This window comes from Pleurodeles waltl, chromosome 2_1 (assembly GCF_031143425.1).
Source record: "Pleurodeles waltl isolate 20211129_DDA chromosome 2_1, aPleWal1.hap1.20221129, whole genome shotgun sequence".
Lineage (NCBI taxonomy): Eukaryota > Metazoa > Chordata > Amphibia > Caudata > Salamandridae > Pleurodeles > Pleurodeles waltl.
In genome coordinates, this window is record NC_090438.1 from 27,952,643 (window position 1) to 28,024,731 (window position 72,089).

General features: G+C 45.7%; 1 protein-coding gene across 3 annotated transcripts; it reads right to left on the minus strand.

The window, feature by feature from the left end:
* Positions 1-26,886: 26,886 nt before the first annotated feature.
* LOC138258220 (olfactory receptor 2G6-like) lies at positions 26,887-36,642 on the minus strand. Of its 3 annotated transcripts, none has more exons than XM_069205927.1 (2): positions 35,746-36,642; positions 26,887-26,928 (listed from the first exon to the last, which is right to left on the minus strand). In XM_069205927.1, exons 1-2 carry the CDS (start codon positions 36,640-36,642, stop codon positions 26,887-26,889), a joined length of 939 nt encoding a protein of 312 aa, XP_069062028.1. The 3 variants fall into 3 exon arrangements, with proteins under 3 accessions (XP_069062028.1, XP_069062029.1, XP_069062027.1); XM_069205928.1 differs by lacking the exon at positions 26,887-26,928 and adding an exon at positions 28,489-28,559 and having other exon boundaries at positions 35,744-36,642; XM_069205926.1 differs by lacking the exon at positions 26,887-26,928 and adding an exon at positions 32,456-32,631 and having other exon boundaries at positions 35,744-36,642.
* Positions 36,643-72,089: the final 35,447 nt, after the last annotated feature.

Here is a 72,089-nt window from a genome sequence, read left to right on the forward strand (position 1 = left end):
ATGTTCCCATGGGGAGCCTGGTCAAGACTGATTTGCATATGGCTGGATCCAAACTGGGGTGGCATGGTGAGAAAACAAAACTGATGGACTAAACCCAGATCTGTGACCGGGGGGTGAATGTTCCTTCCATTATCTGTTTTATTTACTTTTAGAAAGTTGGCATTTTCTTACTTAGCCATTTGGTGCCTGTGGCCTGTCTCTGATCACTTGTCTGGGGTGGTTGACAGTTGGGATTTGTATATTCCCCCCCCATACACAGTTGGATCTTAGATGTGACTTGATGGGTCATCTTGGGAAGATAGGAGGGAGGAGCTGGACACAGCCTCACACCTGAATAGGCTGTTTCTTGACCACGCACAAAGGGCTGCATAACCCACGGTAGTGAGCCTGAAGCCATGTTAAGAAAGGTATGACCTAGGTGGACTTAAAAAAACCTGCCTTTAAAGTTTTCCCCACTTCAAAGCCCCAAAATGGAACACGTACTGGACCTCTGACACCACCATTTCAGTACATTTTGGACTTGTGAATACTCTGCCGGGAAGACAGACTCTTGTACTGCTGAAAGGACTGCCACTCTGCTGGACTGAAACCCTGAAGGAGCTGCTGTCTTTCTGTGCTCACCTGCTGCCTGACTCAAAGGGCTAGTCTGCCAGCATCCTGATCTGAGCCTCAGGGACATAAGAGGCTTTTCTTAGCTCCTGGACCCGTCTTCAATGAGCTCCTGGCCCTCAAAAGATGCATCTCAGGTCCTGGGCTCTTGGAAGTGGTATTTTTGTTCTGTAAGTCAGGTTTAGGACTTTGGGGTGTGTGGCCAACTCCCAAGACGGTGGACGTGTAGTTTGCAAGCTCCAGGACCAGGGACCCTACAACTCCTGAAATAAACCTGTCCGGCTGAGACATTGGGTTCCAATTCTACTACAGAACTGATCCCAAATAATTGGCAACCCTCTAGTCGGTCAGATTGCTAACTGGGTGACTGGAGACATTGAACTCGGCTCCCCTTAGCAGTGCAGACAAAATGAGGATGGGAGGTGAGCATCCAGCGGGTCAGTAAATACCCTGGAGGATAGGGACCTACTGCAGATGGGGGACCCCTAGCAAACCGGCACTCTGACCAGCTGGGAGGCACTCGTGCAGAGAGATTGAGCTGGGCTGGATTTGACAAGCATGGACTGCTCCTTTAGTTGTGCAGGACCACGTGAAGGCCTTGCCTGCCCGACTGCCTGTCACAGCCAGAATGCAAATAGAACATTCTGAAGAGCGTGCAATGAACACTCAAATGAATTAAAATACTACTTTCATGTTGGTTTATTATAGAAGCCACATTTAATCTCAGGGCTACCAACAGCAGCTGCTGAACTTTACACACGTCTTTTCAGGCTTTTCTTTCAGGAGGAGACGCAAGAAAAACAAATCCTTACATTCACCTGTCTGGTTATACCATATACCAAAATACAACGACCAGCCCCCTACATCCAGACTGATCCTGGGTCAAGTATGAAATACCAACCCAATGGTCCCATGGGCAACACTTAAACCACAGATCTATCACACCTATGACACCATTTCCACAGTAGGTATGATAGTATATAAATAAATTAGGCAATGGGCCTAAAATATCATGTCAACATGAACAAAACCCATAACCTTGCCTCTAGCTGCTCTGTGTCAGAACACCTCCCTCATATTTGGATTGCACAGAAGGATCATTGTCTCAAAGGAGCCCTGTAATTCACATCTGCTGTCTTTATTTTCCTCAACCCTCCATCTTAGGTACTACTACTTTCCGGTGCAGATCTTCAGATGGATCCCAAGCGACTGCCCGATGACCGTAACTCACACCCTGAACACAAGCCGACTTGACTATGGTAACGCCCTCTGTGCCGGAACCACCAAGAAGAACCTGAGCAAGCTACCACACATCCAGAATGCCTCCGCCAGATTAATCCTGAACATCCCCCACTGAGAACACATCACAGGACACCTGAGAGATCTCTACTGGCTCCCGTTGAGAAGAGGATCAACTTCAAGCACCTTGTACATGCTTAAAAGGCCCTCAACAACCTTGGACCCAGCTACCTCAACCACTGCATCATTGTTTACTTCTCTGACAGACCTCTCTGCTCCTCATACCAGGCGCACCCACTGTACCCCGCACAAGGAATTTCTCAGCTGGAGGGAGATCCTTCACCTGCCTTGCGGCAAAATACTGGAATAACCTGCCTCTCCACCTCAGGCAGTCACCATCACTACCTCAATTCAAGAAGGACCTTAAGACCTGGCTCTTCGACTGAATCCTGAGGACCTACCCCACAGCGCTTTGAGACCCTACAGGAGAGTAGCACACTTAATAAAATGCAAATTGAATTTAATTGAAACTCCATACCCATCTACTATACAAACAGAAAGGTATACACCAGTGGCATTGCTGTCCCACATGGGTAGGCAAAATCTTGTTAGGGACTAGAAAACCAATTCAAAATGGGAAGAGGTCAGTATGTGACCCCAGTCATAAGGGACAGATACAAAGGCCTGCCTCCGAATTATAATCTTATCCCAATCACCACTGTAGGTGCTTTACACCTGGGTGTGTCCCTATTAGCCTCATAGCCACATTCTAGGTCTTAATCTGTGCCACGAAATAATATGGCTCTAATGTGGTGTAGGAAATCATTTCATGCTTTTGAAGAATGCATAACCTCCTGACATGTGTCAGTGAGAGCACAGCTGAGCGGAAGTGCCTATAGGGTTGGTTGAACAGTATTGAGCTTTTCAGACAGGCTAGGCTTTGTATGTGTGGGTGAGGAGCTTGAATTATGTGTACCTATGTACTGAGAGCCAGTGAAGTTCCTTCAGGTATGGTATGATGTGGCACTGGCGTGGGAAGGTGAGGACCAGTCTGGCTGCTGTGTGCTAAATGGTCTGGTCTTTTTGTGAGCTGTTTGGCTATACCCACATAGAGAGCATTCCTGTAGTCCAGTCTGCTGGTGATGAGGGCTTGGGTGACTGTTTTCCTAGTGTTGTTGGGTAGCCACTTGATTATCTTTTTCAGCAGCCTCAGAGTATGGAAGCAGGACATGGCAACTGCGTTGACTTGTGTGGACATGTCCAACTTGTTGATGATTATTAGGTTTCTTGCTTGTGTACTTGTATGCTAGAGTCAGAGCTTGTCCGCGGTCTGAAAGCCACCAGGTGAAGTCCCACAGCGAGGCATCTTTTCTGAAGATCACCCCTTCAGTCCTACTCATGTTCAGCGTGAGGCAGGACTTCATCCAGGTAGCCATTTGTTGGGTATTTTGCCCAAGGGGGAATAATATCAGTTGCATTTTGTATGCATAGGTACGTTGATGTGTGCGTGGATAAACTCTGCCAGTGGAGCCATGTTGCTATTGAAGAGGGTTGGGCTGAGTGAGGAATTCTGCGGGGCTCCCCAAAAGAGTTTCTGCATCTCTGAGGAGTATGCTGGCATGTTTATGTTCTTCCGGTAATAAACGTGCAGGTCCATTGGAGGGAGGGTCCTTAGATACCAGTCTCATGCAGTCGCCTGATCAGGATGGGGATGGGAGACTGTGTTGAAGCCTGCAAGAAGGTCAAGTAGGATAAGGACTGTAGCTCCCCACTCTTGACGATCCTCATGATGTTGTCTTTAGCTGTGATGAGGGTAGTCTCTGGACTGTGGTTCGGCCTGAATTATAATTGCATGGCTTTTAGGAGCTGGTGGTTGGCAAGGAAGTCAGCAAAGCAACAGTTGATGGCTTTTTCTAAGACCTTTCTAAGACTTTGAGTATAGTAGAAAGGGCGATCAGCCTGTAGTCTGTGGGACTGGCTGAGTCACTGAGGGCTTATTCAGTAGAGCATTGATTTTTGCATGCTTTCAGTTTTCTGGAAAAGTGGATGTGTTGATAGAGCTTTTGAAGATGGGGGTAAGCGCTTTGCTGATAGGGGCTCAACCTTTGTCTAAGGTTTATTGGGGGATGTGAATATCAAAAAGTAGTAAACTTAGATTTAAGTCTAAGGGCTTGATTTAGAACTCGGTGGACGTTTCTCTCCATCACTACGGTGACATAGAATGTAATGGGATTTAGATTTTGGTGGATGGGATATCCTTCACTCTTGTGAGGGAGTAACCCTCCTGCTAAGTTCTAAATCAATTTTATTACTTAAGTCTTACCTCACTACTCAAGTCTAAGTTAACCACTTTTTGGTATTCACAAAGGTAAATTACTACTAACAGCTTTACTACTAGTAAACTTACTAGTAGTAAAAATATTAGTAGTAAAGTAACTAACAGTAATATTACTATATGTAAAGCTACTACTAGTAGCTCACCTTTGTGATTACCAAAAAGTAATTCACTGACACCTAAATCCAGGTTTACCTTTGTGAATGGGGCCCTCAGACTTTTTCCCGCTGTCCCTCCTTTCTGTTTGCTGCTGCATCTACCTTCCCTCTTCTGCCTATCCTGCTCTCTCTCTTGGTTTTCTTTTTCTTCCTTTCTTTCAATCCTCTCTTGATTTCTAAAACATTTTCTCTCTATCTTCCCTTTTATCTTGTGTGTACATCTCAATACTTTTTATTTTATCTTTAGCCCTCTTCTCCATAGACCGTGTATGGCGATTAAAACGTTCTCTGGTCTGCGCATGGCCACTAGCAGTTCCTGCCACCTCTCTTTGAACACTGTGCTTTTTGTTGTTTTTCAGTACCAGAAGTCAACTGTCCTTGGGATCTCCTGGAACTGGAGCAGTACTGCCACAATCATGGAACGAAGTTTCCAGTCTACTGAAAAACCATAAACTACATGTCTCTATCTGTCACGCCTTTTCATCTACCACACAGCTACAGGCTGTGTCCCATAGCATAGCGACCGCACCTCGGTGGTCAATACACATGGAAATACGTCCCACAAAGGATCACAAAATAAAGACACTATCCTTCCATCCACACTGCATCCTACATGGTGCAGATTTCTGCCCGCGTTTGTAAGAGCTTCAGCGCAACACATAGGGGTAGTAGGCACTATGCAATGCAATATTTAAAATTTGTTCATCACCAAGATTTGTTTTGATCCTATTATAATCTTTTTTTCTTCGTACTTCAGAATTACAAAACAAAATGTACTTACTTTGTGCTTTCATAACCATTGATATATGTTGAAATATGTGTACCCTTCATTTACAGGCATTTACATTTTTTGTGGATGCTTGTTTGTGGTCTGGGGAGGACCAGGCCTGGAAGTTCAGTCTATAATGTTCCCATGGGGAGCCTGGTCAAGACTGATTTGCATATGGCTGGATCCAAACTGGGGTGGCATGGTGAGAAAACAAAACTGATGGACTAAACCCAGATCTGTGACGGGGGGGTGAATGTTCCTTCCATTATCTGTTTTATTTACTTTTAGAAAGTTGGCATTTTCTTACTTAGCCATTTGGTGCCTGTGGCCTGTCTCTGATCACTTGTCTGGGGTGGTTGACAGTTGGGATTTGTATATTCCCCCCACCCATACACAGTTGGATCTTAGATGTGACTTGATGGGTCATCTTGGGAAGATAGGAGGGAGGAGCTGGACACAGCCTCACACCTGAATAGGCTGTTTCTTGACCACGCACAAAGGGATGCATAACCCACGGTAGTGAGCCTGAAGCCATGTTAAGAAAGGTATGACCTAGGTGGACTTCAAAAAACCTGCCTTTAAAGTTTTCCCCACTTCAAAGCCCCAAAATGGAACACGTACTGGACCTCTGACACCACCATTTCAGTACATTTTGGACTTGTGGATACTCTGCCGGGAAGACAGACTCTTGTACTGCTGAAAGGACTGCCACTCTGCTGGAATGAAACCCTGAAGGAGCTGCTGTCTTTCTGTGCTCACATGCTGCCTGACTCAAAGGGCTAGTCTGCCAGCATCCTGATCTGAGCCTCAGGGACATAAGAGGCTTTTCTTAGCTCCTGGACCCGTCTTCAATGAGCTCCTGGCCCTCAAAAGATGCATCTCAGGTCCTGGGCTCTTGGAAGTGGTATTTTTGTTCTGTAAGTCAGGTTTAGGACTTTGGGGTGTGTGGCCAACTCCCAAGACGGTGGACGTGTAGTTTGCAAGCTCCAGGACCAGGGACCCTACAACTCCTGAAATAAACCTGTCCGGCTGAGACATTGGGTTCCAATTCTACTACAGAACTGATCCCAAATAATTGGCAACCCTCTAGTCAGTCAGATTGCTAACTGGGTGACTGGAGACATTGAACTCGGCTCCCCTTAGCAGTGCAGACAAAATGACGATGGGAGGTGAGCATCCAGCGGGTCAGTAAATACCCTGGAGGATAGGGACCTACTGCAGATGGGGGACCCCTAGCAAACCGGCACTCTGACCAGCTGGGAGGCACTCGTGCAGAGAGATTGAGCTGGGCTGGATTTGACAAGCATGGACTGCTCCTTTAGTTGTGTGGGGGCACGTGGAGGCCTTGCCTGCCCGACTGCCTGTCACAGCCAGTGACACCACACTTATTGAGGAACATAACTGGGAAAAAGTTATAGCACATGGATCGCCGAGGAGCCTGCAGCGGGCCGTACTGAAGGCACAGGAGACGTGAAGTGAGCCCTGCAGATGGAAACAGCCTAGCATGCTAGACATGATGCAAGTCTTCATGTCAGTATAGGACATGGGTTTAGGGCCAACTAAGAGAAACATGTGGTGGCCAGCCTCGACCCCAAAGTAAATGTTAGTAACCAGGATAGAGATTGTTATTACCTGGTGAATTGGTCTTCCACCACCATATAGTGGATTCTGCTGATGTGGCCCAATACCAACTCTGACCCTAGAATACGAGGTAGGCAAAACAGCTTGAGGAGGATTTATATGAGAGCCCCTGTGAAGCCCACAGAGACTTATAGGCTCACACTGCCCTGTGCACAAACGTAGCAGTGACTGGGACCACGTGCTCATTTTTATTCCACTGTTGGAACTGCAGGATTCACTGGTGGAACATCTTGGACAGTGTCATGCAAGTGGTGGGCTGATTCAGTTTGCATTCTTTCTCTGTAGGGTTAAACTGCGAGTTGGTGTGTGGAACACACAGGAACCACCACCGCTGAGGTCTATAAGTTGCGTCTCTGGACAACGACTCCCTCAATTGCACTAAAGATTAGGAGCAGCATTTGGTGGGCAGCACATCAGGGCACTTCCATCCAAGCACCTGCTCAGTATTACCCTTATTCTTAAATGCCTTTCTCAATGTTATCTCCCCCCCCCAATAGTTGGAGTCACGCCCAGGAGGTAAGGGGTGAAACAAGAACCCTTTGGAGTGTGGAGGGGAAGCTTCTCAGATAGACACCAAGAGGGCAATGGCAGAGGAGTCAACAGTGGAATTTCTATCCTGCCTCAGACTGTGAATACTAAAAGTCAGGGGTAGGCACCATGGGGTGCACCAGAACCAAGACACCACTTGTGGTCCCATTCTACACTAGAAAATTGCATACCACCCACTATAACAACACCTCCCATGGATAAATTGGTTATATTTCTCTGGGAAATTTGTGAATCCAGAGCAGCCATTTAAAAGCATCTGGGAACCATCACCACTGATATCAGCTTGCTGAAAGAAGATCAATGCAAACTGGTAGGTAGGGTCGTAATGAACAAAATGATGCTCTCCTTTCTGTCCCCAGGCCATAGGGGCCACACCACACAATTAGCTCAATAGATGGGCCAACTACAGGACCGAACAGAGGATGCAGAAGGAAGGGCAGCAGGAACAATGTGCAGATTGCTGGGATCCCAGAAAGGACCGAAGGCCTCAACACCACTCAGTACGTGGACAATTGGCTCCAGAGAGTGGTGACTACAACTGGCCTGGCTGCTTTCTTCACAGTTGAGAGGGCACACCACATCCCCACATGGAGTCCCATGCATAGAGACCCACCGTGAACCATAGTAGCGAAGATACTTAACTTCAAGGATCATGAAGCATTACTTCAAATGACCCATGAAAAAGTGACTATCCTCATGGAAAGCACAAGAGTCTTCCTGTTCCCAAACTATTTGATTGTTGTACAGAGACAACACGCATCAATTCAGGAAGCTAAAAAAACACTTGCGCATAGCCGGCCTCACATGTGCTCTGATATTCCCAGTTAAGCTTAAAGTAATTCAAGGACAACTCACCCACTTTTTTGAGACACCAGAAATGGCTTGGGACTGGTTAGAGCAATATTTCCCAGATTCCCAGAGATGGAGGCCTGATGGGCCTTAATCACATAAGGTGCGGCGTGCTCCTCGACAACAGTGATGTGAGATGGCCTCCTGGAACGGTGCCAGGGGTGACACCCTCCTCACAACAATCACTGGCGGGGCAGCTAAAAACAATCCATTCAGCGACTACACTGCGGGCCACTAAACCACTTGTCGGCACCAGCTGGTCGCAGGGCAGTGCTTCAGATTCAGACTCAAACAGCAGTATAGCCCTATTCCGTGCAATTATGCCACCAACAGCTAATGACTTATAGAGGTAACTGTCATGGGTACGGTATGTGGACACAGGTCTCAATGTGCAGGTAAACGTCTAGATGTTACATTTCCTTATGATTGCTTTAATTCATGTGTGTTACAGCATTAACAATTCACTGAAGCATAGTAAGGATAGTAATGTATATTTGTTTGCATTTGTAAACATGTTCTCATCCACTATTTGTTTCTCACTACTATGCAGCTGGACTGTTTCTTGAAAATATTTTTTTGGGGCCTCGGGCCGGACTGCCCATAATTGCATACAGGCAGTCCCCTTGATGGGGGGTGATGCTACATGTCCCGTAAGCGAAGGCACATAGGGGGTCATTCTGACCCTGGCGGCCGCCAGGGCCACCGACCACGGGAGCACCGCCAACAGGCTGGCGGTGCTCCCACAAGCATTCTGACCGCGGCGGTTCAGCCGCGGTCAGAAGCGGAAGGTCAGCGGTCTCCCGCCGACTTTCCGCTGCTCGGGGGAATCCTCCATGGCTGCAGAGCGCGCTCCGCAGCCATGGGGATTCTGACACCCCCTACCGCCATCCTGTTCCTGGCGGGTCTCCCACCAGGAACAGGATGGCGGTAGGGGGTGCCGCGGGGCCCCTGGGGGCCCCTGCAGTGCCCATGCCCATGGCATGGGCACTGCAGGGGCCCCCGTAAGAGGGCCCCCCAAAGTATTTCAGTGTCTGCCATGCAGACACTGAAATACGCGACGGGTGCAACTGCACCCGTCGCACCCCTGCAACTACGCCGGCTCAATTCTGAGCCGGCGTCCTCGTTGCAGGGGCATTTGCTCTGGGCCGGCGGGCGCTCTTTTAGAGAGCGCCCGCCGGCCCAGAGGAAATGTTAGAATGGCCGCCGCGGTCTTGTGACCGCGCTGCGGTCATTTGGCGGCGGAACCTTGGCGGACGGCCTCCGCCGTCCGCCAAGGTTAGAATCAGGCCCATAGTTTCAATGTTCAATTTTCTATTGTTTGTTTTAAGGTTTGGTCGAACAACGGAGCCTCGCTGGACCGTGTATTGGGGGAAGTTCTTTATGGGTTTAACAATGTCACTGTATGTATTGTGGGCAGCGTTGGTGGGTGTTTGTGGGGGGTGTCTTCACTCCTGATTTGTTATGCTAGGAATGTTGACTGTAGTGAATACATATAACATCATCACTTGGAATGTCCGGGGCATGGGTTCAGTGCACTAAAGGCATAGAATACTAGCACAATTGCACAGGTGTCATGCACAGTCACCTTTTTACAAGAAACCCATCTTGTGGCTTCGGAAGCACCAAAATTATATCATAGATGGAGGGGTCAGTGCTACTCAGCTTTCTCAAGGGGTGCAGCGATTTGGCATTGGGCTGCAGTCCCCTTTGTGGTACTTGATTCAAAGATAAATTCTCAGGGCCTCTATGAATTACTTAGGGGGATGCTAGACAGGAAGTTGATTGTGTTGGGATATATATATGCACACAATACCGAACAAGACATCTTCTTAGCACACTTATCGTCAGTACTGGCAGACTGGGCTCCCTATCTATGGTTACTTGGAGGGACTTCAACGCAGTGTTGGATACGATATTATACCCCTCACATACCCCTCTGCCCAATACGGGAAATTCTTAGGGAAGACAATATCTGACCATAATCCCTGGAGGTGCATTTCCTGCTGACAGCATTGGCCCGATATGGTTACCTCCAGATAATGGGGCTGAATGCTAGCCCCAATCCCAACATGGCAGTTACAACCCAGCCTGTTAGAGGATGTAATGTTCAGGGAGACCCTAACTACAACCATCAGTACTTATTCTCGGAAAATGCCGGTATGGCTTCCTCACTTCTAATAAACTGGGAAGCATTGAAGGTGGTGGTGAGTGTGAGAAAGTAGCCTCTTTCTAGCCTTGTTACCCCCACTTTTGGCCTGTTCGTAAGTGTATGTCAGGGTGTTTTCACTGTCTCACTCGGATCCTGCTAGTCAGGGCCCAGTGCTCATAGTGAAAACACTATGGGGGTTATTCCAACTTTGGAGGAGGTGGTAATCCGTCCCAAATGTGACGGATTTACCACCAGCCGTATTACGAGTTCAATAGGATATAATGGACTCGTAATACGGCTGGTGGTATATCCATCACTTAACCGTCACTTTTGGGACGGATTACCACTTCCTCCAAAGTTGGAATAACCCCCTATGTTTTCAGTATGTTTGTTATGTGTCACTGGGACCCTGCTAACCAGGACCCCAGTGCTCATAAGTTTGTGACTTATAGGTATGTGTTCCCTGTGTGATGCCTAACTGTCTCACTGAGGCTCTGCTAACCAAACCCTCAGTGGTTATGCTCTCTCTGTGCAAATTGTCACTAACAGGCTAGTGACCAATTTCACCAATTCATATTGGCATACTGGAACACCCTTATAAATCCCTAGTATATGGTACTGAGGTACCCAGTGTATTGGGGTTCCAGGAGATCCCTATGGGCTGCAGCATTTCTTGTGCCACCCATAGGGAGCTCTGACAATTCTTACACAGGCCTGCCACTGCAGCCTGAGTGAAATAACGTCCACGTTATTTCACAGCCATTTACCACTGCACTTAAGTAACTTATAAGTCACCTATATGTCTAACCTTTACCTGGTAAAGGTTGGGTGCTAAGTGTGAGAAAGTAGCCTCTTTCTAGACTTGTTACCCCCACTTTTGGCCTGTTTGTGAGAGTATGTCAGGGTGTTTTCACTGTCTCACTGGGATCCTGCTAGCCAGGGCCCAGTGCTCATAGTGAAAACCCTATGTTTTCAGTATGTTTGTTATGTGTCACTGGGACCCTGCTAGTCAGGACCCCAGTGCTCATAAGTTTGTTGCCTATATGTATGTGTTCCCTGTGTGGTGCCTAACTTTCTCACTGAGGCTCTGCTAACCAGAACCTCAGTGGTTATGCTCTCTCATTTCTTTCAAATTGTCACTAACAGGCTAGTGACCAATTTTACCAATTTACATTGGCTTACTGGAACACCCTTATAATTCCCTAGTATATGGTACTGAGGTACCCAGGGTATTGGGGTTCCAGGAGATCCCCATGGGCTGCAGCATTTCTTTTGCCACCCATAGGGAGCTCTGACAATTCTTACACAGGCCTGCCACTGCAGCCTGAGTGAAATAACGTCCACGTTATGTCACAGCCATTTTACACTGCACTTAAGTAACTTATAAGTCACCTATATGTCTAACCTTTACCTGGTAAAGGTTAGGTGCAAAGTTACTTAGTGTGAGGGCACCCTGGCACTAGCCAAGGTGCCCCCACATTGTTCAGAGCCAATTCCCTGAACTTTGTGAGTGCGGGGACACCATTACACGCGTGCACTACATATAGGTCACTACCTATATGTAGCTTCACAATGGTAACTCCGAATATGGCCATGTAACATGTCTATGATCATGGAATTGCCCCCTCTATGCCATCCTGGCATAGTTGGCACAATCCCATGATCCCAGTGGTCTGTAGCACAGACCCTGGTACTGCCAAACTGCCCTTCCTGGGGTTTCACTGCAGCTGCTGCTGCTGCCAACCCCTCAGACAGGCATCTGCCCTCCTGGGGTCCAGCCAGGCCTGGCCCAGGATGGCAGAACAAAGAACTTCCTCTGAGAGAGGGTGTGACACCCTCTCCCTTTGGAAAATGGTGTGAAGGCAGGGGAGGAGTAGCCTCCCCCAGCCTCTGGAAATGCTTTGTTGGGCACAGATGTGCCCAATTCTGCATAAGCCAGTCTACACCGGTTCAGGGGACCCCTTAGCCCTGCTCTGGCGCGAAACTGGACAAAGGAAAGGGGAGTGACCACTCCCCTGACCTGCACCTCCCCTGGGAGGTGTCCAGAGCTCCTCCAGTGTGCTCCAGACCTCTGCCATCTTGGAAACAGAGGTGCTGCTGGCACACTGGACTGCTCTGAGTGGCCAGTGCCACCAGGTGACGTCAGAGACTCCTTGTGATAGGCTCCTTCAGGTGTTGCTAGCCTATCCTCTCTCCTAGGTAGCCAAACCCTCTTTTCTGGCTATTTAGGGTCTCTGTCTCTGGGGAAATTTTAGATAACGAATGCAAGAGCTCATCCGAGTTCCTCTGCATCTCTCTCTTCACCTTCTGCCAAGGAATCGACTGCTGACCGCGCTGGAAGCCTGCAAACCTGCAACATAGTAGCAAAGACGACTACTGCAACTCTGTAACGCTGATCCTGCCGCCTTCTCGACTGTTTTCCTGCTTGTGCATGCTGTGGGGGTAGTCTGCCTCCTCTCTGCACCAGAAGCTCCGAAGAAATCTCCCGTGGGTCGACGGAATCTTCCCCCTGCAACCGCAGGCACCAAAAAGCCGCATTACCGGTCCCTTGGGTCTCCTCTCAGCACGACGAGCGAGGTCCCTCGAATCCAGTGACTCTGTCCAAGTAACCCCCACAGTCCAGTGACTCTTCAGTCCAAGTTTGATGGAGGTAAGTCCTTGCCTCACCTCGCTGGGCTGCATTGCTGGGAACCGCGACTTTTGCAGCTACTCCGGCCCCTGTGCACTTCCGGCGGAAATCCTTTGTGCACAGCCAAGCCTGGGTCCACGGCACTCTAACCTGCATTGCACGATGTTCTAAGTTGGTCTCCGGCGACGTGGGACTCCTTTGTGCGACTTCGGGTGAGCACCATTTCACACATCCTCGTAGTGCCTGTTTCTGGCACTTGTCCGGGTGCTACCTGCTGCTGAGAGGGCTCCTTGTCTTGCTCGACGTCCCCTCTCTCTCCTGGTCCAATTTGCGACCTCCTGGTCCCTCCAGGGCCACAGCAGCGTCCAAAAACGCTAACCGCACGATTTGCAGCTAGCAAGGCTTGTTGGCGTTCTTTCGGCGGGAAAACACATCTGCACGACTCTCCACGGCGAGAGGGATCCGTCCACCAAAGGGGAAGTCTCTAGCCCTTTTCGTTCCTGCAGAAACCTCAGCTTCTTCTGTCCAGTAGAAGCTTCTTTGCACCCGCAGCTGGCATTTCCTGGGCATCTGCCCATCTCCGACTTGCTTGTGACTTTTGGACTTGGTCCCCTTGTTCCACACGTACCCTAGATTGGAAACCCACAGTTGTTGCATTGTTGGTTTGTGTCTTTCCTGCATTATTCCTCTAACACGACTTCTTTGTCCTTAGGGGAACTTTAGTGCACTTTGCACTCACTTTTCAGGGTCTTGGGGAGGGTTATTTTTCTAACTCTCACTATTTTCTAATAGTCCCAGCGACCCTCTACAAGGTCACATAGGTTTGGTGTCCATTCGTGGTTCGCATTCCACTTTTGGAGTATATGGTTTGTGTTGCCCCTATCCCTATGTTTCCCCATTGCATCCTATTGTAACTATACATTGTTTGCACTGTTTTCTAAGACTATACTGCATATTTTTGCTATTGTGTATATATATCTTGTGTATATTTCCTATCCTCTCACTGAGGGTACACTCTAAGATACTTTGGCATATTGTCATAAAAATAAAGTACCTTTATTTTTAGTATAACTGTGTATTGTGTTTTCTTATGATATTGTGCATATGACACTAAGTGGTACTGTAGTAGCTTCACACGTCTACTAGTTCAGCCTAAGCTGCTCTGCTAAGCTACCATTATCTATCAGCCTAAGCTGCTAGACACCCTATACACTAATAAGGGATAACTGGGCCTGGTGCAAGGTGCAAGTACCCCTTGGTACTCACTACAAGCCAGTCCAGCCTCCTACACTAAGGCCCTCATTCTAAGTCTGGCGGGCGGCGGAGGCCGCCCGCCAGACTTCCCCCCTCCAAAGTACCGCTCCGCGGTCCAGAGACCGCGGAGGGTATTCCAAGTTTTCCCCTGGACTGGCGGGCGGCCGCCAAAAGGCCGCCCGCCAGCCCAGGGGAAAACGACCTTCCCACCATGAAGCCGGCTCGTAATCGAGCCGGCGGTGTGGGAAGGTGCGACGGGTGCTACTGCACCCGTCGCGTATTTCACTGTCTGCTACGCAGACAGTGAAATACTAGCGGGCCCTCTTACGGGGGCCCCTGCAGTGCCCATGCCTTTGGCATGGGCACTGCAGGGGCCTCCAGGGGCCCCACGACAATCCTTACCGCCATCCTGTTCCTGGCGGGCGAGCCGCCAGGAACAGGATGGCGGTAAGGATTGTCAGAATCCCCTCGGTGGCGCAGCGAGCTGCGCCGCCTTGGAGGATTCTTAGGGGCAGTGGAAAACCGGCGGGAGACCGCCGGTTTTCCCTTTCTGACCGCGGCCAGAATGCCCAAGGGAGCACCGCCGGCCTGTCGGCGGTGCTCCCGCCCCCGTTGGCCCTGGCGGTTCTCTACCGCCAGGGTCATAATGAGGCCCTATGTTACTTAGTTTGTGGGCACCCTGGCACTAGCCAAGGTGACCCCACATTGTTCAGGGCAAATTCCCCGGACTTTGTGAGTGCGGGGACACCATTACACGCGTGCACTATACATATGTCACAACATATGTATAGTGTCACAATGGTAACTCCGAACATGGCCATGTAACATGTCTAAGATCATGGAATTGTCACCCCAATGCCATTCTGGCATTGGGGAGACAATTCCATGATCCCCCGAGTCTCTAGCACAGACCCGGGTACTGCCAAACTACCTTTCTCGGGGTTTCACTGCAGCTGCTGCTGCTGCCAACCCCTCAGACAGGTTTCTGCCCTCCTGGGGTCCAGCCAGGCTTGGCCCAGGAAGGCAGAACAAAGGACTTCCTCAGAGAGAGGGTGTTACACCCTCTCCCTTTGGAAAAAGGTGTCAGGGATGGGGAGGAGTAGCCTCCCCCAGCCTCTGGAAATGCTTTGATGGGCACAGATGATGCCCATCTCTGCATAAGCCAGTCTACACCGGTTCAGGGATCCCCCAGCCCTGCTCTGGCGCAAAACTGGACAAAGGAAAGGGGAGTGACCACTCCCCTGACCTGTACCTCCCCTGGGAGGTGCCCAGAGCTCCTCCAGTGTGCTCCAGACCTCTGCCATCTTGGAAACAGAGGTGCTGCTGGCACACTGGACTGCTCTGAGTGGCCAGTGCCAGCAGGTGACGTCATAGACTCCTTCTGATAGGCTCTTACCTGTGTTGCTAGCCTATCCTCCTTCCTAAGTAGCCAAACCTCCTTTTCTGGCTATTTAGGGTCTCTGCTTTGGGGAATTCTTTAGATAACGAATGCAAGAGCTCGTCAGAGTTCCTCTGCATCTCTCTCTTCACCTTCTGCCAAGGAATCGACCGCTGACTGCTCTGGAAGCCTGCAAAACTGCAACAAAGTAGCAAAGACGACTACTGCAACCTTGTAACGCTGATCCGCCCGCCTTCTCCTGGTGGTGCATGCTGTGGGGGTAGTCTGCCTCCTCTCTGCACTAGAAGCTTGAAAGAAATCTCCCGTGGGTCGACGGAATCTTCCCCCTGCAACCGCAGGCACCAAAAGACTGCATCACCGGTCCTCTGGGTCCCCTCTCAGCACGACGAGCGTGGTCCCTGGTACTCAGCAACTCTGTCCAAGTGACTCCCACAGTCCAGTGACTCTTCAGTCCACGTTTGGTGGAGGTAAGTCCTTGCCTCCCCACGCTAGACTGCATTGCTGGGTACCGCGTGATTTGCAGCTGCTCCAGCTCCTGTGCACTCTTCCAGGATTTCCTTTGTGCACAGCCAAGCCTGGGTCCCCGACACTCTAACCTGCAGTGCACGACCTCCTGAGTTGTCTTCCGGCGTCGTGGGACCTTCTTTTGTGACTTCGGGTGAGCTCCGGTTCACTCTTCTTTGTAGTGCCTGTTCTGGCACTTCTGCAGGTGCTGCTTGCTTCTGAGTGGGCCCCTTGTCTTGCTGGGTGCCCCCTCTGTCTCCTTACACAATTGGCAACATCCTGGTCCCTCCTGGGCCACAGCAGCATCCAAAAACCCTAACCGTGACCCTTGCAGCTAGCAAGGCTTTTTTGCGGTCTTTCTGCACGGAAACACCTCTGCAAGCTTCTTCACGACGTGTGACATCCATCCTCCAAAGGGGAAGTTCCTAGTCCTCTTCGTTCTTGCAGAATCCACAGCTTCTACCACCTGGTGGCAGCTTCTTTGCACCCACAGCTGGCATTTCCTGGGCATCTGCCCACTCCCGATTTGATCGTGACTTTTGGACTTGGTCCCCTTGTTCCACAGGTACTCTCGTCCGGAAATCCATTGTTGTTGCATTGCTGGTGTTGGTCTTCATTGCAGAATTCCCCTATCACGACTTCTGTGCTCTCTGGGGAACTTAGGTGCACTTTGCAACCAGTTTTCAGGGTCTTGGGGTGGGCTATTGTTCTAACCCTCACTGTTTTCTTACAGTCCCAGCGACCCTCTACAAGGTCACATAGGTTTGGGGTCCATTCGTGGTTCGCATTCCACTTCTAGAGTATATGGTTTGTGTTGCCCTATCCCTATGTGCTCTCATTGCAATCTATTGTGACTGTACATTGCTTGCATTGCTTTCTATTGCTATTACTGCATATTTTTGGTATTGTGTACATATATCTTGTGTATATTTGCTATCCTCATACTGAGGATACTCACTGAGATACTTTTGGCATATTGTCATAAAAATAAAGTACCTTTATTTTTAGTATATCTGTGTATTGTGTTTTCTTATGATATTGTGCATATGACACCAGTGGTATAGTAGGAGCTTTACACGTCTCCTAGTTCAGCCTCAGCTGCTCTGCTAAGCTACCCTTTTCTATCAGCCTAAAGCTGCTAGACACCTCTTCTACACTAATAAGGGATAACTGGACCTGGTGCAGAGTGTAAGTACCCCTTGGTACCACTACAAACCAGGCCAGCCTCCTACAGTGAGGGGCACATCAATTATTACGGTGGTGGGAGCCAGGAAGGAGCCCCATTGGGAACTCATACAACTAGAGAGCACTGAGGCCACAAGCAAATTACAGGAGGCAAGGGTCATGTATGCAGAACTACTAGGGTATCTCTGAGTAATGAACTACAGGGCCTATGCACAGAAAATACAAAGACAAATCAGACACAATACTGGCATGCTTGATTCAGACTGACCCGTCCCACACCCATCATGTCGGCATCAGGGGCCGGTAGCAACACAGTTGGGAATGAATATGGTATTTTGTGACTTCTACTTAGAATTATACAGAGCCCTGAAACCTCCTGACTCAGCAGACATGGAACAGTTCCTACAATGGGTGAAATTACCAAGGGTGTCATCAATTGAGTGGGAAACCTTAGGCACTCCCATTATGGGGGTTGAAATAGGGGGTGCTATAAAAGAGCTCGCTGACAATAAAATGCCAGGCTCCTTCCAGGTGCATTTTATGCCACAGATGCTACAAAACTGGTTCCACAACTAGAGACACTCTAGAATACTTCCCTCACTAAGGTTTCATTGCTGCCTTCTTCTAGGGAAGCACTTGTATCCTCCCTGTTAAAACTGGGCAAATCCCCCACAGAATTAACCTCATACAGACTATTATCACTACTGAACACTGAATATAACATTCTTAGTAACATTTTTGCACGCTGATTGCTTCTGTTGCTTCTATAGTTGATACACACAGACCAATACGGTTTTGTCCCATGACGAAATACCTCCCTTAATATATGTCAGCTGTTTAGGTTAATAGATGTCACCGGAGGCCAGTATCCATATGCTGGTTTCCTATCCTGGGATGTCCAACAAGCATTCAATACACTTGGTTAGGATTTCATGCTGGCAGCATTGGCCCGATATGGATAACCCCGCCTGCGTCCGGTGGGTGAAATTGCAGTAAACAGCTCACACAGTTAGAGCCAGAATTGGGCCTAATATCCCAGAATCTTAGCAGATATTGTGAGGTAGATGAAAGGAAGTCCTCTTTCCCGACTTCTATTTATACTGGCAATTGAGCCCATAGCACAGCAGATCTCTCAAGAGCCTGGGGGCACAGGGATTCCCATAGATCACACAATACACAGATGCACACAGATTGATATGATTCTATATTTGAAGGACCTCCGTGAGGGGCCAGAGGACATGGCCGATCTGCTCTCAGAGATTGGGAAATTGTCCGGACTTCAATTTAACAATAAATAAATCCTATGTGGACCAGTCACTCCGATTTGGGGGACTCAGATATTGATGGCACCTCACACATTTCAACATTCAGGGATCCAGGTGTATTAGGAGTCACAAAACGTATTAGAAGGTAGTATCATGCACCCAATTACTCCACTAAAATCAGAGGTGGGTTTTTGGGACACGTTACCTCTGTTGGTGAGAGATCGGCTAGCCCTGGCAAAGATGGTAATGTTGCTACTGTTGCTATCCCACTTTGTGAATTAATCTAACAATTGTAATGCAGGCATGGGTGTTCAAACTGCTGAATGCCACACTGATTGACCTTGCATTGGGAAACTGGCACCACAGATTCAGCTTCACTGAGCTTCAATTGCCAATGGCCTGGGGTGGTGTGGGGCCTCAGACTTTAAAGCCCATCGCATAGCCGGTCAGCTGCAATGATTATCCTACTGGTTCGCAGGACATAATCTGCTACAGATAGGCTGCCCAGCAGTCCAACTTAATCGGGGTTTTTGCATAGATTGCTTTGTCCCAGGACCACATCGCGGAACATCAGTTCCCTTTTACTGCGTACAACCCTGGCCTACTGGAGGATGGCAATGAAATACTAAGCCTCACACACACCTTATGCACCTAATATCCCATTATGTGGCCTGCCCACATCTTCAGGCACACTGGCGACATGTGGGCTGTGCCCATGGGAACAGGTGGGAGTGGCAACGGTGGGTGCCCTATTTTTGGAAGGCACATTAATGACCCCCACTGATTTTGGCCAAACTCACAGGTTGCAGGCAACACTGTTTTTGACACATGCTAGTGTACTATGCTACATCAGTACGCACTGGGCACCAGATGGGAAAGAACCCAAAATACATGATTTACTTTGCTCAGTGCACACTGTGGGGCATGGTAGGCATTTCATCTGGAGCCCTTATGGCTCTTAAAACTAGACGGGAGGCAGACCTCACCAGGGACATATCAGGGAAGGAACTGGTCTATCTATTGGAATACCCCAAGAAAGTCGCACTTAATTACGGATACAATGCAGTTCGAAGATATGGAAACGCTGCAGGTTGTATCCGACCGCGCGGCTGTTTCCCGAACCTAAATTTGAACTAAGATAGTAACCGAGAGATACGGACGGAGATTATCTCGGTATAGGAATTGTTTTTGGACTGATTATATGGCATTAAGACTTTTCACCTAATTATTGAGATTTTTCAACTTCTTAATCTAATGGAAATGAATCCCTGATGAAGTCCTCAAGAGAGAAACTTCTCAGAGGATGAAACACGTGTTGGCTGTTCTCGTGGAGAACAATAGAATACTATGAATTAAACTGGACTCTGAGACAAACACGAGTTTGTCGTAATTTCACCAAGGAGATTGGACATTTGAATTTACTTCTAATTTGATATCATGAGTGCTCTGACATCTGTTTTTTTACACTGTGGGGCATGGTAGGCATTTCATCTGGAGCCCTTATGGCTCCTAAAACTAGACGGGAGGCAGACCTCACCAGGGACATATCAGGGAAGGAACTGGTCTATCTATTGGAATACCCCAAGAAAGTCGCACTTAATTTGGGATTTAAATTCATTCAGTTCTCTATCCTACACAAGGCGTATTTTACTCCACATAAAATTAACAAGATGTTCCCTAAGGCTTCCTCAACATGTTCTCAATTTCATGCACAAGATGAGGACTACTTGCACTGTTGCGGACCTCTCAAACATTTCTGCAGCACTAACGAAGTTGACTGACCTCAACCACTACACCTGAGCAGTGGGGCTGAGCCTGCGACCCAGGTGCTAAAGGGCGATGGAACATTTCATGGACTTAGCACTACTGTTAGCAACAAGGCTGATCACAAGATGTTGGAAATACCCATTGGCCCTGAGGGAGGATAGATGGCAAGAGGAGTATCATATTGGAGACAAGATGAAAGTGAGACTTCACAACGTGAGGAATACAGAGGTCTACGTAAAAAGCTAATTTCAATGGAATGGGACAGGTTGTTAGAAGGGTTCAGAGCACAGGGAAAGGACCCATAAAGACTGGGATACCTCAAAATTACCTGAGTGCTTCCTTCAGACGCTCTGGAGGTCAAAGAGGGGTCCCATTCACGGCTCCCAGCTGGAGATCTATCGTACTAGTCCTGGTACCCCTTACATGCATACTATTTAAGCCTGCCCTCTCCCCTGGACAATTTAGCTGTACAAATGGTAACACAGTCTTAGCCCCTTTATGGTCTTCCCACCCTACTTTAGGGACCCCTGCATGCACAGCTCCCCAAAATATAAAAGTAGCACAACATATGACATGTTCCAGGTTATAAGGTGGCGGGGTTGAGTACGTTTTTGTTATTTGCATTCCATACTGCTTTATTGTTTATGACTGCTATGATTTAATCAGTGAGATTGTACTGTGTATCACTATTCATCACCGCTTAATGCTGGACGTGGGCACTTATTCGTCCTGTCTCTATTGTGCAATGACAAATTGGAATAAAGTTGTTGTTAAGAAAAACAGTCACGCTTTGTCAACATCAGGGCAGTGCGCGCTCTATGGGCGAATAGAATGCAAAAACCTAACAATTTCAAGCTAACATAATTTATGCACTGTGCTGATATGATGTAGTTTAACCTTTTGCATTGCAGAGTTTAATCCTGAAGACTTATGTTCAGCATGCATATAAATACTGTTCACATGTAATGTACTGCTGCAGGCTTTCAGACTGTGTCAGGGTGTGGTCCCCTTCCAGCGCCTTCTAGAAGCTTTCCCTGCAGCATGCCTGGGTGTGGTTGGTGGGCTGGGCTAAGACTCTATAAAAGGGAGCCAGCCCAGCTCCACCTGCTCACTATTCAGAGGTCCCGGTGCAGAGCAGCAGCAACTTCCTGAGCTCCTGTTCAGGTGGCCTACTTTGATCTTCCAGGCTTTTGCCCTTCATTTACATTGGTGATCCTTGATCAGGGCGGTAAGACGGAGGTCGGGCTGGGCCCCCGATCCCGTTTTCGAAGGCATCTGAGTTCTTGGGCCTACTTTTCATGTTGAGAGATTTTACCCTGTGTGTGTGAATGTGCTCTGGGTTTTTTCTGGCATTTACATGTTAATATTCGAATCGGCAAGACGCGCGATTCGTTTCTCGTGCTTTAACCCTTGATATTGATTGTGCGCTACCATTTCTTGGCAGTTACATGGTGGCATTCGAATCGGCAAGACGTGCGATTCGTTTCTCGTGCTTTAACCCTTGATATTCATTGTGCGCTACCATTTCTTGGCAGTTACATGGTGGCTTTCAAATCAGCAAGAAGCGCGATTCGTTTCTCGTGCTTTAACCCTTGATATTAATTGTGCTCTACCATTTCTTGGCAGTTACATGGCGGCATTCGAATCGGCAAGACGCGCGATTCATTTCTTGTGTGCAATTCATGTTATTCATTGTACGCTACCATTTCCTGACATTCATATGGTGACATTTGAATCGGCAAGTCGGGCGATTCCCTTTCTTGTGCCTAATTCATGATATTCATTGTGTGTTAGCATTTCATGACATTTATTGACTGACATTCAAATCGGCAGAATGCGCAATTCATTACTTGTGTTGAATTCATGTTATTCAGCGAGCGTTACCATTTCATGGCATTTACTTAGGGGTGCTCAAATCGGCAATACACGCAATTCATTTCTTGTGTTTAAAATCACGGTGTTCATTATGCGCTACCACTTCATGGCATTTACTTGGTGGCTTTTGAGTTGGCAAGACACGTGATTTATTTCTCGAGTCTAATTTATGTTATTCATGGTGCACAATCATTCCATGGTATTTACAAACTTTGTGAAAATCTGCAATGTGCGCAATTCATGTTTCGGCAATTTTGAGAAAACAAAAATGCTAGAGTTCTAGATGTAATGTTGTATGTACATAATAAGTTTCTCAAACACGATTCATATGATGGTTTAGAAATCATTCAGATTATTTCCTGATCCTCATGCAAAAGATAATACCTGAATTTGAAAGTTGCATTTAACCTTTCTTGATTCCCTCACAGGTATCCAGTCATCTTGAAGCCTAGTTATTTAAGTCTATGCTTAGGTTGGCCATGTTTTTTCAGAATGACAATGTTTAGAGTCATAGCCTAGTACTGATTAATATGATATATTTTGATGTTGTGTGTTTTAACCTTTTTGCTTCCTACAGGTCTCCTTCCCAGCTGTTCCCTTCCAAATCCCCTTTTCCCACTTTGACTCTCTTAGACTCTGTGACAATTCTAATCAGAGTATTGGAGCTGTCTTGTGGTGGAAGTGTTGGGAACGTGCACAGACCCCGAGGATCTGGTGACTCTGACACATTTTTTGGCTCTTTGTGAACGGAAACTGACCCATTCGTTCCAGAACCTCGTCGCTCTTCCAGAAATCCAGCTCGAGCAGCCGCAAGTTGTCTCTTCACACAGCAAGTATGGCCTCTCATGAGCACAAGACTCCAGTCCTTCACTCCCCGATGCCCAGCTGGTTCTTCGCGCCCCACTAACTATTGCCAGCGACACCCTCCGTGATCCCAGCTAACTTCTTCCTGGCGAACTAGCTCTTGCTCCAATTAATGACAAGGTAAAACTTCAGCAGGACTAATATGGGACTTACACGACCCACGCTCCATTGCGGTTGGCTTGAATTCTTTATTTGACTCGATACCCACAGTTGGCTCTTTCTGTTTCTAAGTGCTATTGTACAGTATATTCTTTTACAATATATAATTCTGGTTCTACTTACTTTTTGTTGTTATTTTAGTCTTCTTTTTATTTATTACATTTTGCTCTTTTATTCTAACCTGGTGTTGAATCCTTTTGTGTGGTGTTTTCACTGTTTTACTGTTTGAAGTGTTGCACAAATTCTTTACGCAATGCCTCTAAGTTAAGTCTGACTGCTCTGTGCCAAACTACCAGAGGGCAAGCAAAGATTAGTTTGGGGTTTGCCTGACACTTACCCTGACTAAGATTGTGGTTTCTGTTTGTCTAACCCAATTTCTAACACAAACATTGTGAATCAACGAGAATGCATGGTCTCTTCTTGCTGCTCTCTGTACATATTTATTTTACTATATACCACTGTGGGTGGCTGCAGCACGCTTTCCTCATACTTTTAATATTATTGCAGTGCAGTTTAAGATTGTTTAATTTTGTATTCATAAGCACTAATGCTCTTTCAGATTAATATTGTTGGATATCTGCTTAATGTTGTTTAGCACTGAATATTATTACTATTATTGTATAGTTATGAAATAATATTTAATATGTTGATAATGTGATCATCATTAATTTTGGTAACTAACTGTTGAATGAATGTATGATTAGATTTATGCTGTACTCACTAACCTAAGTGCATATTTTGACTTTTGTAACTGCTGAATCAATGAATGAATGATTACATTAATTCTGCACTCACTATCCAAAGTGTTTGTGTTTTGACTTTGTGCAACAGAGCTGTCTTTCTCTTAACCATTGTTTTATGGAAATGTTTGCTTTGTATTGTGTGCTAACCTTTTACCTTTCTGGTTTATTTACATTAACTTTAACCATTATGACATCCGGTGTTGTTTTCTATGCAGCACCTTATCTAATTGGACTTGACAAGAAAATAGAGGTTTCCATTTGTTAGTTCTCATTTCTCTGCTAATCCTTGTCAGAGCGCATTTCACACGTGGAACAGCCCAGCTATAGAACACACTGTTCCACAGCCCCTGGAGCTGTTTTATTTTTACCTTCACATCTTTTATTTCTTGTGATTAAAAAATAAGTTTTTATTTCAAGGAAGCAATACAACTGCTTGGAACTCTTATTCACCATTCCTTAGTATAGAAACTCATGAGGCTTGTACCTCTGGTAATAAATCAATACATTAAATATTACTTTTTGACACTTTTAACCACCTAATATTTACTGGGAGATTTTACATTTCTTCAGAGACCGAATAATTATTTTATGTTCTTTTCTCCAGTTCAATATTGCATCTTAATATTTGGCTATATTATAAAAACATTAATCACAGTGAATTACTTGTAGCAAGTAAAAAAAAAAACAATTTAAAATATCAAGAATATTGAAAAGAGAGCTATGTTATACTTACATGTTAACTAACAAGGGTTTGAGGAGAGTGAATATAACATGACAAAAGACTAATATTTCTCATCGGTAAGTATATATTTGTTTGATATAGAAGACAATCGCCAATTGGAGTATGGATAATACGTTTAATTAGGAGAACAGATTCAAAAATTTGAACAAAGGACTTTTGTTTTTTTCTTCAATTTGAAAAGTTTCTCTTTTATTTCAGAGAGAGACAACATTTCCATTCATCTATAAATAAAGATAATTTGGATTTCCATTTTACCAATTTGATTTTGGCTGTTATTTAACCTAATTGAACTCACAGTTACTTAAAAGTGTCTTGAGTGACCATATCTTGGAATTGTTAAACAAATAAACCATATATATCCAGGGCTGTAATGCAGTGTATTCTCTCTGTTCTGCAGACACCCTTTCTGCAACATTTCTTTATTTATTTTCAGTCATGAAAACAAACAGACTGTAAACTATATAATGCACCTAGTAAGGGGGATGTATACATTAGGCTATGACGAAACCCCATATCAAAAAACCTGTTGTACCCAATGTCATCATATTGTTTGGATTCTAACAAGATCAAACCAGTATTCTTTGCTGCATGTATACTGTATGAAGAATTATACTTTCATGTGAGGCAATGGGGGGCTTCTGAACCACTGGAAATGTGATCTAGTTGTTTCAAATTTCACCCCCCTTGCAACTTTACATTTGTTTCTGCTTTGAATATACTCTGTAATGATCTGTTTGTAAATGAGGGAAGATTTTACTTTCTTGAATTATTTTTCCTAAAATAAATTATAATGCCTTGAGTAGTAGCAAAAAGTTTTTGCTGAGAACTGATGAGTGGTAGAAGTTTCAAAGAGCTAGTAATTCCAAAGGTCAGATTCTGCTAGTAGCCCTTCTGTAGTTTATAGACTTGATTCATGCACCTTTCCCACAATGTAAAATAAAAAATGACCCACATCCCGCTCCTGGAAATTAAGCAGCAGGTTAGGGTTTGAAGAAGAGCTTCATATTAGATATATATATCTTTCAGAACATATTCAAAATAATCCTATCTGTAGAAAGGCCTGTGGCATGTGTTACAATTAGTAAAAAATACAAATAAAAATGTATGAATCTCATTTTCTACCCACTTTGGATTTTTGGCTGAGGCCATCATCTGATCTTAGCAGACAAAAAGCATTTATATTTGAGAATTTAAGACCTTAGACATTGTCCTAAACAAAACCCACTCAGAATGATTTGCAGGAGAGATGGTATTTGACAGGAAATAGGGAGTAGCCCTTTTTACATGCACCACTTTTAATCAATTGAATGTAAAGGGGTTTCTGAACATATGCAATACTCAGGCTTATATTTGGCAAGAGGTGCCTGCTCAATGTAACAACAGGCACTCAACCCCACACTAACAGGTTCAACTTCTACAGAGAAAAACACTAACTAGTGGTGCAGACAGTGGGCCAGAAGGAGGTGTAATGACCATGCCAGAACAACCACTTTCTGGCACAGAAAGAGACACCACCCCTTTCTAGGCCAGAAGAATACTACTAAGGCCACTTTTGCTGCCTCTTCACTGACCAAATCTTGAGAAATAAGAGTCAATGAAGGGAAGACCTTTTTGCCATAAAAGGTGTTAGAAAATGGCCCTCTCTGAACTGTCACCCCAAACGTTTTGCCTTCCTCCTCCTCTTGTTCTAACCTCGTTTTTGTTGGCTTTAGGACTCTGGACTCTTTACCCCTGCGAACCAGTGATAAAGTGCATGTGCTCTCTCGCTAAAACAAGCAAACATTGGTTCCTACCCAATTGGCATATTTAATTTACTTATAGGTCCATAGTAAAGTGCACTACATGTGCCCAGGGCCCGTAAATTAAATGCTACTAGTGGGTGTGTAGTACTGGTTGTGCCACCAACATAAGTAGCCCCTTAACCATGTCCCAGGCCTGCCATTGCAAGGCATGTATGTGGAGTTTCACTACCATTTTGACATGGCATTTAAAGCTACTTGCCAAGTCTTAAATTCCCCCCTAATTACATATATGTCACCCCTAAGGTAGGCCCTAGGTAGCCCATAGGGCAGGATGCAATGTAAGTAAAAGGCAGGATATGTATTTACACGTTTTACATGTCCTGGTAGTAAAACACCCAACCAAAGTCATTTTCACTGCTGTGAAGCCTGCTCCTCTCATAGGCCAACATTAGAGATTCCCTTATATGCTTGGAAGTGGTAATTTATGATCTAAGAGGAGTAGCTTTGTCATATTTAGTATGGTAGGGATTGTAGTGAGAAATCCTATTCACTGGTGAAGTTGGGTTTTACATTACTATTTGAGAAATGCCACTTTTAGAAAGTAGGCATCTCTCTGTCCTCACTACCATCTGTGTGAGAAAACTGGGCTGATTGCAGAGACCCTCTAACTTATTTCCCCCTTTTTTCACGTTTTGCTGGTGTTTGTGCCTGTGCTCTGTGTAAAATGAATATGCAAATTAGGCTAATTATAAGTGTAAACCTACCTATAAGTCCCTAGTATATGGTAGGGCATGTAGGTTTAAATACCCTAGCATTGGTGGTGCACCCATAGGTGCACTGCTAAGGTACCCACAGTCATTGCAAAGGCAGGCCTGCCTTGCTGGCTGCTTTTAAATTAAAGTTATGTGAAAATTCGACTTTGGAATTAAACGTACTTCCAAAGTCTTAATTTACTTTATTTTTACATATACGTCACCCCTAAGGTGTGTCCTAAGTGCCCCTAGGGTAGGGTTCCATGTAACTATAAGCAGGGACCTTATAAAATAATTTTATAAGTCCTGGGGTGGAAAAATACCCAAATCAGTTGTTCCCTCGCTGCCTAAAGGACTCATCTGGACTGCTTTGCTGGAAAGGCTGCTGGCCTTCTTATTGCTCTGCTGCCTGCTGACTCCTGACTCTGCTGAAAGGTCTCTACCTTCCTCCTCAAGTGCTCTCCAAGAGCTTGGATGGAGCTTGCCTCCTGTTCTGAGGTCTCCGGGCTAGAAAATCTTAATCAAAGAGAAGAAAATTCAGCGCATCGTAACATCGACACAACGCTTGAAATAGTTGACGCAACACCTGCAGAATTGATGCAGTGCATGACTTGTGGCTGAAAAGTCACAGCATTGCCTGCCGGATTGATGCAGCACCTGTTGCCTCTGCTCAACGTGTTCTGGGTTTTCCACGCATCATCCCTGGGCATCAAAATATCCCGGCAATGCAGTGAGGAACCAAGGCTGCGCTCCTGGAAACCGATGCATCATCTTGCAGCGTGGAAAAAATCAACAAATTGCTTCACTTTTCAACGCATCTCCTCCTCTGCGGCCCGTCTGTGTAGTTATTTTTGCTGCTTCCCAGGTACTGTGTGTTAATAAGATACAACTACTGATGCTTAAGGATTGAGGCTCATTTAAACCTCTAAAAAGTATTATCCTGACTTATGCATATTAGATCTTTGTCAAATCAAATCAATCTTTATTCGGATATTACTCCATAAAAGATATACAATTCCTTTAAAAAAACAAAGATAACATACAATAAGTTATTTCTAAGCATTAATAATAAATAGATAAAATTCTTCATTTCAGCAAATCTGGCCATTATTCATTCTCGTAGTGGAGTGTTTCTAAGTGCATACGTTTTTTCCTCTGTTCTATAGCATATAAAATAAATGTAATCACTGCATAACATTTCTCTTTAGTATCCTATTTACATAAGTAATTAAAAGCCTCTCCACATCAAAATAATTTGTTAATAACAAACAGAAGTTTTAAGAAACATTTCCTAATATTGTGATAAAATCTGCATGATATTATAAAGTTCATTGTGGATTGTGCAAATCGTCCCGCTCAGGGACACTTCGGTAAATGTTTACTCCACATCCTCATCTTTGGGAAAGCTACTAATAAACGTAATGTCCTATCACACATCTGAGTTAAATAAAATCTGTGTTGAAAATGTAAGACTATTAATAAATAGTTTTGAATTGTCTCATTTGCTTCAGTCACAAAGTGCTACTGTCGATTTCCTACATTCTCTATTTGCTGTATCATTTTCCCTCCGTTCTATTAATTGACTTTTTAATTCTTTTTTACTGAATTGAAGAATAATACCCGGGTCATCTAGATTTACACTTCCCAACAAATTTTTTAACTGCACAAACCATGGAATTCTGACCCAGTGTTCTAGTGTGAGGCAATATTTAATAATCTCTTTTGTAAATCGAGTCCCTTCTTTAGACCAAATGCCATGCCATGCCAATAGGGCACTAATATATATTGAGTCTTCCACATAGGAACAGCCTCGTTCCCTATGTACCATGTAAGTAGAAGTGGTATTTGGCACTGCAAGTAGTCTACAGAGGAATTTATTCTCTAGTGCTTGTAATGACTGAATCTCGGACATTGAGCCCCAAAGGGCAGAACCATAAGTGATGCTATTAATTGTTTTGCTTCTATAAATTTGTAGCATTTCCCTAAGGGGTTTATTACCAATCTTCCTTAAAAATCTAAAAAAGGCCTCTGTTGCGCTAATATACTTCATCTTGGTTATTTCTAGATGTTGTTTCCAGTGGCCAGTGTTAGAATACTGTGCACCCAGGTATGTAAAACAATTTACCTCTTCATATTTGGGGCCTTTAATAAAATACATTTCCTTTCTGGCCTTTCCCGGGCCACAAGTCATTACGACTGTTTTATTCAAATTCAGGCACATATCTCTACCCTCCATAAACTCTACAAAACCCTCAATCAGCCGCTGCAGCCCATTGGCGGTTTGTGATAACTAGACTGCATTGTCTGCATATAGGAGGACTGGAACAGGACATTCCCCTATTTTAGGTGTATCGTTTGCCATTTTTTTAAAATGGGCATCTACCCCACTAATATAGAGGTAAAATAAAAGGGGAGCTAAAACGCAGCCCTGATGTATGCCTCTCCCAATCCTAAAGCCTGGGATACATTCACCATTTCTTCCATACCTCACTCGCGCTGTTAAAAGGTTGTACAATTGTGCTAAAAAGCTGATTATATCTAGGGGCGCACCCAAATCTATTAAAACTTTCCACAGCTTTGCATGGTTCACTAAATCAAAAGCTAAGATCTACAAAGCAGAGAAACACATGATCCTTTTTTGCTATTGTGTATTTACTTAATATTAAATTAAGATTTAAACTCTGTTCCAGTGTACCAACCTCAGGTCTAAATTCAACTGGGCCTCAGTAAGTATCTGATGATCGGATGCCCAAGACTCTAATCTTTCTAGGAGCACTCTCCCTAATAATTTGATTGAAGAGCCTAAAAGGGAAATAGGTCGGTAGTATTTAGGGTCACCTCTGTTTCCTTTTTTAAAAATAGTAACAATTATGATTTCTTTCCATGAGGTTAGAATATATCTCTTTGTCACACTCTTAAAAACTTGGGTCAAAATAGGGCACCATAGATCCATATATGTCAGGTAAGCGTCTACAGGCACCCCATCAGGGCCCGGTGCCTTCCCTTTTGAACATCTTCCCATGGCAGATCTCACTTCCTCTAAACTAATAATTTTCAGAAAGGGTGGCTTAATCTCAATTATCCCAGTGTCCGATGAATGCATAGCCAAACGGTCTGGATTAAATATTATGCCAAAATGGGAGGGCCAGTCCGCTAATGTAACATGTGCAGTACTTTCAAGTGCATCTCTATGATTAATAGTTTTCCAAAATAGGGTGCTATCTCTCAATGCCGCTGCTTGCTCAAAATTATCCCATGCCCTGGCTCTCAATTGTGCCTTACTAGTCTCCAGTGCATGTTTATAGCTGGAATATTTGGAAATTACTTTTTCTCTATTTCTTGGTCGAGCCTGCAAGGCTCGCTTAAGTTCCTGACTTGCTTGTGAGCAATTTTTATCAAACCATCACTGTTTTACTCTGTTCTAGTTGCCAGGTGTCACTTTTAGGCTCTATGATATGGCATTGCTAAGTTGATTAAAAGAAACTAAAATCTCTAATGGACTTTGATTAAAATCTGTCCAAATTAAAATGTCTTGTCTATATCGAGTCACAATTTTTTTCATCAGGTCTATTTCACTTATCCCAGTCCATTTTATGGCAATTCCATTATTGCTTTTTATTCCTATGTTTGTTGCTAGTCGTTCTCCTATATTATAGGGTTTAGCTAATCTCAGGGTAAGTGACAAAGGGTGGTGATCACTATATATAGTTAGCTTAATCTTTAATGGTTCAATCATAACAACATTATTCCTAGAGATCAGTATGTGGTCAATAGCTGAAAAATGTCCACCTCCCTAAAACGTTGGATACTTCTCTCCCTTGCCCCCCTCTTTTTCCACCAGTTCCAGGACGTATCTAAATATTAATTCATTCAATATAGTTCCATAATTATTATGTAAGAAATGTGATTGGGCGTTTCCCTGATCATCGGTAAATCCACATGTCTTTTCTATAGTAGTCTGGCACGTCCCGATGTTAAAATCTCCAGCCCATATTAATATGTATGTGGATGTTATATCATTTAGAAATAGATGTAAATCATCCTGGAGGGTTAATGCCACTACTTGTTTAGTAGCATCAAATGTATTATTATAATAGTTGATTAGTACAATTCCTATGGTACCATTAACCTAGAAATATAAAAAATGATAATAAGGGGAGTCAAGGAAAGATTTCACCAATGTAGACAGTACTAGTGTTGAGATCAGTGTTGCTAACCCCCCTTAGCACTCCCACTAGATGAGGGGGAAGCTGATGTAACGAATGCAGAGTATCCTTCAATAAAGAAGCATCCCCTGTGCCACGTTTCTAGTAGGCAGATTATATGTGACAAACTTATTATGGTCTGCCATTCCTTATCAGCCAGTTTAGTTCTTACTCCAGCTATATTCCATGACATAAGGGTAATTTAGTCCCTTGTTAAGGACCTCCATCAGTCTCACCAATACCATTACAGCTCAGGATATTGGATTTTGACTCTATAGTGATGATTGATGTTTCCTCTGGAGCAAACACCCCTGTTCTATTCATATCCTCCTGCTGTCATTCCAGATCCTCCGTGTTACTCAGGGGGGTAAATCGATTAGAGCATTCTAATTTGTCACGCCTTTCCAGATTACCGGGTACTTTCCTTGTATCCACTGGGCATCTTGCACCTAGAATATTCAGTGTTCTTTAGAAATACCCTAAGGGGACAGCCATTATCTCCCTTCTCATATTTTATACAAGTTTGATGTCTTTTATCTAAATCTAATAGTAATTTACTCACAAAATGAGGGTCACGAAAATAAACCACTATACAATATCCCTCTTCTTCTTCCAAATATCCCACCCACCGAACTCGTCTTGCATATAAAATTTCATGAAATAATATGTCAGGTGTGCATATATTCATTGACATCCAATGTGCTACTTTGTTACGTAATTCTGTCCAGGTCTCAACGATGTTTGATCCCAATTTGGGAAAAATTTTCAGTATAATTGTGTATGGAGAGGCATCTGGGGTAGTTGTAAAACCTCTGTCACAGATCTATCTCTATTCACACTCTTCCATTTGTGATATATATATAATTGCCTCACTTGATTAGTAATAGGTGCCTTTAGTTGAGATAATTCCCTCAGTGTAGAGTGGTAGTTTTTCGTACCACTTTTATTAGGGTCCACATTTCCTGTCATTGTATTGTTAAATGTACCTATATCCACTTGATTCTCATTCGGGGCGGTATCACAACCACGGATGGGGTTTTTAGCATTAATCACCGTTTTAACACTTACTTCTATCTTGCTTACACGTTCTTTTGTCTCCTTAATTTCTAGCAACACTTTGGACTATCTAATTTTCTATGCACTATTGATGCAACTAACGAGTGACCTCCATGCATTTCAGAGGTTATTTTACCACCCTTAGGAGGTTGTAATGATGATATGAGATTAGATTTTGTTATCTGCCTACTTCTCTTCTTAGGTGGGGAAGAGGTTGGATCATCTATACTACTCAAAGGTTCAATTTCTACTATTGTGTCTGTTGGTGCTGATGGGCCTAAAGAAGACCTGGGAATCGCCCCAAAAGTATTGTCCTTCGGAGATTCTAGTTCAATAATCGAATTAGCAGCCTCAGTACTCACTTCTATAATAGCCTCATGTAAAACATTTTTGGTTGCCACTAGACGTGCTTCAGCATTAACATTCTCTTCATTGAGTTTCCCCATAGAGTCTGTAAGATAGTTAGTAATCATATTAGTAGTGATAGAAGTTTTTGTGCTAATACTATTCCCCGCTCGGTTTTGCTTCCTTTTCCCCATTATAAATATAGTCTATAGTTGCTGAATGAAATTATCTTTACTAATCTAGGCAAGATTTATACAAATCCTCAAACAAAACGGCCAACAGAGTATGCCCAGCCCAGCCTCCTCCAGGCTCTGACGGATGCAGACGGGCCCGTTCTTGGCACCCGGGCGTGCCTATACAGCGACCGTTTCACCGAGCCTCCAGGTGCAAAATGGCAGCCGGTGAATCTGATGCCGCAAAGGAGTCTGGGGCTTGTGGTTTGGGCCCCCCAGGCAGCGTGGAGATCTTTGTCATTTTGGTCTAATTTTGTTCAGATCAATATTATATATTTTTCTAAACTGGTGTGGAGTACTTTTTGTGGTGATTTCACTGTGTTACTGTATAAGTTATTGCACAAATACTTTCCACGTTGTCTTTTAAGTTAAGCCTGCCTGCTTTGTGCTAAGCTACCAGAGTGTGAGCACAGGATAATTTGGATTGTGTTGTGATTTACCGGACTAGGATTGTGGTCCCTACTTGGACAGGGTGCATACCTCTGCCAACTAGAGACCCAGTTTCTAACAAAAGGGACACACCATCAGACCAAAGGCATGTGTTAAAAATAAGCATGAACAGGGGTCCATGACTTCCTGGCTCAGAGTAGTTTGTTAGACGATGGGAATACCCTGCTTACGCCATCCAACTAGGCATTGTCGTGTTTCTGATATGTAATTACACTCAGGGACAGGAGAAGCTAGGAAGCCAGCTCTGCCAGATGTCTCACCAGAGCCAGAGGATAGATATTCCCAAGTCACCTCATTGTCTGTTCTGACATCACTGGCTTTTACTTCTTTTGCCCAAAAGAGCATGACACATTGCCCTCATCTCCTTCCTGTTGGAAGTCACTTGTTTCTCCACTGATGGGGGTTGCATTCCTTTTAATCAATTGGACAGGACTAAGCACCAATGTATTACATCCCTCACACGCTGGACTAGGAGACCAGTGAGCTTGCACGTAAGCCAACATTACACACACACACACAAGCACACACTCTCCACCGTAAATAGGAATAAATGCCTCATGGTGTAGGCTGGATCGCTAGGATATTGATAGTGTTTTAGGTACTCAGGTATGAAACAAGTTAACCAGGACATTTTTAACAAAGACCGTTTCATTTGTATTACATTGAATAAAGCTTGTTTATAGCGTCACTCCTTTGAAGGGGTCAAGAAGGACCACTCATCACAATTGTCATTCTCATTTGCTATAGATTTCCTGTCCTTCTTGAATGTTAAAGAGAAAGTCCCTGGGCCATCTGGAGGTGATCGAGAAGTATGCTGAGTTGGTTTTTTAATATATCATCACATGGTGTTAGGAAATCAACTTTAGCATCACAGCTTTATGTGAATGAGTAAATGGACACAGCTGAGAAAGCAGTACGACTGTGGATTTCTTTTCAAGACTTCAAGATATTTGGTAATCAACCAGAGGATCACAAGCACAAGAACAAGAAACGTACCCAATGCAATTCATGAGGAATCACGCAATATCTTAGAAGCAGACAGGCAGACAGAGACATTTAGACACACACAGAGACACAAACAAACACATACAGCATGTCATACCTACTGATTCGAGGACCAGCATTGACCATGATGGAGTGTATATTTTCTACTCTATCTCCCTCTGCATCTTTTTTACTGGGATAGGTTGTACAGTGGACCAAAGCAAATACAACTTGACTTTTAGGGGCCTATTCATGAGAGGGTTGAGCTGTCTTTGTGTCTCTTTTAGTGGTGCAATGCTGGTGCAAATCTTTAAACCATATTCATGAGGCCATGCAAGCCACTTTGCGTGGCCTTGAATGGCCTAATTAATATAGAGTAAGGCAAGGCAGCACAAATTGCTGCACTGCCTTACTCTGTGTTAAGGAGGCATTCCATAATGGTTGCAGTGGGTGTTCCCACGCAACATCTGAGGATATTGACGCATCCCCAGATTTACAAGGCTATGTAAACCTGAGGATGTGTCAAAACCTCACAATTCCCCAAAGGGAGGTGCAATGAGGGTAAGTAATTTTATACCTCCTCGCTTTTTCTTCTTCTATGTGTGCTGCATTCTGCAGCACACATAGAATGAGGAAAAAGCCTCCCAGGATTGTTTTTTGTGCAGAAAGGTGCCATTTCCTGCACAAAACAATTCTGCATGCAAAACAGGCACCCTTTGTGTAAATGGCGCTTAGCGCAAGGCTGCCAAAACAGCGCCAGCACAGAGGGAAAGAGCAGGAATGCAAAGTATGCCATAGATACAGCTCATTCCTGCCCTTTCAATTTGATGCAGGGCAGCACACAAGGTAATTTGCTGCGCTGCCTTGCACCAAATCTCCCTAAATCTGGCCCTTAGTATTTTGATCCACTCACTTGAAAGTACCTAAATATACTATGTGGATGGCCAAGTATTGGCCCTTGCAGAGATGTTGTTTGCCTGGTTTTGTCTGGGTTTACCAGCACTGTGAGGACCGGTCAGATCACCATAATGTGTGTTAAGCTTGCCCACATTGACACACCCACACATGCACACACGTGTATGTACACACACAGACACACATGCACACATATTTAAAAGCTGACTGTTGCCTCGGAATAGGAATTATTTGAGGCATGTTTTGGGCATTTTACAGGTCAGTTCACCTTACACTGCCAATGCACAGAGTTTGTCAGACCAATATGACACATATAAGACATTACATTCTAAGTCTATCACATATCTTTATATACACAATTTACTATTGATTTCTGCACTGCTCCTTTGACGTCTTTGTTCCTCAGACTGTATATCATGGGGTTTAACATCGGTGTTACGATGAGGTAAAACACAGACACCATTTTATCAAAGTTGGGAGAGTGGCTTGACCGGGGTCTCATGTACATAAAGATGGCAGTGCCATAGAAAATGGTGATGACTGTCAGGTGGGAGGCACAGGTGGAGAATGCCTTGGACCGTCCCTTTGTGGACTTGATTCTGAGGATAGTCACAACTATGCGAAGATAAATGACTCCAATCAGGATCACTGGGATCAACAATATCAGTACACCAACGACAAAGATGACAACTTCATTGACGAAGGTGTCAACACAGGACAACTGCAGGACAGCTGGTACCTCACACAGGAAATGGTTAATCTCTTTGCCACACAAGGGGAGATGCAATGTGGATGCCACATGCACTATAGACAGAAGGAAGCCACTGATCCAGGTTGAAGCTGCTATCATGATACAGACTGCCCTGTTCATGATGGTCATATAGCGCAAGGGGTTGCAAATAGCGATGTAGCGGTCGTATGCCATGACGGCAAGGAGGATGCATTCCGTCTCACCCAATGACAAGTGAATGTACATTTGTGCTGCACATCCTGTGTATGAAATAGTTTTATTTGTCAGCAGGAAAATGACCAGCATCTTGGGGACAATGCTGGTGGTGTAGCATATGTCTAAGAAGGACAGGTTACTAAGGAAGAAGTACATAGGGGTGTGGAGACGGGTGTCAACTTTGCAGACAATAATCAGGATGCTGTTTCCGACCAGCGTGGCCATGTAGATTGAAAGAAATACAAAGAAGAGGATAAGATTCATGTTGGGGTTATCGGAAAGGCCCTTCAGGATAAAATCTGTCCCCAGACTCTGGTTTTCCCTCTTCATGTCAATGGCTCTGATTTATCTGCAGAAAGGAAGATCAAATGATTATTAAGATACAGTTGACATTTCTTGTGATTAAATTAATGTGCAGGGCCTTCATGGCATGAAGGTGTAAACTCACAGATTGTTCAGCAAAGGAGAATTTTGAGGTTTTTGTTCTTAAGGAGAATTGTGCTGCATTCTCTTCTAGGCATGAGGTGCCACATAAGCACTATCAGGTAAGATTCTTTATTTCTGGACAACCACACACCATGTCCTCTATGCTGCATGCCCTCTCATCAGGGCCCATGTTCCTGCTTTTCCTCCTCTCGTTCCTCCCTTTGAAACCTGGCCCAAGGAATAACCCCATGGCCTGTGGCCATTCAGCAGGGTCCTAGTGCCCTGCCTTGACCTCTACCTGCAGTTATACCTCAAGATGCTGTCACATGAGTTCAATGAGCGTCTAGGGGAGAAATGTTGCATTTTGCTCGTAGAATTTTAAAGGACCTTTTAAGAGATGCGTTTTGTAATGAGGTAGAGGGTCTTGAAGAGGACTATGACCTTTAAGGAAAGACAGTTTCTCATTTTCAGGGTTGATGGATGAAATAAATGGGAGGTCAGTGATGTGTATAGGAATTGTAGCACAGTTTTGAACATGTTGAAGGTCTGGAAGGTCTTTACTGTTGATGATCTAGGAGCAGAAAATCACATTCCTAGGGATAACTACATAACTTATTTCTTCTGCAAGAAGAATGGGGTATTATGAATACAGCTGGAGTAGAACAGACTATAGTTATCTATGATGTTAGGAGCTATGAAAGGTGGTTTGGTTGAAGTTTAAGATATCTGCTGGACCCCACACATGTGCTGCTGGGAGTAGGAGAGGACAGGGATAAAGACTGGGTCATGAAGAATATCCGGGAGAAAGAATGTAAACTAGAAGAGGGATATGCCAGAGACACTTGTTCCCTCTTGGACACAATGGACAATTATTATGTGGTCAAAGTTTGGAAGATCACACTGACATGTACGGATACTAGAAGTCATGCTACGCTCAGCCTATGGCTTTAGGATGTTATCTCTAGTTTTATGGAGAGCTGTTTCTGTCCTCAGTGGAAGGCAGACTCAAAACTGTCAAAAGTCCATCACTGATGATATGAACCATGCAATTGGTGACATCAGTTTTCACAATGTGGTGGTAAAGCCATCTATAGACCTGTAGCTGTGAGAAATGGCCAACCTGGGAGTGGATGTCATCAGTGGAGGTATGACAATGACTTTTTTGAATTTTTCTGAATCTGGTAATGTTTTTAGGGATAGCGTATCAGATGGATTAAAGGCTATAATTCCAGCATATTAATTAGGTAATCCCACCGGTAAAGTGTCAGGTGTGGAGCAATCACAAGACTTTGATAGAGGCTGTGAAATATTTTTGGGCTTGGGGAGAGAGAAAGAAGACATTGGTTTTGTAGCTGTTCACTTTTTTGAGAGTCTGTTTTATGGTTTTTTTCGTTTATGTTTTTCTTGTTACTTAGTTAGAAGCCTATTGGTTAATGGTGATTTTATCACAGAAAATTGACACTTTTTGCAGAATTGTAGGACAATGTGTGATATAGGGCCTAGACATGTTTTCTTCCAGTGATTATAGCTTTCTGGTATTTTCTTTTTTAATTAAAACAAATGTCAGTATGAAATTCATTAGCTTTAAAGGGAATGTGAAACCCAGAACATGTACACAATATCTCAAAGTATATCATACAGAAAGATAAAGTCAAAGATAGTGGAACTTGAAGTATACTGTATGAAAAACTTGTCAATCATTCTTCTCATATGTTGTGATTCATCTGCCCAAAACCTGGCTGAGATGGGCAATCTTAGAACAGATGGAACGGTACTTTAACATTTAGTGTAGAGTCCAATTAAGGAAAATAAGCCCAGAGGTCTCATATATAGTGAATAGTTAGTCTAACCTGGGGCAACAAGAACAGAAGTAAGATACAGCTCGACAAATAACAAAGATAAAAAAGTCTATCTTGAGATCAAAGAAAGAAGGGCTTATTATACAGCAGAGAGTGTGATTTGGATTTGGATTGGAGTTTATGGGTAAGTCTATCCTGGGACATATGTAACCAGGTTTTGACATACAACCTAGTATGGAAAGAAAGGGACATATAAGACAGAGTCTATCTTAGGAAGCAGGGAACTAGGGAACATGGGAAGAAGTTAGAGCCCATCTTGTATAGAAGGTAACAGGAGGTAACATGAGCTTGAAAGCTTAAGAGAGAGTTTGTACTGGGATAGACATGCTAGGGGACACATTCTTTTGTATCACAGAAGAAATAGGGGCTTAAAGTGACAGATTATTCTAGGACAAAAGGAGTAAGAGCTTAGGGTAAATTTCATCCCAGGGCAGAGGGAACTTTGCGCCCTCACTTCAGCAGACCCAGTAGCAGCAGAGTTGTTTTAGGGTCCATGGTTAGGGGCACATCCAGATCCTTCCTGAGTTGGCCATGTTCTACTGCCAGAAAACCTCAAATTTTGAGTAAACACATATTTTTTAAAGATATTTTATTTTAAGAATTAAGTCAGATGTGATGGTGTGATGGGCAGACGTCCATTACCACCTTTACACAGAGACGACTGTTGTTTTGTCAACTTATTGTAATGTTCACTACAATATATATTCAGTGATGATCAATGTACTACAATATATACTCTCAGAGTAACAACATATGTCAACTGTCACAACTGGTATTTACAGTGCTTAGAAAATACTAAACCTGTGGTATGGAGCGCTACAGAAGAACAAGTCTTTTATATTCCATATGAGGAAAGACAGTGTTCAGATTAATCATGGCTTCGACATGGCAAAAAAATAAAGAATTACTTCTTTGTTGAATAGTGAAAGCATGTGTTACTATAGTAAATTTGTTAATAATAACATCTGTTACTTACAGCACTTATAAAAGGTAGAAGTGAAATATTCAGCAGTGTCTATAAAACCAAGGTAATATGTTTTTATGATTATTAGTGTATGCATTATTACTACCAATCAATCAATCAATCAATCAAAAGAATTTATAGAGCGCGCTACTCACCCGTGAGGGTCTCAAGGTGCTTGGGGGGGGTCAAGGGGGGGGCAAGGAGGGTCACTGTTCAAACAACCATGTCTTGAGGTTCTTTCTGAAGAGCAGGAGGTCTTTGGTTTTGCGAAGGTTGGTGGGGAGGGAGTTCCAGGTTTTGGGGGCGAGGTAGGAGAAGGACCTGCCTCCTGTGGTGGTGCGTTGGATGCGGGGGACTGTGGCTAGGGCGAGGTCAGCTTATTGGAGGTTGCGGGTGGGAGTGTGGAAGTTCACTCTTTCGTTGAGGTAGGTTGGGCCGGTGTTATGGAGGGGTTTGTGTGCGTGGATGAGGATCTTAAATGTGATTCTCTTGTCTATGGGGAGCCAGTGAAGGGATTTGAGGTGTGGTGAAATTTGTTCGTGGCGGGGGAGGCCAAGGACGAGGCGTGCGGCTGTGTTCTGGATTATCTGGAGTTTGCGTTTGAGTTTGAGTGTGGTGCCGGTGTAGAGGGCGTTACCGTAGTGTAGTCTGCTGCTGATGAGTGCATGGGTGACTGTCTTCCTGGTCTCTGGGGGAATCCATTTGAAGGATTTTTTTAGAGTGCAGAGTGTGTGGAAGCAGGAGGAGGTTAGAGCATTGATTTGCTGTGTCATGAAGAGGGACTGGTCCAGGATGATGCTGAGGTTGCGTGCGTGGTTTGCGGGGTGGGTGCGGGGCCTAGGGCGGTGGGCCACCAGGAGTCGTCCCATATGGTTTTGTTGGGGCCGAAGAAGATGATCTCGGTTTTGTTGGAGTTAAGCTTGAGGTGGTTAGTTGTCATCCAGTTGGTGGTGTTGAAGAGTGTGGGGCTGAGGGAGGACCCTTGGGGGACTCCGCAGATGATCTTGGTTGTGGTGGAGTGGAAAGGTGGAAGGCGGACTCTCTGGGTCCAGTCAGTGAGGAAGGAGGTGAGCCAGTCTAAGGCTTTGTGGCGAATTCGTACGTTGTGGAGGCGGGTGCGCAGTGTGTGGTGGCAAACAGTGTCAAAGGCTGCGGAGAGGTCTAGGAGGATGAGTGCGATGGTCTCGCCTTTGTGGACTTTGGTCCTGATGTCCTCAGTGCATGCGATGAGGGTGTTTTCCTGCTGTTGTTCTTGCAGAACCCGGATTGTGAGGAGTCAAGAGTGTTGTTTTCTTTGAGGAAGTGGGATAGGCGGGCGTTGACTAGTTTCTCGGCAACCTTGGCGGGGAAAGGGAGGAGGGAGATGGGGTGATAGTTGGAGAGGATCTCCGCGTCGGCTTTGTTTTTTTTTAGGAGAGTGGTGATTTCCGCGTGCTTCTAGGGGTCTGAGTAGGTGGCGGAGTCGAAAGAGGAGTTGATTATGTCGCGTAGTATGGGGGCGATGGTTTGGCTGGCTTTGTTGTAGATGCGATGCGGACAGGGGTCGGAGGGGGATCCGGAATGGATGGAGTTCATGTTTTTTTCGGTTTCTTCGTGTGTGGTAGGGGCCCAGATGGTGAGTGTGCTGGGGGGGTCATGAGTGGGGGTTTATTTGGGTGAGTGAGGGGTGTGTGTGTGGTATGAAGCTGTTGTGGATGTCCAGGATTTTGTGGTGGAAGTGGTTGGAGAGGGCGTCACATAGGGGCTGTGTGTGTTAGGGGTCTATGTTGCTGGCTTTGGGTTTGGCTAGTTCATTAATGATGGTGAAGAGTTCTTTGCTGTTTTGAGAGTTGTTGTCAAGGCGTGTCTTGTAGTGATCTCTTTTGGTGGTGCGTATGAGTTGGTGATGGGTGCGAATGGTGGCTTTGAGGGTGGAGAAGTTGGTTGTAGAGGGTTCTTCTCACCATATTTTCTCCGCTTGGCGGCATTTGCGCTTGGAGTCTTGGAGTTCAGGGGGTGAACCATGGGGCGTTCTTGATGTTGCGGATGGCGATGTGTTTTCTGAAGGGGACTAGTGTGTCTGCGCAGGTAGTGATTCATTTAGAGAGGTTGTGTGCTCCTGTGTTGGGGTCGTTGGTGTGGGGGGGTTGTGAGCCAGTTGGGAGTTCAGGCGTTCTGTGGGGATCTTGTCCCACATGCGGTAGGGTGTTGTGTGTTGACGGTGGTGTGTGGGGGTATGGTGAAGGAGAAGTGGACGCAGTGGTGGTCAGTCCAGAGGAGTTCATTGGTGTGGGTGTAGGCTATGTGTGGGCTTGAGGTGAAAATTATGTCAAGCGTGTGTCCTGCTGAGTGGGTCGGTGCTGTGACCAGTTGTTTGAGTCCGAGGTTGGTGAGGTTGTCTATGAGAGAGGTAGGGTTGTGGTCTTGTAGGTTCTCCAAGTGAAAGTTGAAATATCCGAGGAGTATGCAGTCAGTGGAGGTGAGGGCGTGCGAGCTGATGGTGTTGGCGATGGTGTCGCAGAAGGCGGGGCGTGGCCCTGGTGGTCTGAATATTAGTGTACCTCTGAGGGTGGAGTTGTTGTTAATGTGGATCACAAAGTGCATGTGTTCTGTGTTGTCGACAGTGTCTTGGGAGCTGGTGGTGACCTTGATGGTGTCCCTGTGTAGGATGGCGATGTCACCACCTGGCCTGTTGAGGCGGTCTTTGCGTTGGAGTTTGTATCCCTTGGGGGTGGCGATAGCTATGTCGGGTTCCGAGGAGGGGTTGGTCCATGTTTCCGTGAGGAAGGCGATGTCAGGTGAGTGTGATGTGATGAGGTCCCAGAGTTCTATGGCATGTTTGTGAAGGGAGCGGTGTTGAGGAGCAGGCAGTTGAGGTGGTTGTGGTGGGTGGTGTTGGTGTGGTGCATGAGCGTGTTGTTTTGGGGTGTGGTCTGGTTGTGGGGTGCTTCAGGGCTGGTTGGTGGCGGTGGGGGCAGAGCAGGTGTGTATTGCGTTGGGGGTGTTGTGTTTGTTATTGGGGGCTCGCTATGGTTGGTGTGTGGTGTGAGGGATGAGGAGCAGGAGAAATGACAGGTGTGGCAGGTGAAGGGGCCATGAGTGTGTGTGGGTCTGGAGAAGGTGCAGTTGGGGCGAGGGCCTGGGTTGAGTGAATGGAGAGTGAGGGGGGAGTAGATTTGTCTGAAGGGGCCAGGGGGACTGGCGCTGGGCACCATACATTACTACAGTAAGTTGGGTATTAATAACATCTTTATTTATAGCGCTTGGCATCAAGTCACAGTCACCAGTTAGCACATGTGTCATTATTATGATTACTATTATTATTATTATTATTATCATGCATAAAAGGCAGGAGTGAAATACTCAACAATGTATAAAACCACGTTAACATAATTATTATGTGTAATAATATTTGTGCATGTGTGTATTGATATTATTGTTGTTATTATCAGTATCATAATTATTATTGCTATTATTGTTATTGTTATTATTATTATTATTATTGCTGTTGCTATTGTTATTGTTATTATTTGACTGTCATTCATATTTTTAGGAACTGTGCATAGTCCCTCTTCAAGGCAGCAGCCAGACAAAGAAACACCACCCAGTTTACCATCGTCTGAATTCACGGAGTGATCAAGCGAAGCAAGATTATCGAGTTCTGAGTTTATTTTTGGAGACATTTTAAATAAATGAAGCCACATGATGTTTCAAGGGTCTGCTTGGTAAGAGTAGCATCAAGGTGTAGGTGTTCAAGGACGTTTTCTGAAGACTCTTTTGAAAGCCATTCATCCCCAGGGAGGTAGGAAAGTCACTGCTTGTTAACAAAAGTTTGGAAAAAATGGGGCCATGATGTGTGTTTTACAGCACCATGTTTAAATCAGTTGGCTAAAGTGGCTTTTGGTTTACAGACACATCTGTAGGGGCCTTCATGAAATATGCATTTATAGGGTGCCAGGCAAGTCTCTTCCCTCCAGAGGTTTGTAAATTGCTCCCCCAGCCTTGAACATGGTAACAAATGGTACACAAATAAAGCATTGTTACAGCCAGCTAAAAATTATCTACAATACAATTTTAACATTGTCTCCCCCATTCATGCACATTTATATATCTCTCCTAGTGTCCTTTATTTCCCAAGGCCGCTTCTTCCGTTATAAATAGATTAAAAAATATAAATTTTATAGGAGGCGTGGCTTGGATGCCAGCAAGATGGCCGCATATTGCGGAGCTCTGCGCCGACAGCCCGATGACTACTTGCTATTTATGAAGAGCTCCTGTATAACTTCTTGAAATTGCAGGAACTGCCCTCTGGGGGATGATGGTGAGCATTTAAGCTCATAGTTGACTGTCTTCAGCTAATTTTTCCCGATTTGTGCAACGTCACTCTGTCTCCCCTCATAACAGCCGCAATTTTGTGATTGTTGCATGGCGCTGCTTGAAAGGTTACACTGCGCCGGTGCATTCTAAGGAATGACTTGGTCTGACCTGACTGGCAACCTATCTGAGGCAAGGGAATACCCTGTCTTCCTGGAAGCTGTTTAGTCTACTCCTTTGGTGGAAGCCCTGGATTTATACATTTGTACTCTTGCAAATGGATGCCATTTTATGTCTTTCCTGCTACATTGCACAACCCCAAGTTGCTTCCTTCAGAGAATAACTAGATTTTGAACTCCTGAGTCAAAAATATAATTAACAGCTTGACTAATTTCAGTCTTTGTGAGTTACCTGCTACAACATGTATCTATTAAGCAATTATTTTATTAATACCAGATGAGGAATACTGAATTTTTCAATCTTTCACTTCTAGATACTATGTACTGCCTCATTGTTTGTCATACAATATTCTTTTATCACTCCCCTATGCTATCTCAATAACTTGCATATGAGTAGTCATATGCTAAACAAGCGTTGTATGGATTTCTTGTCCTACAATATATAATTCTGATCTCAATGTAGTACTACAGGTGATGTGATATTGCATTCTGATTGTGCAGTATACTTTTTATTCATACATTTTTTATTGGAACATTCATATTCAAATATTGCTTGGCCATTCAATTTATGGCGAGTGTATAACACAGGAAACCTATGCACATCTCTTCCTCTGCCTTTCCACAAGAACACTGCCACTTGTTATCTTTAAGAGGAAAGTGTATAATATCCATGGCAGAAGCACAAGTCAACAAGGCAGGACCAGCACCTATGTTCATTCCTAAAGCTCAACTTTCTGCCAAATGTTTGCATTCTCCTTCAAATAAACATCCAAAAGTATACTCCTTCTCCAAATAAACCATCTATAGAACTAATAATATTAGAAGAAATATGAGTGTTGAAACCTTTCATGGAGAATACTAATAAGACAATCTACATCCTTGAGGATAAATGGTCATTTATGGACAAGCATGCCTCTGATTAAGAGCAACTGGTCAGTCATATCCAAGACTCTGCTTCCACAATTCTCAAGATGCAGCTCGAACTAATCAACTTAAAAAGGAATATTGAAGATCTAGAGAACAGAAACTTTAAGAATAACCTCCACATTTCTGGTTTACCAGAAAACGTGGAGGGTGAAGACCCTTAATACTTTTTCGAAGCATACATTCCGAAAGTTCTGGATTTTCCTTCGTCTATATCTTTCAACATTCAGTGTACTTGTAGACTGGGTCCTAGCTCTACCTCTAAATCTAGAGGCACAATCATATTGTTTTTGGGACGGACAGACCTCTTAAAAGTTCTCAACGCTGCAAAAATGAACAAGCAAATAATATGGTCTATGCATAAACTTTATACCTCTCAAGACGTTGCGAAGTTTGCAGCAGACAGACATAAACAAATTCTGGATTTTCACCCACAGCTCAGAGCTATTAATGCTCGCTTCACCCTTGCCATTTCAAAGTAAGCTATAAAGTTAACGCAATGACATACGATGATCCTGCAAAATTCAAATCTTTCCTTCAATGTAAAGAAGACTGAATGGAATAGTTTAATCGCTGTCTATTCTTCTATTCTTTTATAGAGTGTTTGTTCTTATAATATTATTTATACTTTTATTTCTTTTGATTAACATGTTCTTTACTTTACAGCGTTTCTCCATACCACAATGCAATTTCCTGATGTTATAGCCATCTGAAGTACCCCCGTTTTCATGTTCATCTTATCTTTCATGGTTTCCCCTGCACCCTATGGTCACATGGCTTTTCTTCCCCTAGGTATGTCTTACATACATCGGTTTTATGACATGTACTGTCTTTTTCTTCTTGTTTGTTATCTACTTCAGCTATTCTTCTCTCTTATCTCACCTTCCCTCTTTTTTACTGTATCTCCTTTTTCTTTCTATAGTCTGTATTTTCCAGAAACAACTTCTTTCTTTCACAGTTATATAATGCATATCCTATTCCACTGTTTGCTCACTCTATGCACAGTTTTTTCCTCCCGGTCTCATATTGTTTTTCTTCAGAGTAACTTTCTTGAATGTTAAGGGTTTAAATAACCCAATTAAAGTGCAAAGAGTTCTCTCACATTTAGCTAAGTTGCACACAGATGTTGCACTCCTTCAAGAGACACGTCTAACTGAAACAGAAGCACTAAAGTTGAAAACAAGATGGATTGGTCATGAATTTTTTTCTCCTGCGGTACAGAAGAAAAATGGTATTATGGGGGTGATTCTGAGTCTGGCGGGCGGCGGAGGCCACCCGCCAGACTTCCCCCAACAAAATACCGCTCCGCGGTCGCAAGACCGCTGAGGGTATTTTGGGATTTGCCCTGGGCTGGCGGGCGGCCGCCAAAAGGCCGCCCGCCAGCCCAGGGCAAATCAACCTTCCCACGAGGACGCCGGCTCAGAATTGAGCCGGCGTAGTGGGAAGGTGCGACGGGTGCAGTTGCACCCGTCGCGTATTTCAGTGTCTGCTTTGCAGACACTGAAATACTTCGTGGGGCCCTCTTACGGGGGCCCCTGCAGTGCCCATGCCAATGGCATGGGCACTGCAGGGGCCCCCAGGGGCCCCGCGGCACCCCCTACCGCCATCCTGTTCCTGGCGGGAGACCCGCCAGGAACAGGATTGCGGTAGGGGGTGTCAGAATCCCCATGGCGGCGGAGCACGCTCCGCCACCATGGGGAATTCTGTAGGGCAGCGGAAAACCGGCGGGAGACCGCCGGTTTTCCCTTTCTGCCCGCGGCTGAACCGCCGCGGTCAGAATGCCCTTGGCGGTGCTCCCGTGGTCGTTGACCCTGGCGGTCAACGACCGCCAGGGTCAGAATGACCCCCTATATTTCTTCATCATAAGAAGCTACCTTTTCCCAATCCACAGACACACAGCGTAGATACAATGTAGCTGATCTATTAATTGACAAAAATCCTCCCTCAGTTTGTAATGTGTATGGTCCCCAATAGAAAATAACCATTTTAAGTTTAATCTTACTAAGCAACTCTTGAATATCACTGCCGAATATTTTATCTTGGGAGGTGGTTGCAATCAAATATTTGATCCAATTTTAGATGGGCATTCCAAAGTTAAAATCATACCTTCTAAAATGCACAAAGCTTTTTGCTCTACCATAAAACAAAGAGCTTTACTTGAGAATTGCTAACCCAACTGCAAGAGAATACACCTTTTTCTCCCGAGTACATGGCACTCAGGGCCTGATTTAGTTCTTGGCAGAGGGATGATAAATGTGATTGATATCCCGCCCGCCTTATTATGATCTCCATATGATATCATGGGATCATAAAAAGGCGGACAGTATGGCCCTCATTACAACCCTGGCGGTCGGTGATAAAGTGGCGTTAATACGGCCAACAGGCTGGCGGTAATTACCGGCAAATTATGACCATGGCGGTGAGAACTCAGATAGACAGCCACTTTACCACGCCGACCGCCAAGGGGGAAACAGCAGCCACCACGGCGGTAGCCGCCTACAGCCAGACGGAAGACAATGTGCCGCCCACCGTATTAAGACAACCCAATCCGCCACCCTTTCCGGGGCGGTACCAATGGCATCAAAAGCCTGGCTGAAACACTGCACAGAAGGAAAAGGACTCACCATTGGAGACACAGGGAACAACCACGCCGCCATGGAGCCCGAGGTGCAGATCTTTCCAATGATCTTCTACGTCCTGCTCCACCACGAACACCAGCGACGGCGAAGATGACCACGGTGAGTACAGCTGCCTAGCACATCAGGGAGGGGGGGAGGAAAAAGAGAGTGACACACACACGCAACACACACACCCCCAACACCATACACACAAACAGATGCAGTAAGAAAACATATTTACCCCGTACTCCTCAGGAATAATGCAAGGACCACAGGAATAGATGAAAGTGAGTGTAATAATATAAATATAGTAGAAATACAAAAATACAATCTAATAGTATATACATATGTACAGTTCAAGGGACACTGCCCAGTCCTCAATGTGCGTAGGCCACAGGGCCACATGTCAAAGTCCAAGGCCCCACTTGTCTCCTGCAGCAACACGGAGAGAACACTGAAGGGTGATCAGTTGGAAAACAGGCAGACACCTCAAGGGGAGGGAAACGGGGGGCACCTCAGCTGGCAGATGGAACAACACCATTGGTTCTGGAGGGGGCAACATGCCCTGTGCTTGATCCTGGGGAGTGCAAGGCCACATTCTCTCAAGTGGGTGACTTGCCCATAAGCCCTGGAGAGGGCAACATGCCCTGTGCTCGGTCCTGGGGAGTGCAAGGCCACAGTCTCTCAAGTGGGTGACTTGCCCACATGCTCTGGAGGGGGCAACATGCCCTTGCTTGATCCTGGGGAGTGAAAGGCCACAGTCTCTCAATTGGGTGATTTATCCACTAGTTCTGGAGGGGGCATCGTGCCCTATGCTCTTGATCCTGGGGAGTACAAGGTCACAGTCTCTCAGGTGAGTGTCATAGCCACTGGATTTGCAGGGGGCAGGCCGCACAACAGCCCATGGAGGCAGGAGTACAGACCATCCACCAGCGGTGATGGCTGCTCAGTGGTGGTGCTGCTGCTGCTGCTGCTGGTAGTGGTGGGGGAGGCTCCAGCCCATCCCCTGCAGCCTTGGACGGCTGCCCACTGCTGGTGGTGGTGGTGGTGCTGCTGATGGTGGTGGTGGGGGGAAGCTTCAGCCCATCCTCTGCAGACTCAGATGGCTCCACAATCATGGTTGGTGGTGTTTTCTCTGACTGAGTCCCTGCACCAGGCCGCTTGTCCTTCCTGCCTGCTTGTGCAGGCCCCTTGCCCTTCCTGGCAGCACTTGTGCCAGGCTCCTTGCCAATCCTGGCAGCACTTGGTGCAGCCTCCTAGCCCTTCCGGGCAGGACTTGGGGCAGGCACACTTTCTTTGAGGCTGGCTGGTGCCCTGGATCCTTTCCCACCACAAGTGGGTGTGGAGACTACAGGGCCCATGGACTGGGTGGCTGAGGTGCTTGCCTGTGTTGATGCCACCCTGGCCAGATGTGAAGGACGGGGGTGAGGGGTAGGGAAAAGGTCAATGGTGGAGAGGAAAAGCTTCTAAGGGACATTGGGGTGGGAAGAGGGAGAAGGTTTGGGAGTGGAGGAAGAGGGAGTGGTTGTAAGAGTTGTCTGCTGTGTTTAAGTGCAAGTGCATGGGCTGGATGCTGTTGTGAGGTAGATGGCTGATGGGTGTCTGAGTGCTTGCATTTGTGTACCTTGGGAGGGGGGACAGTCACAGTGGGAGAGGATACAGGGGACGTGTGCATGGCTGTTGAAGTGGTGTCTGTGGTGTCTGCAAGTGAGGTGTGTGTTCTGCGAGGAGTGGTGGTGATGCTGGTAGTGGATGATGGTGAAGTGCATGCAGGTGTGAGTGTAGATGGAACTGGGAGTGACGTGGAGTAGTAGGAGGAGGGGGACACAGTGGATGCAGTGGATGTTGGTACATCTGCATCTGGATGGTGTTTGTGTGAGTGCCTGTGGGATGATGTGTGGTGCTTGTGTTTGCCTGTGCCACTCCTGTGTGTTGTCCTGTGTTCATGCACATCTGCCTGTGTGCTTGGGATAGGCTGGGGTTGAGGAGAATGGGACTGGGACTGGGAAGTTGGAGGGGGGAGGTTGGAAATAGGGACAATGACTGCCATCAGAGAGGAGGCCAGAGCCTGGATTGATCTATGTTGGGCAGCCAACCCAGTGTGAATGCCCTCCAGTAATGCATTTGGGGGCAGGGCCTGAGGTGCCTGGGGCGAAGGAGATGCCCACCCTCCTGGATGAGCGGGCACAGGCAAATCGATGAGGGGCTGCTGGGAGGACGGTGCTGGTACGGCGGTGTCAGCTGTACCTGTAGCTGTGGTGGTCACAGAAGTGTCAGCCACCACCAGGAAGCTCCCATCGGAGGAGGTATCTGTGTCTGGATGGTCCCCTCCAGTCTCCAGTCACCGCTGTGGTGCTCCCCTTGCCCTCTGTCCCACTGGTGCCAGCAGCATTGGTGGACTCCGCCTCATGGGTCCTGTGGGATGCAACTCCCTCCATCGCCGGTGCCTCTGCTCCTCCGCCAGATGATGCTAATGCACATGAGGACAGGGTGACAAAGCATAAAGCGGGGAAGAGACAAAGGATACACTTGGTCAATGGCTGCACCAACACCACTGTTGGCGTAAACAGCACACTCACACACAGGGTACAGGCCTACGCACTATGCAATGCACTACCAGTTATAATGCTAGCCACCAGTGCATGGGCATGGACACATACCGCCAACTGCAGCACACCTGGGACCCACGCAGCCCTGCCCAGTAGTGGATGCCTACAAGCTAGGTAGAAGGAATATCACTTCTGCACCCTGGCCAACATGAGACCTACTCTGCAGTGTCAGGCCTGGCCCAAAGACACCACTGACACACATCCCCCACCCGGGTACCCCCCTACCATGCGTAAGTTGTAATGATGGGAACTGTACTCACCCCCTTGTGTGTGCTGTGATGCCATCAAGCATCCATCCAGCTTCAGCTAGGCCACCGCCAGTATGCGGGCCATCGGGGGGGTCAGGGTTCAACAGGCACCCCTTCCTCGTTGAGAGGTCATCCCCATCTGGGCCTCCGTCGTCTTCCATGCCTAGCGTCTCAGGTTCTCCCACCGTTTCCGACACTGGTGCTCCAACTGCCGTAGACCCCCAGGGCCCGCACGTCCTTGGCAATGGCACATCATATGCCCTTCTTTTGATGGGCGCTGTCCAGCACAGAAATACACACAGGGAAAGGTATTAGTCAGACTGTCCTGCCTGTTACACTAATGACCCACCATACCCCTTCACATCGCCATATGCACACACAGGGCCCAGCACACAAGCTGTCGGATGCCCAGGGGCCATCCACCACCCCCCTACATGAGGCCTTCACACACACCACTCCATGCATTCATGCTCCATGCATCGTGATCACAGTGTACTCACCTGTTGGTCTGGAGGCCCGTACAGCAGTTGGTACTGGGGTAGGACCCCATTCACCAGTCGCTCCAACTCCACCGAGGTGAAGGCAGGGGCCCCTGCCCCAGTCACACAAGCTATGGTAGATTCCAGACACAGGTCACAGCAGCACATGCAGTGTGGGTCCTCTCCTGTTGAAGGTCAGGTAGCAAGTGAGTAAACAGATAGAAAAAGGCGGTCACATCTTCAGCAGTGCATACCGTCACCGCTAGCGTACATCACCATTGGCCACTGTACCCCATAGGGGGCAATATTATCCAATGAGGAGTTGCATGGTGGTTCCCGACCGCCTCCTTCAACGGCACACAACGTCAGTGGAACTACCTCACTTCCACCTGTCCCTCCACACAGGACAGGCGGATGCCATCTCGGGGGGGAGGCAGGCCCTGGATTATAACTGCGTCACAGTACACAATTGGACATACAGGACATATGCCACATATACATTAAAAATGGACATCATGCATTGTACTGTTGTGGTTACGATGCACAGTTTGTGACCAGCTCATCAATCCTTTGCCCCATAGATTGCTACCACTGCAGATGATTAAGAGATGGAGACATACCCCCGTGTACCGACCCCTGGTGGACTTGGCAGCAATAGAGGACAGGCACATCATCCTCACCTATAGACTTCACAGGGCCACAATCACTCAGCTGTGTGCCCAATTGGAGCCTGACCTGATATCTGCTATCCGTCACCCCACTGGGATCCCCCTTCTTGTGCAAGTGCTATCAGTGCTCCATTTCCTGGCAACTGGTTCTTTCCAAGTGACAGTAGGCTTGGCATCAGGAATGTCACAGCCAATGTTCTCAATAGTGGTGACCAGAGTGTTGTCTGCCCTGATTAAACATGTGCAGCTACATTGTTTTCCCCCAGGTGGAGGATTTAGCCACTGTGAAGGCTGACTTCTATGCAATGGGACATATCCCCAACATAATTGGGGCGATTGATGGAACACATATTGCATTTGTCCCCCCCCCCGGCAAAATGAACAGGTGTTCAGAAATCAAAAGAGGTTTCACTCCATGAATGTCCAGATGGTGTGCCTGGTGGACCAGTACATCTCCCATGTCAATGCTAAGTATCCTGGGTCGGTGCATGATGCCTTTATCCTGAGGAATAGCAGCATCCCAAATGTGATGGGCCAACTACAGAGGCACCGGGTGTGGCTAATGGGTGAGCCCTTGTTCCCACCCGGTGGAAATTGGTGTATGGGTATGTTGTAGGCCATATGGGATAGTGTGTGGCTAAATGTTGTCCCTCAATATTTGCAGGTGACTCTGGTTACCCCAACCTATCATGGCTACTGACCCCTGTGAGGAATTCCAGGACAAGGGCAGAGGAACGTTACAATGAGGCACAGGGGCGAACAAGAAGGTTAATTGAACGTGCCTTTGGCCTCCTGAAAGCCAGGTTTCAGTGCCTCCATCTAACAGGTGGATCCCTGTGCTACTCACCCAAGAGGGTCGGCCAGATAATCGTGGCATGCTGTATGTTGCACAACCTTGCCTTGAGACGCCATGTGCCTTTTCTGCAGGAGGAGACGTCTAGAGATGGCCGTGTGGCAGCAGAGGACCCTGTGGACAGTGAGGATGAGGAGCAGAGGATGAGGATGAGGACATCAGAACTGCAGTCATCAGACAGTACTTCCAATGACACACAGGTAAGACAGTGTTACTTCATATTTAATTGACATTTTTTTGTTTCATTTTGTCACTGGCAGGCTGTTATTTCCCACATATGTGCCCGCTCACTGTACCCTTTGGCAACTCTTTTTGAAGATGTTGGGGCCCCACTATCGCTCGTGGTGTGATCACTGCAGCCAACTACAAGTCTTTCCTATGTGAACATTACTGTACAGTTGAATTGCAATTTTTGAACCTGGTTAAACTAATACATACTTAAATCATTTGACATACTCCATACTTGTATTTGTTCAAAGGATATTTATTGAAGTGATAAGGAGGAGTGGGGCAAGTGCATTGGGATGGGGTTATGATGGAGGAAAGTCCAGGGTGAAGTTCCAGTCTATTTGTAGCACAAATGCCTTCTCCATGGGGATATAGGAAGGGGAGCAAGGGCAGTTCAAGGTGGACAAGGTGACAGAGTGGGACACAAGGGTGACAATCAGGAGAGTCTCATTTCCTGGCGGGGTCTTGGCAATAGTCTATGCCTTCTGCCTGGATCGCAGAGAACGTTTGTGGGGTGGTTCTCCTTCTGCAGGGGGAGGGGTGCTGGTGGCCTGTTGGTCCTCTGGTGGGGCCTCCTGTCCACTAGGGGCAGCAAAGGTGGAAGGAAGTTTAGATGTCTGGCTAGTGGCAGGGGCCCGCTGTTGTCAGACTTCCTCCCTCATAATGTTGGCCATGTCTGCCAGCACCCCTGCTATGGAGACCAGGGTGGTGTTAATGGCCTGCAAGTCCTCCCTGATCCCCTGGTACTGTACCTCCTGTAGCCACCTGTTCTCCTGCACATTGGCCAGGATCTGGCCTAGTATATCCTGTGAATGTTGGTATGTTCCCAGGATCTCTGCAAGTGCCTCCTGGAGAGTTGGTTCCCTGGGCCTGTCCTCCCCTGGGAGCACAGCAGTATTCCCAGTGTTCCTGTTGTCCTGTGCCTCTGTCCCCTGAACCGTGTGCCCACTGCCACTGACCCCAGGTCACTGATTGTCTTTGGTATGAGGTGTGCCATGGGCTCCCTGTAGTGGTGGACACACTGCTGATTGACGTGTCCTGGGGACAGAGATATGGGTACACTGTGTAGGAGGCTGGACTGGCTTGTAGTGAGTACCAAGGAGTACTTACACCTTGCACCAGGCCCAGTTATCCCTTATTAGTGTATAGGGTGTCTAGCAGCATAGGCTGATAGATAATGGTAGCTTAGCAGAGCAGCTTAGGCTGAACTAGGAGACAAGTGAAGCTCCTACAGTACCACAAGTGTCATATGCACAACATCATAAGAAAAAACAATACACAGTTATACTAAAAATAAAGGTACTTTATTTTTATGACAATATGCCAAAGTATCTCAGAGTGTACCCTCAGTGAGAGGATAGGGAATATACACAAGATATATGTACACAATACCAAAAATATGCAGTATAGTCTTAGAAAACAGAGCAAACAATGTATAGTTACAATAGGATGCAATGGGGACACATAGGGATAGGGGCAACACAAACCATATACTCCAAAAGTGGAATGCGAACCACGAATGGACCCCAAACCTATGTGACCTTGTAGAGGGTCGCTGGGACTATTAGAAAATAGTGAGGGTTAGAAAAATAGCCCACCCCAAGACCCTGAAAAGTGAGTGCAAAGTGCACTAAAGTTCCCCAAAGGACATAGAAGTCGTGATAGGGGAATTCTGCAGGAAAGACACAAACCAGCAATGCAACAACAATGGATTTCCAGTCGAGGGTACCTGTGGAACAAGGGGACCAAGTCCAAAAGTCACAAGCAAGTCGGAGATGGGCAGATGCCCAGGAAATGCCAGCTGTGGGTGCAAAGAAGCTTCTACTGGACAGAAGAAGCTTAGGTTTCTGCAGGAACGACAAGGGCTAGAGACTTCCCCTTTGGAAGACGGATCACGCACGCCGTGGAGAATTGTGCAGAAGTGTTTTCCCACCGAAAGACCACCAACAAGCCTTGCTAGCTGCAAATCGTGCGGTAAGCATTTTTGGATGCTGCTGTGGCCCAGGAGGGACCAGGATGTCGAATATTGCGTCAGGAGACAAAGGAGACGTCGAGCAAGACAAGGAGCCCTCTCAGCAGCAGGTAGCACCCGGAGAAGTGCCAGAAACAGGCACTACAAGGATGCATGAAATGGTGCTCACCCGAAGTTGCACAAAGGAGTCCCACGTCGCCGGAGACCAACTTAGAAAGTCGTGCAATGCAGGTTAGAGTGCCGTGGACCCAGGCTTGGCTGTGCACAAAGGATTTCCGCCGGAAGTGCACAGGGGCCGGAGTAGCTGCAAAAGTCGCGGTTCCCAGCAATGCAGTCTGGCGTGGGGAGGCAAGGACTTACCTCCACCAAACTTGGACTGAAGAGTCACTGGACTGTGGGGGTCACTTGGACACAGTTGCTGGATTCGAGGGACCTCGCTCGTCGTGCTGAGAGGAGACCCAAGGGACCAGTAATGCAGCTTTTTGGTGCCTGCGGTTGCAGGGGGAAGATTCCGTCGACCCACGGGAGATTTCTTCGGAGCTTCTAGTGCAGAGAGGAGGCAGACTACCCCCACAGCATGCACCACCAGGAAAAGAGTCGAGAAGGCGGCAGGATCAGCGTTACAGAGTTGCAGTAGTCGTCTTTGCTACTATGTTGCAGTTTTGCAGGCTCCCAGCGCGGTCAGCAGTCGATTCCTTGGCAGAAGGTGAAGAGAGAGATGCAGAGGAACTCGGATGAGCTCTTGCATTCGTTATCTAAAGTTTCCCCAGAGACAGAGACCCTAAATAGCCAGAAAAGAGGGTTTGGCTACCTAGGAGAGAGGATAGGCTAGCAACACCTGAAGGAGCCTATCAGAAGGAGTCTCTGACGTCACCTGGTGGCACTGGCCACTCAGAGCAGTCCAGTGTGCCAGCAGCACCTTTGTTTCCAAGATGGCAGAGGTCTGGAGCACACTGGAGGAGCTCTGGACACCTCCTAGAGGAGGTGCAGGTCAGGGGAGTGGTCACTCCCCTTTCCTTTGTCCAGTTTCACGCCAGAGCAGGGCTAAGGGGTCCCCTGAACCGGTGTAGACTGGCTTATGCAGAATTGGGCACATCTGTGCCCATGAAAGCATTTCCAGAGGCTGGGGGAGGCTACTCCTCCCCTGCCTTCACACCATTTTCCAAAGGGAGAGGGTGTAACACCCTCTCTCAGAGGAAGTCCTTTGTTCTGCCATCCTGGGACAAGCCTGGCTTGACCCCAGGAGGGCAGAAACCTGTCTGAGGGGTTGGCAGCAGCAGCAGCTGCAGTGAAACCCCAGGAAAGGCAGTTTGGCAGTACCAGGGTCTGTGCTACAGACCACTGGGATCATGGGATTGTGCCAACTATGCCAGGATGGCATATAGGGGGCAATTCCATGATCATAGACATGTTACATGGCCATATTCGGAGTTACCATTGTGAAGCTACATATAGGTAGTGACCTATATGTAGTGCACGCGTGTAATGGTGTCCCCACACTCACAAAGTCCGGGGAACTGGCCCTGAACAATGTGGGGGCACCTTGGCTAGTGCCAGGGTGCCCTCACACTAAGTAACTTTGCACCTAACCTTTACCAGGTAAAGGTTAGACATATAGGTGTCTTATAAGTTACTTAAGTGCAGTGTAAAATGGCTGTGAAATAACGTGGACGTTATTTCACTCAGGGTGCAGTGGCAGGCCTGTGTAAGAATTGTCAGAGCTCCCTATGGGTGGCAAAAGAAATGCTGCAGTCCATAGGGATCTCCTGGAACCCCAATACCCTGGGTACCTCAGTACCATATACTAGGGAATTATAAGGGTGTTCCAGTAAGCCAATGTAAATTGGTAAAATTGGTCACTAGCCTGTTAGTGACAATTTGAAAGAAATGAGAGAGCATAACCACTGAGGTTCTGATTAGCAGAGCCTCAGTGAGACAGTTAGTCACTACACAGGTAACACATTCAGGCACACTTATGAGCACTGGGGCCCTGGGGACAGGGTCCCAGTGACACATACAACTAAAACAACATATATACAGTGAAAATTGGGGGTAACATGCCAGGCAAGATGGTACTTTCCTACACACTGGGTAAGTGCTGTGGTTGTGTTTCCCGAGGGGGGAGGCTCTGTGGTGGTGTGTGACTGTGCCTGGGTAACCGACTGTCCAGAGGTCCCTGATGGGCCAGGTTGGTCATCCAGATCCAGGCGACCAGAGTTGCTGTCATCACTGTGGGCCTCTTCTGTGGGGGAACTGGAAAGTGCTGGCACCTCTTCTCCGCTGACATTGGCTGGGATACCTGTAGGGATGTAAATTCAGTGTTATTGTTTCTGTGTGTGGCATATTGTGCATCAGTGGGTTGCCCTATTTGGTTGTATTGTCCCTGGCAGCTTTCACTTGTGTAAGTTAGTATGTGGTGGGCTAGCTGATTCTCTCTAGTGTGCATGCTTTAATGATAGGTGTCCATGCAGGGCTGTGAGTGATGTCCATGCATTGGTGGTGCATGCAGGGCTTGGCATCAGAATGGGTGATATGTGATGGTGGGGTGTGTGGGAGGTGGTGGAGTGATGGGAGATAAGGTCGGGTGGGGGTATGTGATGGCGTGCAGGTAGGGGGGTGAGAATAGTATAGAGTTGACTTACCAGAGTCCAGTCCTCCTCCTACTCCTGCCAGGCCTTCAGGATGCATGATTGTCAAAACTTGCTCCTTCCATGCTGTTAGTTGTGGGGAAGGAGGTGGAGGTTCACCGCCAGTCCTCTGTACAGCGAGTTGGTGCCTTGCTGCTATGGAATGTACCTTCCCCCGTAGATCATTCCACCTCTTCCTGATATCATCCCTAGTTCTTGGGTGCTTTCCCACGGCGTTGACCCTGTCCACAATTCTCCGCCATAGCTCCATCTTCCTAGCTATCGATATCTGCTGCACCTGTGCTCCAAATAGCTGTGGCTCTACCCTGATGATTTCTGCCACCATGACCCTTAGCTCCTCCTCTGAGAATCTGGGGTATCTTTGTGGTGCCTTGTTTGTTGTGTGAGTAGATGGGTGGGGGTGCGTAGGGTGATGTGTTGGGGTGTGTGCTGTAAGGTGCGTGGGTGGTGTATAGATGTAGGTGGTGTGTGGCTCTGATCTTGTCTGTGGTTGTGGTGTCCGTCTCGTGCCAATGGTTTGTATTCGTAAAAGGTTGTGGGTAATGTGGGTTTTATAGTGGTGTGGGTGTGGTGTGTGTATGGGTGTCAGGTATGTGTTGTTTGAATTGTCCAATGTAGTGTTGTTTTGTCTGTGGGTGTCCATTGTGAGCGCAGCGGTATGTACCACCAATGGTTTACCGCAGTTGAATGTCCGCCGTGGTGATTTGTGGGTCATAATGTGATGGGCATAGTTCAGTTGGCTTAACGGTGTGGGTTTGGATACCACCAGTTTATCACTGACCTTTGGTGTGGCGGAATTGTGTATGTGGCTGAATAGTGACAGATTGGTGTGTGTGTGTCAAAATATGGTGAACGGATTTACCGCCAATGACATAATGGGGGCCTATATCTGTTACATTTAGGACAGAGTTTTTCCCTCCTCCAAGACCTAAATCAGACCCTCAGTCTAGAATTGATTACATTTTCACATCCGAGTCACTAGCTCGAAACATGATAAATGCTGAAATTTGTTCTATTTTGATTTCTGATCATGCTCCCACAATTGCTGACTTTGATTTATTACCAACTTTTCAACAACTAAAGTGATGGAGATTCACCTTTTTTTCGACCCTAAGTTTAGCACGCAATTTACCAGCTTTATCAATGAATTTTTCACACTCAATGACTCTCAGGATATGCCAACACAAACATTGTGGGACTTCTTAAAGCTTCAGCAAGAGGGTTTATCATTTACTATGTTCAAGATAAATGGAAAACAGCTGAAATTGTCTCTAAATCGCTAGTGACAGAAATTAAGCAGCTGGAACACACGTTCTATCACTCCAAATCTTCTGAATCTCTTCAAAACCTTATAAAAGTGAAATTGCAATTACTCGGACAAAATGCTAGATATTATGGAGGTCAAAATAAGGCACTTTTAGCTAATTATTTAAAAGCCAAACAAGAGCATAAAAAGATTGACTCCATTAGCAACCTGCAGAACCAAGTGCTTATTAACGATGAAGACATACTGAAGGAATTCCCTACCTTCCATAAATCTTTATATACCCCAGAAAGTACCCCATCTAATTCCTATATCTCTACATAACTAAACTCCATTTCTAAGCCTACTTTTCATGTCTTGAACTTCTCCTCCTTAGGATCTGAGATTACCCCTCAGGGCATCTCCACAGCGGACACAAAACTGAAACCCAGTAAGTCCCCAGGACCAGATTGTTTCACATCTGAATCTTATTCTAAATGTTATAAACTTTTATTTCTGTGGCTTTACAAACTTTTGCCTCCGGACCTTTTCAAGAAGCTCGTATTTGTTCATGTCCCAAAGAAGGCAAGGATCCCAAACACTGTATAAACTACTGTCCCATATCACTTGTGAAAGGGGATTACAAACTGTTTGCCAAAATACCTTAGATTACAGCTCTTATTCCCTCATAAGATTAGCCCAGAATACATTGCTTTTATAAAAGACCATTTTTCTCCTGACAACATGAAATGCCTTTTTAATGTGCTGGGAAGAGCTTCCAAACTTTTCCATGAATTTGCTGCCGTTACCTTAGCGTGGAGAAAGCGTTTGATCGAGTTAGCTGGCAATTCATATTTCAAACTCTACAGTGGTTTGGTTTTGGTCTCAAAATTTTAAACATAATCTCTTTATTATATTCCAATCCCAAACCAGCTATATTTGCCAATGGTATGACCTCCGAGTACTTTTCCCTTCAAAGAGGAGTACACCAAGCCTATCCCCATCCCCTCTTTTACTCTAGAACCATTTTTGCTACGCATCAAGCAAAACAAACATATATCTGGTGTTATCAGTGCATGCTGATGAAATGCTCCTGTGTCTCTCTAATCCATTTTATTTCATTCCTGCCTTTCAATCTGAAGTACACCAATGTGCTAGTGTTGTGTGATATAAACTACATTTAGACAAATATGAGATCTTGCCTTCACAAATTCTGTCTTGAGAAAATGGAGTCAAACAAAGATTTAATATTTGGGGTTGTTGATCATCAACTCGATTAAAACAACTCTTACATTACATTTTGAAGAGGTCACATAAACATTAGAGAGTAATTGTGTTAAATGGAACCCTAACTCTGTTGTGGCTGACTTTGGAACTGAGGAATCAGGTTTAATTCCCATCCTCAATGCAAAAACTTGCAGTTCTGGGCAAATCAATCCCCTGTGCCTACAAAAGTGTACATTTTACACATTCTTAGGGCCTGATTTAGGAAAAGTGGTGTTGCACTCAGTGCAGCGCCAGTTTCCTTGCGCCCTTTAGTGTCCCCCTAACGCCCCTGTGTGTGTGCCGTATCTAAGATACTGCACACCATGGAGGTAGTCAGGGAAACTAGCATCAAAAATGTTGAAGGCTAGTTTTCTGCTTTGCAGGATTAGTGTAAAAAATGTTGTCGCTAATCCTGAAAAGCCCATTGAGGCCCATTGTAACCAATGGTGTTCCTCCTTTTAACGCCTGCTCTGAGCAGGATTTGAAAGTGGTGAAAGTGCACCATTTTTTCAGCCCCACTAACAGGGGCACACCTTATTTGCATACATTATGCCTGGTGTAGGCATAATGTAGTGCAAAGGGTTACAAAGTGGTGCAATGCATGCATTGCGCCACGTTGTACTCTTGGAGTAGGGATTTTGGCCTTTATTGGGCCACATTAGCGTAAAGAAAATTATGCTAATGTGGCGTAAGGAGGAGCTAGGGGCTCTTAAATCTGCCCCTTAAATTCAGCATCTTGAGGAATGCACCTCATGGAGAGCAGGTTATCTCTCCCAAAGGCTCTTGATGCTCTGAAATCAGCACAACCAGTGGACACTGACTACAAATATTACAAGGCAAAGAATGAGACTGTAATAGCTTATTACAGTTTACAACATCTATCTTTTACATAAAGCTTTTGAGGTTGCTCCACATAAATGTATATGCCCAACTGATACTGTAGATTCATAAAATAGATTCACTCAGTGCTCTGCTCTTCACATGCAGACACACTGATCTGAATGCCAAGATTCTTTCAGGGCTGTGCTACTTAAGGTACCAAGCTTGGCTAAGCTCCCTCTGTCTGCTAGTAACTAAACTCTTTTAATGTAATGACCTTGAAATTGATGCTCCCACTATACATTCTTCTGAAACCATCCCAAACTCACAGAGATCTGTTAATGAGAACATGTAGACGCATTCATCCATCTTCTGTTCTTGATAACAGGCAAACAGCATGGACCTCTTCTTGTGCCCCCATAGTGCAGCAGCTGAAGGTCCACAAACTTTAATAGAGTCATTAGAAAAATGTACTACCTGCTGCAATCCCCATCACCAAACATCTTGATGTTATTTAACAGTAGAAATGTTGTAGCAGTAGAACATCGAGCAACAGAAGATATGATGAAAACCATAACAACCTGTGTAAAGAAAATGACTAACCTGAAGGAACACTGGGTACCTTTTAATACGATCCTTGTTATTAATGCTGTATAATCATGTAATGTGCTCTAAAATATTGTGAAATGCAAAAAAGTGATGGATGGAATATTTGAATTAAGCTCAGCCACTTGCAATTATTCACATCACATTCCAAGCATCATTTTTGTTATCTCAGTCTGTTATTATAGAGAGTGGAAACCCTCATGAAATACTGTTGACTGTTCAACAAAGCTCCTGCCAAACTCAGACCTCACAGGCTTGCACCATTGCATGTTAGCCAGAAGTGGTTCCTGGCTATAGTGTGAAGAGTTTGTAGGAGAAACGCCTAACTAAACCACCTTCTAAGCATACAGGAATACCTTCCAATGTACCTAGTAATTAACTGTAGGTTTGCTTCTGATGCTATAGAGTGCTTCGCTGCCTTTTTGGCTAGGTCGACCCTATGAAAAATACCACACACATATATAGTCACTTTACATGTACAACACCAAGGAAGTTTATATTATTATATAGCACTTAATACTGTGATTTTGCTGTTCCTAAGCAAAGTAAACATATTTGTTATTATTACCAAATTCAATGACACTGTTCATTGACCTCGGAAGGATGAAAGGCTGAGGTTGCTTTAATAGGATTTGGATGTGTGATCTGCAAAGTACACACGTCAGTGATGAGCGTTTCACTGACAAACACATATTACTATCTTGTTGTGATAAACACATGCTTATTGGCTGCTGCTAATAATTACAAATGTTGTATTCATGCTGGGGCTATATTATGCATTGGATGTGGGGGATGCCTGATATGTGTACCCACTTTGTGTACCCCACAATACTTTCTGTAGCCTCTTCTGTAATAGTGATAGCGCTGGTGCACATGTGTAGGAAAGTACCCTCTTTTTGGCATGTATCCCCCAATTTCTGCCTGATGTCAGTGTGTTTTTCACTGAGTCACTGGGATCCTGCTAGTCAGGATCCCATTGCTTATGGTTTATGGTCTGCTTGTCAGTGTGTTTCACTGTTTTCTAAATTGTCACTGGAGTCCTGCTAATCAGAACTCCAGTGCTCATACTCTGTTCCTACATTTGTCACTACATACTGATGACTCAGGGCACTGGGGTTCCAGGGGATCATTATGGGCTGCAGTATTTCCTTTCCCACCCATAAGGAGCCCATACAAAGGCTTCTACAGGACTGCCATTTGCATCCTGTGTGAAATAGTGCATGCACTATTCCACAGCCATTTTCACTGCACCAGGTCACTTATAAGTCACCTATATATCAGGTCTTCCAACCCTGAAGCTGGGTGCAAAGTACCTGCGTGTGAGGGCACACCTGCACTAGCAGAGGTGCCCCCACATCATCCAGGTCCATTTTCCCAGACTTAGTGAGTGCGGGGACACCATTTTAAGTGTGCACTGTACATAGGTCAATACCTATGTACAGCTTCACAATGGTAACTCCGAACTGGCCAAGCAAGGTGTCTAACAACTGGGAATTGTACCCCAATACTGATTCCAGTATTGGTTGCACCATCCCAGGCACTCTGGGGGCTCCACAGTGGACACCCCCTTATTTCCATACCAGACTTCTGAGAACCAGCTGCTGCCACCTTACAGGCACGCTTCTGACCTCCCGGGGCTTGGGCAGCTCAAGCCCAGGAAGGCAGATCAATGCATTTCGTTTAGGAGAGGGGTGCTACACCCTTTCCCTTTGGAAATAGGTGTTATAGGCATTGGAGGGGTATCCTCCCAGAGCCTCTGGAAATGCTTTGAAGGGCACATTTGGTGCCCTCATTGCATAATCCAGTCAACACGGGTTCAGGGATCCCCAGTCCCAGCCATGGTGCGAAACTGGAAAATGGAAAGGGGAGTGACCTCTCCCCTGTCAATCACCACCTTAGGGGTGGTGCCCAGAACTCCTCCAAAGTGTCTGTGGGTTTTGCCATCTTGGATTTCAAGGTGGTGGGGCACTCTGGAAGCATCTGAGTGGCCAGTGCCAGCAGGCAACATCAGAGACCACGCCTTGTAGGTGCTTACCTGGTTAGGTAGCAAATCCCCCTCTCAGGGCTATTTAGGGTCTCTCCTCTGGGTGTTTCTTCAGATTCAGATTGCAAGACTCCAGCAGGAATCCTCTGCATCCTTTACTTCATCTTCTACCAACGGATCAACAGCTGACTGCTTCAGGAACTCTACAAAACTGCAACAAAGAAGCTAAGACAACTTCTGCAACATTGTATCTTCAGCTCCTGCCAGCAACTGGAACAGTTTCGAGGTCATGCATCCTCCAAGGACTGCCTGTCTTCAGCCTGCACCAGAAGAACCAAAGGGATCTCCTGTGGAGTGACGGAGTCACATACCTGCTTCAGCAGGCACCACTCTGCAGCGACGACCGGTGGCTTGGGTCCCCTCTCCAGAAGATAGGTGTGAATCCAATGACACAGGTGGTGGACTAAAGTGACTCTGACAGTCCCAATGTCCAAATTTGGTGGAGGTAAGAAGTTGCCTCCCCATGCAAGACAGTACCCATGTGCACTGCGTGACTTGCAATTGCCAAGATTTGTGTGTGACCTTCCAAGAAGGTCTTTGTGCACAGCACAGCTTAGGCCCCCAGCACTCCATCCTGTGATGCACAGCTTCCTGAGTGGTTCTCCGGCGGCGTGGTAATCCTTTATGTCGTGCATCATGTGTCTCCATTTGCACCTCGTTTGTCCCCCTGCTGTGGGACTCCTGTGCATGCTGCCTAGTCTTCTGAGGGCTCTCTGAGTTGCTGAGAACCTCATCTATCTCCCCCTCCTTGGTAGAGGCCACCAGGCACATCCTGGTCTCGGGCAGTGCCATTTTCCGCAAACCACAAGCTTTGCGTGTGCCAAGGTTTGTTGGCTGAATCAAGCGACGCAAACCAGACTGCATTCATCCATCCGGCTTGGAACATCTTCTGCATCAACCAGGAACCCGCATCTGTCTTCTTTGGTGCAATACTGACTTTGTCTTCTCACTGGTGGTTCTAATTTTGCACCTTGATCCGGGTTAGCAGGGGCTCCTGTTCTCCCAGGACTCTTCAGTGCTTCTTGTACGTAGTCCCCTTCTTCCACAGGTCTTCAGGTCCAGGAATCCATCATTGGTGTCTTGCAGTATCTTCTGGTTCTTGCATTATCTTCTATCACAACTTCTAGTGTTTTTCAGGAAACATACTGTGTTTTACTCCTGCTTTCCTGGGCTCTGGGGTGGGGTATTTTACTTACCTTTAGGGGTTTCTTACACTCCCAGTGTCCCTCTACACACTACACTTGCCTAGGTGGGAAACCAACTTTTGCATTCTACTATTTTATATGTGGTTTGTATTCCCCCTAGGCCCATTGCAACCTATTGTGATTTTCACAGTTTGCACTATTTTCTGACTATTTACTTACCAGTTTTTGGGTACTAGTGTATATAGTGTGTTATTTACTTGCCTCCTAAGGGAGTATAGTCTCCAAAGTATTTTGGCATTGTGTGACTGAAATAAAGTACCTTTATTTTTGTAACACTGAGTATTGTCTTTCATGGAAGAGGTATGCAGAGTTTCTCTGTTGTATTACCTACGCTTTTGCTAGCGGCAAGACACTGTTTGAATGAGTTTTAAATTGTGAAATGCTAATATTGAATCTGATGTACTGAATTTGACATATTTCATGCACTTTGCACTTTTGTGGATGTGCATGCCCGTTTTTGACTCCCAACGAAAATCGTTTTTTTAGATAGCTGTCCAGATTTCCCTTTTAAAGATAGATAAGCACGCTGGTATAATTAAGGCTGGATGAAAGCTCTGCTCCAGATGGTGTGATGGCACTCCCCACAGGCTATAGGATTAGCAGAATTGATAGACCTAATAGAGGGGGTGGTATTTCAGTTATCTATAGAGATACATGTAAGATCACTACAGCACCCACTTTAATTAAAGATTGTGAGAATATGTCTTTCTCCATCAGCGTGAACCCTCATTACACCCTATCTGGTGTTTTGATTTACCGTCCACCAGGTCCCATGGGAGATTTTATGATCTCACTGGCAGAAAATATCTCCCAACTAATATATACTAAATCAAATTTCTTAGTGTTGGGAGATTTTAATCTACATGCGGAAAATACAGATAATGCTTCCACTAAGATGTTGATAGCAGATATGAATGCATGGGACCTCTTACAGCTAATTCAGGGACCCACTCATAATAGGGGACATACACTTGATCTGGTATTTTCTAATGTACCAGGTCTAGAATTTTTATCCTCACGTCCGCTAGCATGGTCGGATCACTTCCTTCTAGAGTTAGAACTATCCATTTCTCATTATACGAGCATTAATACTGGGGACCCTCACCGTTGAAGGAAGTGGCATAAACTAAAAGCCACAGAGTTTATTACCGCATTGGAGAAAAATAGACCAGGAAATATAAATACAAACAATATAACAGATTTCTCGCACTCCGTGAACAAATGGATAGAGGAGAGCCTGGAGGAGATCATACCCTTTTCTTCTCCAAAAAACATTCCTCGAAAGAAATCGGCTCCCTGGTTCAATGCAGAAGAAAAGAGAATGTAGGAAGCAAGAGAGGAAACGGAGAGACACCCAAGATGACTCTGTGAAAAGGGACTACAAGAATATGATTCGAGAATATCACTTAGAAATTAAAAAAACTCAGGCGACCTACTATTCTGAAAAAATTGAAGCAGCAGCTAACTCACCCAAGGAGATATTTAACGCCTTAAAAGATCTTATTCATCCAAGTGAGGAGTCAGAAATTAGGGACTCCCCACAGCAACATGTAGAGGATCTGGCAAGCTTCTTTTTAAGTAAAATTCAGAACATCTATCTAGCCTTCCCCAACTCCCCAATCAAAGATCAGGGGATGATGAACCAGGAGGCCGGGGAGGAATCTTCCTTACAAACTTCACTCCCATTAGTTTGGACAGAGTTACGAAATTACTGAGCTCAACGAAATCAGGCTCGCCGCTGGATCCTGCCCCCCCCCAGATTTTATCCATGGGAACACCAGTTTTAGGCACGATAATTACGAAACTTATTAACACCTCATTAGTTTCTGGCACGGTACCAGACTCCTGGAAACAGTCTATTATCAAGCCTCTCTTAAAAAAAACTAATCTGGATTCTAAGATACTGAGCAACTATAGACCGATTTCACTAATGGCTAATGGCTAAACTTGCAGAGAAGCAGGTACATTCTCAGTTGTCTACGCTTCTGGAAGAAAAAAAGCTTATACCTCCTACCCAGATGGGTTTTAGGCCTAAACATGGGACAGAAACCGCACTGGTTGCGATCACAGAAGAAGTAAAAAAGAGGATGGATAAAGGAATTGAAACCGCAATCATCCTCTTGGACTTGAGTGCGGCATTCGACACAGTTGATTTAAATATCCTCAAAGACAGATTGCAGGGAAGTGGAACCGCCGGAGTCCCACTAGAATGGATTCTTTCATTTATACATGGGAGGTCCTTTCAGGTACTCGATAGATCATATACCTCTAGGCACACTTTCAGTAGTTGTGGTGTCCATCAGGGGTCGGCTCTGAGACCGCTACTTTTTAACGTCTACATGCGGCCACTAGCAGGAATCGTTGAGCCATTTGGACTGAACTTGGTGTCCTATGCAGACGATACGCAACTAGTCGTCTCTTTCTCCAAAACCCACCCAGATATGGGTACGGCACTAGGTCCCTGTCTGAAAGCAGTTGCTACTTGGATGTCTGGAAGTAAACTGAAGCTCAACGACGATAAAACTGAGGTTATGTTTTTTGGAAATAAAATGCCCTTAGTTAATTCTAGCCTATTAAGAGGATTACCCACCCTTCCACCCCCTAAATGTCTCATTAAAAGCCTGGGTGTATGGTTGGACCCCCTACTCTCTATGGCCCAACATGCCAATAGAATAGCAGGAACCGCATTCGCCCTGCTCAGGACTTTGAGGAAGGTTTTAACTATACTACCGTTTCTTGCCAGAAGACTGGTTATTCAGGCACTGATAGGTTCTCAGATTGACTATGGCAATGTCCTGTTTATAGGTTCACCGAGATATGTGATTCAAAGATTACAAAGGGTACAAAACGCAGCTGCACGTCTGCTTTTAAATACTCCTAAACAACACTCTATACGGACAGGAATCGCATCCCTACATTGGCTCCCTGTGGATTCAGTTCAAGGCCCTATGTCACATTCATAGAGCCATATTTGATAATGGTCCTGAAATGCTTAAAACATTGGCACATGTCTACATTCCAGCCAGGCCACTCAGATCCTCCTTAGCTAACCTGGCCATAGTGCCAACAGTGAAGAAAGCAAGATGGGGAGGAAGATCATTGGCATATCAAGGTGCCTTGCTCTGGAACAACCTTCCTCTTAATATAAGATCACATTCACAAGAGTTGTCTTTTAGGAAGGATCTGAAGACTTGGCTATTTAAAACTTAAACTCCTGCACGAACATAAACAGTACATTTCCGCTATGGCAGTATAAGCGCTACGAGGCCTCTGGGTAGTTTAGGCGCTATATAAACTATTATAACATAACATGTGTGTTAGAAATGGGGTTTTTGGTTGGCAGTCAGGTTACCCCCTGTCCAAGCAAAAGCCCTCACTCTAGTCAGGGTAAGTCACACACAATCCAAGATTATCCTGTGCCCACCCTCTGGTAGCTTGGCACGAGCAGTCAGGCTTAACTTAGAAGGCAATGTGTAAAGTATTTGTGCAATAAATCATACAATACCACCATATAGCACCACAAAAATACACCACACAGTGTTTAGAAAAATATATAATATTTATCAGGATAATTGTAGGTCAAAAAGAATAAAGTTGCAATTGGAAATTGTAGAGATATCACTGAAAAGTGATATAAAGGGCCTGATTACAACTTTGGAGGACGGTGTTAAACCGTCCCAAAAGTGGCGGATATACCACCTACCGTATTACGAGTCCATTATATCCTATGGCACTCGTAATACGGTAGGTGGTATATCCGTCACTTTTGGGACGGTTTAACACCGTCCTCCAAAGTTGTAATCAGGCCCAAAGTGTCTTAAGTCTTTAGAATATAAACAAAGTCTCTTTCAAGCACAAGTACCTGGTTTAGAGTGGGAAAATCTCCTCAGAGGGCCACAAAAGAAGAGGTGCGTGGAAAAAGGGTGTGTGCGTCGATTTCTCCCCAGCACACCCGGACTTGCGTCGTTATTTTCCACGCGGGGAAGTCGTGCGTCGTTTTCCGGCGCGCGGACAGTCTCTTTCTGTGGATCGCGGGGATTACCAGATGTCCCGGGTCTGTGCGTGGATTTTCCTGCTTGTTTTCCGGCTGCGCGTCGTTCTGCGGGGCTGCGCGTTGAAATTACGATCACACGGCAGGCGTCGCGTCGATTTCTCCTCTAGAGGTCGGGCGGTGTTGTCCTTGCGAAGCCGTGCGTCGGATTTCCGCTCGTCCCCGTCGCGTTGATCAGCGTCGGTGTGCGGCATTTTTCTCGCCGCGGCACAAGCTGTGCGTCGACATTTTCTGCGCAAGGAGCGTCCAAGTGAAAAAGGGAAGTCTTTTTGGTCCTGAGACTTCAGGGAACAGGAGGCAAGCTCTATCCAAGCCCTTGGAGAGCACTTTCACAGCCAGACAAGAGTTCAGCAAGGCAGCAGGCCAACAGCAAGGCAGCAGTCCTTTGTAGAAAGCAGACAGGTGAGTCCTTTGAGCAGCCAGGCAGTTCTTCTTGGCAGGATGTAGTTTCTGGTTCAGGTTTCTTCTCCAGCAAGTGTCTGATGAGGTAGGGCAGAGGCCCTGTTTTATACCCAAATGTGCCTTTGAAGTGGGGGAGACTTCAAAGAGTGGCTAAGAAGTGCACCAGGTCCCCTTTCAGTTCAATCCTGTCTGCCAGGGTCCCAGTAGGGGGTGTGGCAGTCCTTTGTGTGAAAGCAGGCCCTCCACCCTCCCAGCACAGGAAGACCCATTCAATATGCAGATGTATGCAAGTGAGGCTGAGTACCCTGTGTTTGGGGTGTGTCTGAGTGAATGCACAAGGAGCTGTCAACTAAGCCCAGCCAGACGTGGATTGTAAGGCACAGAAAGATTTAAGTGCAGAGAAATGCTCACTTTCTAAAAGTGGCATGTCTAGAATAGTAATATTAAATCCGACTTCACCAGTCAGCAGGATTTTGTATTACCATTCTGGCCATACTAAATATGACCATCCTGCTCCTTTCAGATCAGCAGCTGTCACTTCAAGAGTGTATGAGGGCAGCCCCAACGTTAGCCTATGAAGGGAGCAGGCCTCACAGTAGTGTAAAAACGAATTTAGGAGTTTTACACTACCAGGACATATAACTACACAGGTACATGTCCTGCTTTTTACCTACACAGCACCCTGCTCTAGGGGTTACCTAGGGCACACATTAGAGGTGACTTATATGTAGAAAAAGGGGAGTTCTTGGCTTGGCAAGTACTTTTAAATGCCAAGTCGAAGTGGCAGTGAAACTGCACACACAGGCCTTGCAATGGCAAGCCTGAGACAAGGTTAAGGTAGCTACTTAAGTGGGTGGCACAACCCGTGCTGCAGGTCCACTAGTAGCATTTAATCTACAGGCCCTAGGCACATGTAGTGCACATTACCAGGGACTTATAAGTAAATTAAATAGTCCAATCAGGTATGATCCAAAGTTACCATGTTTAAAAAGGGAGAGAGCATATGCACTTTAGCACTGGTTAGCAGTGGTAAAGTGCGCAGAGTCTAAAAGCCAGCAAAACAGGGTCCAAAAAGTGGAGGGAGGCAGGAAAAAAGTTAGGGGTGACCACCCTAAGGCATGTCATGTCTAACAATGTGTATGAGTACTTTGTGGTATTGTAAGAGCTTTGCATGACTCCTAGTTCAGCCTTGGTTGCTCAGCCTACAGCTACCTCTAGAGAGCTTAGCTTCTAGACACTGACTACATTTCACTAATAAGGGATAACTGGACCTGGTATAAGGTGTAAGTACCTTTGGTACTCACTACAAACCAGGCCAGCCTCCTACAACATGTAGCCACCGCGTAATCTTGGGAGGGTGCTCCCTCATTTGTGTGGGGGTATGGCCCATGCAAATGAAGGAATCACTTTGCTTTTGTGCCTTCACCCTATTTCAGATGTGGGCACAGAGGCAATTAGGCCCCTTGGAGGCACACAGATAGTGCACCAAGAAAGGATGGCACACTCTCAATGAACGCCGTGGGCAAATGTCTCAAGTGTATAAGGGAATCTGATGAACCCCACCGACATTCCTGTTGCAGATGGGAGCTGTCCATTTCTGTCCCCTCTTTAAACTTGCAGCTCCATATTCCACTGAATGTGCTGGCCCCAGGCTGAAGCAAGTTAGAAAAACTTTATTTATAAAAGGTGCATAGTTCCTGTTTGCGTCAGGAGCACCCATTTATATGCCCACCATAGTGCAAACAGGGACATTGCGCCAGGTCTATAATATGGGCCCTTTAGACTTCTAATACGTGTGGGACTAAGCTTTCTATCCAAGAGCATTTTTTTAAAAAAAATACATGCACTGTGTTCTACATGGTCTATCCAAAGCAATGTGCTCAGGTTGCCTAAATTATAATAGGTAAACCAGGAGGGTGCTTGTAACCTACAGGTAAGAGTCAATAAATATTTTACATACTTTGGTACTTCAAAGGGGCTAATCCACATTGTGTAAATGCCACAACCTCAAATAAAGAGAAAATACCAACAATCAGAGATAAATGTCTACACACAAAAAACAGAAAATAGCATAATCATCTATTGTACAACATTAATGTATTGAACCTATTTAGATGTCACAGAATATAATGCCGAACATAACACATTGATTTGTTGATGTGTAATCGTGATTTACATCACACAAAGGGCACCTATGTACCTTGGTATTTTATCTTTGTAGTAAAGAAATCTGTGTTTACTGCACATCTCAGTAGTAAGAGATGTCATGTCCACACACCACCTTGAACAGTTCACTGGTAGACCACCAGAGTCAGAGACTCTCCAGGAATGGACAGCGTTGATTCTGGGTGGAGACCAATGTCATCCCTGTATAGGACATTACATGAGGATCACCAGAGACAGGAGCTGAAAGGTAAAGCTAAATGGGGCAAGGACTGTGCAATAAATGGAAATAAACTTTTGCTTATTCTATGCAGAGGTCCACACAAGGTCTCACATAACCCCCATCATTCTCCAGACAACATTTCAATCCATTATGAGAGGTATACAAAATGCCCAGCTAATAAGGTTGGCCTTCTAAATATGGTATGAGAATGTGACCATACAGTCAGTCTGGGAGAAGGTAGTTGATCTCTTTGGGGGTTGAAGGGTGGCGCAGTGCTGCATTACCTCCCATATTGCAAGTACCAGCACCACAGTCCCTCGGGTTAGAGAGATCTCACAGGATCATAAACTAGATCTACTGCTTACAACACAGAGTTGCAACACACACAGAAATGAAACATGCCCTTACAATTACACACACCTTATAGGATCTTGCTTCACACATCAGTATTGATGATTATGTCATAGATCATTATGACTGTAGATAATGAAGGGCTTCTTATTATGAAATAAGAGTTATAGCAGTAAGTGCTCTCTGGTACCAGGAAAAAGCCTCAGCATTATGTGTACCCAATACAGTAACTGAGTGTGGAGTTTAGACACATTGCCTTGGGGGTGTGGTCTACAACGTGACATACATGACATCTTACTGATGATCTCCTTGTAGGAGGCTGGCCTGGTTTGTAGTGGATACCTAAGATACTTATACCAGATCCAGTTATCTCGTATTAGTGAAGTGTAGACAGTGTCTAGAAGCCAGGCTCTCTGGGGTAGTGTGGATGAGCAGC

What these genes read in the sequence shown, in the direction of transcription:
- LOC138258220 (XM_069205926.1), bottom strand. Translation starts at nt 36,642, where the DNA reads ATGAAGAGGGAAAACCAGAGTCTGGGGACAGATTTTATCCTGAAGGGC. An exon ending in AAAGACGTCAAAGGAGCAGT is followed by an intron (nt 32,632 to 35,743) that starts GCAGAAATCAAT and finishes ACCTAAGAAGAG; the next exon opens with AAGTAGGCAGATAACAAAAT.